Raw genomic sequence first — 60,948 nt, forward strand, 5'->3', positions numbered from 1 at the left:
TCTGTCAGTCTCAAAAATTACCAAAGAGCTGCAATGCTCTGCGTATTTCTTTCCACATTTCTGTATATTCCAGGACCTCTATATTGGAATGATGAAGGGGATTGGTAGAGAAAGTGAAGGACTTTATCTATTTCTTCAAAAATCTATCAGCAACAACAACATTATAGCAAGAGGATTGATTGGAATAAAGGAGAAATTGCACATTAAACTGTGGTACATAAGGCTTGGGCATGCATCATAAGTAGCCATAACGCATATCTTAGGTCTGGGACAAGAAGAATGTAAAGTAGCAATAGATAGTTGTACAATTTGTCCTTTGGCAAGGCATACTAGACTACCATTTCACAACAGTACAAGTAGGTCTTCTGATGTTTTTGAGTTGTTACACATTGATGTATGGGGACCTTACAATGTACCTACAGTTGATGGGATTAAAATGTTTCTACCTATTGTGGATGATTACTCGAGAACTACTTGGTTGTTTCTACTCAAACTTAAAATTGATGTAATTGTGATGCTCAGAAATTTCTTTTCATTGGTTAAAACTCAATTTGGGAAAATAGTCAAGATGTTAAGATCTGATAATGGTGGAAAGTTCATCAACACCAACTGTTTTCATTTATTTCAATCTTTATGGATAATACATCAGAGAACATGTGTTTATACTTCTCAGCAGAATGGGATTGCTGAGAGAAAACACAGACACATTCTAGAAATAACAAGATTAGTCAAGTTTCAAGGAGGTATTCCTCTGAAGTTTTGGGGACACTATGTTCTAGCTGCAGTATACTTGATTAACAAAATGCCATCAGTTGTTTTAGGAGGGAAGTCATCTTATGATGTTTTTACTAGATAAAACAAAACTGGATCATTTGAGAGTAATAGGATGCCTTTGCTTTTCCAAGAAGGTCCATAACCATGACAGGTTTGCAGCAAGAGCAATTGCAGTAGTTATGATGGGATACTCAGCAATCAGCAAAGGGTACATGCTATATAACCTCACTAATCATGTGTTCTTTGTAAATAAGGATGTTTATTTCAAGGAACATATTTTTCCTTTCAAGCACAAGCCAGATACACAGCCATCATTATTCTCAGAAGCTGAACCAAACAGTGATCCAAACCTAGATTACATAGCAAATGAGCTGACAGAAATACAAGAAGAGGACTTGACAATTCAAGAGGAGGGATCTGATAATCACCATGAGGAGACTCATGAAGATGTTTCCCAACAATAACATGAAAGTCACTCTCATAGTGAACTGATGTGTTAGAATGCAGATTAACCTGCAGCTTCTAAAGATCAGCAAGAAGACTTATCCCATAACTCATCTTCTAAAGCTTCTGCAAATTCACAAAACTTCAGAAAGTCTACTAGGACAAAGAAACCTCCAGGATGACTATCATACTGCATCACTACACATACCAGCACTGCTTCAATCATCCCCTATCCTATTAATCACTCAGTCAATTATTCTTCTCAGCAGCCATCATACAAGAACTACATAGAAGTTTTCACTTCAATTGTGGAACCTAAAACATTTCATGAGGCTTCCAAAGATCCAAGGTTGGTGGAGGTCATGCGAGCTAAAATTCAAGCCTTAGAAGATAACCACACCTGAAAGTTGGTTTCTTTACCTAATGGGAAGTTCCATATTGGTTGCAAGTGGGTGTTTAAAGTCAAAAAAGCTAATGGTGAGGTTGAAATGTTCAAGGCTCGATTGGAAGCTAAAGGCTATAATCAACAAGAGGGGCTTGATTTCAATGAGACATGCTCCCCAGTCATGAAAATAGTCACTATGAGATCAGTCCTGTCATTAGTTGCAATGGAAGGGTGGCACATCTATCAAATGGAGGTGTACACTATTTTCCTGCAGGGTGACTTACCTGATGAGGTCTACATGCAACTGCCTGAGGGTTTTACAAGCCAGGGGAGACTCCAGTGGTATGTAGGCTTGATAAATCCTTATATGGACTGAAGCAAGCAAGTAGACAATGGAATGTTAAACTCACAGAAGCACTTACAACTCAGGGATTCATGCAAAGCACTCTTAATCACTCTTTTTTACATAGAAAATAGGGACCAATATCATTGTTATTCTTGTTTATGTGGATGACATGTTAATCACTGGGAATAATCTTCAGTTGATAGAAGAAACAAAGCATAAATTGCAGCAGACCTTCAATATGAAAGACCTTGGTGAGTTGAGATATTTTATGGGGATAGAGTTCAGCTGGTCAAAGAGAGGCCTTTTGATGAATCAAATGAAGTATTCATTGGAACTCATTGAAGAGTTGGGGTTAAGTGTCTCTAAACCAGCTTTCACCCTATTAGAATATAACCAGAAGTATACTCTCAAAGTGTTGAATGATATTGTAGGTTTGGAAGGTGATGAGCAATTAGAAGACAAGGGCAAGTATCAAAACTTATTGGAAAGTTGTTATACTTATCATTGACTAGACCGGACATATCCTTTGAAGTCCAAACACTTAGTCAATTCATGCAACAACCCAAAAGAAGTCACTGAAGCAGCATTGAGAGCGCTCAGATATGTCAAGAAGGAACCTAGCTTGGGAATCCTCATGAGAAGTCAAAGAAACAATACACTAAGGGCATATTGTATTGCTGACTGGGCTTCATGTCCTAACACAAGAAGATCAGTCACAAGGTTTCTTGTTAAGCATGGCAATTCTCTTATATCCTGGAAGTCTAAGAAGCAAAACACACTTTCAAGAAGCTCTGTAAAAGCATAATACAGGAGTATGGCTTGGACAGTAGCGGAACTTGTTTGGTTAACATGCTTGTTTAAAGAGCTTGGTGTAGAAGTGAAGCTTCCAGTTGAATTATTCTGTGATAACAAGGCAGCTCTGCAAATTGCTGCAAATCCAGTATATCATGAACGAAACATATTGAAATACATTGTTACTTTATCAGGGAAAAGATACAACAAGGACTGGTGAAAACAATGCATGTGAGTTCAAAAGATCAACAGGCAGACATCTCGACAAATAGGTTGTTAAGGTTGCAGCATGAGTACTTAATGTCCAAGCTAGGAGTGCTAAACATTTTTCCACCTACCAGCTTGAGGATTGTTGTTCGAGATGGGATAACTTGAAGCTGTTCTGGGAATCAAGGTTAAGTAGAAGCAGTTAGGAGTTAAACTAGAGTTAGTTATGTAACTAATTATTGGAAAGGTAGTTAGCTAGTTAGTGGTAATTTGGACAGCTGCCAATGAGCTGTCAGTTAGATGTAGGAGTTAGCTTCTTATATAAATAGAGGATTAAATCAATGAGATGTTAAGCTCATTCATTTTCATTTTTCTGATGTGTTCTCGAAGCTTCACAGAAGTTCTTCTTCTCTACATCTCTATTAAAGTAGAGTAAAAAGCTTGAGTTGAGTATGAGTTGAGTGTGCAAAATTTAAAAAATATTTGCAAGACCCATGTAGAATATATAAGACATGGTTGTATGCTTTTTGTTTTACCCACTCAACTCTAACTTGGCTAAAACATATACAGCTAAAGAGTTTGAGGCACTAACAATGGACAAACTAAACAGTAATACTGAAATTTATATTTATACTTAGCATAAGACAATGTCAAGGCAATTAAAGTATAGTAATTTTCTTTTGATTTCATTTTAAAACTACTGCTAGAAATTGAAGGCTATATGTACGGGGGACTTTTATCATGAAGTAATTGCAATTTTTGCAAACATTTCTGTCTCATGTCTTTTGGCAGTGCTATTAATGAGGTTGGGATAAGTCTCTAGTTATATAGCTGATGCCGAAGGGATGCGTCCAATGGAAATTAGATGTGCCGGTTCTTGATTTTGGCACTATAACTTGGCCCAATTTTTCATTTTGGCACTTTAACTCAGTCTTGTTCCATTTTGGCCCTCCAACCCCATTTCTTTTATTCCACTTTGACACAAACTTTTTTCTCCCAGGTAAAAATGTAGCGTGTGCAAATACCCAGCTGCTACCTCCCACCCCGCAAAAAAAAATTTACTTTCTTTTTTATAATTTCAAATTATTATTTTTTTCGTTTTTTCTGCCCACATCCCGGGGAAAAAATATTTTTATATATATTTTCAATAATAACTACGGGTTCAACTGAACCCATAACTTTCGACACAGAGTAAAAGTTTGTATGTAAAAATTCATTAAAATTGTAAAAAAAAATAGATATAAACCCATAACATTTAAAAATATAATGGGTTCTTTTGTTCCACTTTAATACAAAAACTTTTATCCCAGGTAAAAATGCAGCGCGGACAAATACCGCAGCTGCTAACCCCACCCCACCCCATTGCCCCCACCCCCCGCAATTTATTTTTATTTTTTTGTAATTTCAAATTATTATTATTTTCGTTTTTTCTGCCCCCCCCCCCTCCCGTGGAAAAAATATTTTTATATATATATTTTCAGTAATAACTACGGGTTCAACTGAATCTATAACTTTCGACGCGGAGTAAAAAATTTGTATGTAAAAATTCATTAAAATTGTAAAAAAATAGATATAACCCAATAACTTTAACAATATAATGGGTTCAATGTTAAAAATATTAAAATTAAATCAATAGGATTTAAATTCTGGATCCGTGTCTATGTTGGGAGTATGAAATTTGGCTTAAAAATGGCTCTCACGCGCGTACAAGGGTGAGGCAAATCACACATGGAAAGTAAGCTTTTGTGTCAAATTGGAACAAAAAAATGGGGTTAGAGGGCCAAAATGGAACAAAGCTGAGTTAAAGTGCCAAAATGAAAAATTGGGCCAAGTTTAATTATCTGTCTATGTATTTGGCCTTATATTTTTGAAGAGTAGAAAATTTAGTTAATTTTGAAGGGCATTTAAGTAATTTGACTTTTTATTTATAGGGTTCCTATTTTTATAGTAGCATAGATAGATAGATATAGGTATAGATTAAAATACTCTAATAGTATAATCTTTTTCATGCATTACCGATGTATATAATTTAAATACGTATATTTTACGTAGAAACAGGCACAATTTTTTGTCGTTACTTGTTTGCCTTGTGATATCATTTGGTTCTCGAGGTGAAAAGGGTGGGAAGGGGGAGGGTTGTTGGCTTGGGTGGCTCTAACAAATAAAATGCCTTGGATTATTTAATCTTGTCTTTTAGAAAATTCGGTGTGATTCGATAATGCAGAGGTATCTTCCCATGTTGGGAAGAAAGCCGCATGCGGAAACAAGCGCTCGCAAATTTATAAATCGCTCGCTCTTTCTCTTCCAACAGGAAACCACCACATACTTGATATGAATATATTGGCTGAATACGAAGTATATTAGAATATTGACAGTGCAAAAAAATTCTCATTTTTTGAAAAGTTAATTTGATAAAACGCCGAATTTGAAAATTCTATAAAAATGAGATGATGTCCAAAAAAAAGAAATAGTAAATATTGAAATCGAGAAAGTATTTATACAAAATTGCTTCATTTTCATAAAATGAAAAATTGTAAATAAATTGAAGCACACATTGAAGTTCCCTTTTTTCCTTTGAAGCTAGCATGAGTTTGATAGAGTCAGTTACTCAAATGGTCACTCAACTATCTGAAATTATTTACTAAAGTCAACGTTCTTTCGTTTATAATAGCAAAGTCACTTAACTATACTTATAGTACTCAGAAGGTCACTCAACTAGATTTCTCAAACTTTTGATTGCTAAATACTTCTTTTACCCTCTAAATTATCAACTTTTGTCTTCTTTTTATTTTTTTTAACTTTATAATATTATATTTTGTCTCTTTTAATTAGATTATGGACTTAACTATAGAATAAATAAATTTTATTTATAAATTTAAAAGTAAAAATAGTATTTAAGCATATATAATGTTGGAATAATAAAATATTGAGCATAGTAAGAAAAATTAATTAGAACAATTTGTTCGTAATAATAGTTTTGATATTAACAACAAAAACTCAAAAATTTATTTACATAATTGAGAATGAACGAAAAAAATTATAATATATATATTTCATGCACGTAATATAAAAAATAATTAAATAAAATAAATATATTTTTATAATATGCATTATATAATCTTGAAAATTACGCTTAATTATATTATTTTTACGACATTATATATGCTAAAAAACTATTTTTATTTTATTTTATAAATAAAATTTATTTGTTCTATAGGTACTCCATAATGTAAATTAAAAAGAGAAAAAATCATACTATTAAAAAAGTATAAAATAAAAGAAGAAGATGAAGAAGAAGAAGAAGAAGATAAAAGTTAGATAATTTAGAGGGTAATAATAGGTATTTGACAATCAAAAGTTTGAGAAATCTGGTTGAGGGACCTTCTTAGTGCTATAGGCATAGTTAAGTGACTTTCCTGTTACAAACGAAAGAAAGATGGCTTTACTAGATAATTTCGGATAGTTGAGTGACCATTTATGTAATGAACTCGAGTTTAATATAAGAGCTGAAGTTATATGCACTGATGGTTAAAAAATATTTACACAATTACATATCCTAAAAAATATTGTAGGTAAATCTACTATAAACATTGATGTGAATAAACAGTAAGTAACCAATTATAATATGCTAGATACAGTGATGGTGTAAAAAATCATTACAAATATGGCTTAAATCCAAAAAATAATCAATCTTATATTTAACTTCAGTATTAAGAAATCTTGATTAAGATTTGGCAAGTACCAAAATGTCTAGTAGAATCTGAATACAGAACTCATGAACCCACTTGTGGCATCGATGAAGATTTTGGTTGAGATCATATTTGGATATGATTCCTTTTCCATGTCCATAGTTGTGTGTGTAGATATTACAAAGTACTTTGGAACTCAAAACATGTGGATACCCAAGAATAATATCACTTGAAGATTTTGCGTCTGTCTTATTAGTGTTGCATACAGCAGTACATAACTAGGTCGTTGATGTTGGCGTACGTCGAACACAAAAATAGGGAAAGAGAAAGAACTTCTATTGCTAATGAATAGGGGTGGCAAACAAGAGGGGATCAGATATGAGCTGGTTGAAAACAAATAGAAAATGAGTTAATCAACAAATAATATAGATATTCATATTATTCATGACTTCTTGAATATGATTATTTTTGAAAAAAAATTCTAATCTCTCAAACTTGAGGAATCCTCAATTTGGGTTTTTGCAAATATAAAAGTTAAACTCATTAATTTATCCATTGGTTAAGTGGATAATATGAATCTTATCCTTATTTGACCAATTTTTAAAAAGTTTATTATCCAACACATTTTCTAGTGGATAATATGAATGGATAGTTGTTTTTATAATCTATGTTGCCACCACTACTCATGCACACTAAATGATATATACTAATAGTGTAAAAAATATTTTATACTATTGGTATATTTTAACATGTTGTACATATTAATTGCTTTATTTTTCAAGTTGCCAAATCTATTTATTATGAGTAGCTACCTGTTGTTAATATCCTTTAGGTAGAAGAACGACATTACTATTGTTTTTCAAACTCAAGATAGAGATGTATGCACGGAATTGTTGGGAATAAACCCTTCATAGAAATAATATAGCAATAAAAGTGTCACACTCCAACCTTGTGAGGTGTGGCTGGCACCTGATGCCCGAAGGCCCGAGCGAACCAACCATGAGATATGATCCGAAATATAATAACCTGCAGGTAGAAGAGCCCAACACGATATATATATATAAACTAGGCCAACAAGGCTGTAACAACAGTATAACAGCTATCCAGAAGCCATAAGGCCGATAGGGCGATACGAAAAATATATATATATACAATGACCGCTAGTCTGCAAGCCTCTAAGAGTGTAAGACAATCTCAACAGGGCGGGACAAAGCCCCCGACATGCCCAAAACCACACATATACATCTGTAATAGTACCTATGGACTCAAAGTCAGCAACTCCGAAGAAGTGGAGTGCGAAACCCAACGCTGATCCTGGGGGTCCTACTGAGGAGGCACACCACTCTGTCTATTCGAACCTGTGGGCATGAACACAGCGCATAAAAATGCGTCAGTACGAAATATGTACTGAATATGTAGGGCGACAAGTGTAACATGAAAAATGTAATTAACAAGAGAAGAGACATAGAGATAATTTAAATTCTGAAACTAGCCTCGGTAGGAAACTAAAATTCAACATGGATATAAATGTATGCTCGTGACACCGTCGTTCACTATCGCTACTTATAATATATCACATTATATAATAATAAATCCCTCTGTGGGGCTATAATATCCATAACATACCCGGCCATAATAAAGGCTCGGTAGAATCGTACCCGGCCACGTGAAGCTCGGTAATCCCAACTGATCAGTGGTTACACAATATGTGTCATACCCGGCCATCTATAATGCGGCTCGGTAATGAAAGTAAATACATACATATACTAGATCATAAATTATATAGGTGCAATGCGAAACCAACCTTAAAAGACGTATTCTAAGAAGAGTCGAAGTGGCCTATCATCATTCTTCCCCGACTATCATGGTTGTGGCTAAAAATATTTAATTTTCAACTACGAGCCAACAAGTACTAAGAACATGAGAGTTGTGTATTATGAGTACCTTTGAAGTAAATGTTACTTATTCATGATTTATATGAACGTCGAAAGGAGAACGAGTAAAAGGCTCTAGTTCTTTTTAAGCAAGGAACAAGGAAATCCGAGAATTCATAGATATCCTCTAGAGTAAGCAATATATGAGAAAAGATCAGGTCTAAGCATCTTTATAAGTTGGAGGTGAAATAACTCGAATCCGACGAGACAATTCGATAAACGTTTATTCGAATTCTAGTCATGCCGAAAAGTATAGTGAAAGCCCTACATACCTTGTCGATGGAGTTATATACTGTTTCCAAGACCTCAAAAGCCTTAGGAATGATTTCCTACATAATACAAACCATTCAAAATCAAATTCAAGCTCATAGCTTGAATAATTCTTCATTTAGACATTTACGCGAACAACTTGTGGCCATGAATTTGTAGACTCTTTTGTAGATTAATTTCCCCCCAACACACCACCAAATTTTACTTTACTACATCTCCTCATCAACAGAATTCCATCCATGTCTTCACAGATCCAAACAACACAATAAAATCATATAGAACAGCCCCAACAATCAAGCCATATTAAGAGAGGTTTCTAAAAAAATCAAGAATATTTCTATAGAGGTTTCAACTATTTCTTAAGAATTCTTACGGTAGAAGTTTACAAGATCAAAGAGGAAGTTAAATCATACCTTATGTGACCAGAATTACTCAAAATTCGAAATTACAAGACGGAGTCTTGCTATGAAAAGTGAAACACCGAAGAATTCACGATTCCGAAGCTACCATGGTGTTCTCCATCTTGAGGATGACTAAATTGTTGTTATGCTTGGCTAGATGGATGGGAGAAGTTTGAGAGGAAATCCCTAGGTTTTTGGTTCTGTTTGGAGAGGATAAAACGCAGGGGTTCTGTTTTAAAAATTGACTTAAATAAAGAAATTTTGACTAAACCCGACTAGGCACACTGTTCCAGTAACAGTGTGCACCCCTGTACGAAAATGTTAATATCTCTCTACTCCGAAGTCGTATTAACAAACGGTTTATTGTGTTGGAAACTAGACTCATAGACATTCGATTCTGTAGGTAGAACACACCATAACTCCCAGTATATTGAGAGAAAAGCTCATCAACATTTTATCCAAATTCTAGTGAAATTTAAACCTGTACTTGCGCGCGATCTTTGTCGAATTTTTAATCACAACTCAAATGACTTCCAATCTTAAAGTATAACTATCGCATCATTTAAATATCTCATATAAATTATCTTCCTACCGAATTATCCCATTTACAGCATGATAACGCCGAATACACAAGGTGTAACATTCTCCCCTCCTTAAGAACATTCGTCCTCGAATGTTAACGGTTAACCTAACTTCTGAATTTTTTTTTAAAAAAAAAAATTCGCCAGAGTTTCCCCTATAAATATGAATATCCAAAACCTGCCATCAGCCCAAACATACATATCTAAGGCCACACAGGGCTACACATCATAATAATAACATCAACTTGGCCTCACCCGACCATTTACTTATACAATAATGATAATAAGAAGGTTAGCCATAACTTAATTACCTTAACTGTCACTGGTTGATATATGTGCAACACCTGCCATGTTTGTCTCAGGCATATCACCTGAAGACTCAAATAAATGAGGGTATCTGGACTTCATGTCCTCCTCGGCCTCCCATGTCATTTCCTCTACATTATTGCTCCTCCAAAGTACTTTTACTGAGGCTACCTCTTTAGTCCGTAGCTTACGGATTTGACGGTCAAGAATGGCAATAGGTATTTCTTCATATGACAAGTTCTCGGAAACTTCAATATCCTCGATAGGGCTGATGCAAGAAGGATCACCTAAGAATTTCCGAAGCATGGAAATGTGAAATACCGGATGGATTGCTTCTAATTCTGGTGGCAGGTCAAGTTTGTAGGCTACTCGCCCAATTCTCTGAACAATCTGATATGGCCCAACATATCTAGGGCTGAGTTTTCCTTTCTTACCAAATCTCATTACACCCTTCATAGGCGACACTTTCAAGAATACCCAGTCTCCCACAGCAAATTCCAAGTCTCGACGTCGGTTATCTGAATATGATTTCTGTCGACTTTGAGCTGTACGCAACCTTTCCTGAATCAACTTTACCTTTTCTACAGCTTGCTGTACCAATTCAGGTCCTAGCAACTTTGTCTCACCAACATCAAACCAGCCAATAGGAGATCTGCATTTCCTCCCATATAGTGCCTCATAAGGTGCCATCTGAATACCGGCATGATAACTGTTATTGTAGGCAAACTCAATAAGCGGTAAATGATCTTCCCAACTTCCCTTGAAGTCTAAGACACAGGCTCGCAACATATCTTCAAGTGTCTGAATAGTGCGTTCAGCTTGTCCGTCGGTCTGCGGATGAAATGTTGTACTAAGGTTAACAAGAGTACCCAAACCTTCTTGAAAAGACCTCCAGAAATTAGCTGTAAATTGGGCACCTCTGTCAGATATAATAGAAAACGGAACTCCATGTAGCCGAACTATTTCCTTGATATACAGGCTCGCATAGTCTTCAGCTGAATAGGTGGTCCTAACTGGGAGAAAGTGAGCTGATTTCGTCAGCCTATCCACAATGACCCAAATAGAATTGAACTTACGGCGAGAATAGGGCAATCCTGTAATGAAATCCATATTAATCGATTCCCATTTCCAAGCTGGAATCTCAATATTTTGAAGTAGCCCTCCAGGTTTCTGGTGTTCAGCTTTAACCTGCTGGCAGTTGGGACACTGAGCCACAAATGTGGCTATATCTTTCTTCATGCCATTCCACCAGTATAGCTGACGAAGATCATGATACATTTTGGTTGAACCAGGATGAACTGAGTACTGAGACTGGTGCATCTCTGTCATAATTTGCTTACGAAGCTCCCCAACATTAGGTACACACCATCGGCCTTTATATTTTAGAATTCCATCATCAGATTGCTCGAACAACTGCTTCTTCTGAAAAGGGATACTCTCTTTAATTTTGACTAACTCCGGATCCTCAAATTAACGCATTTCTACCTCAGCTACCAGTGATGACCCCGCAATATTTTGGACTACTACACGCTGGTCACCTGTATCATGTAGCCGTACACTCAGGTTAGCCAATTGATATATCTCTTTAGTCATTTCTAATTTCCCAGCTTCTACATGCTTCAAGCTGCCCATGGATTTACGACTCAATGCATCAGCTACCACATTCGCTTTGCCCGGATGGTACAAAATATCCACATCATAGTCCTTCAGCAATTCAAACCATCTTCTTTGTCTCAAGTTCAAGTCTTTCTGCTTAAATATATATTGTAAACTTTTGTGATCTGTATAGATATCCACATGAACACCATAAAGATAATGACGCCATATTTTTAAGGAAAATATAACGGCTGCTAACTCAATATCGTGAGTCGGATAATTGTATTCGTGCTTCCGCAACTGCCTCGAAGCATATGCAATAACTTTTCCATGCTGCATTAGAACACATCCCAATCCAACCCTGGATGCATCACAATATACCACATAACCTTCAGATCCTTCCGGAAGTGCTAGAACAGGTGCTGATGTTAAGCGTTTCTTCAACTCATGAAAGCTCTTTTCACATGCATCAGACCATTGGAACTTAACGGCTTTGTGTGTCAATTTTGTCATGGGAGCAGCAATAGAAGAGAAGTTCTCAACAAATCTCCGATAATAACCAGCTAAGCCCAAGAAACTATGAACTTCCGTAGGAGTTGTAGGTCTAGGCCAGTTTTGTACTGCTTCAATTTTCTGACCATGTACCTTAATACCTTTATCGGAAACGATATGCCCAAGGAAAGCCACTGAATTCAACCAAAATTCACATTTGGAGAATTTAGCATATAATTTCTGATTTTTCAAAGTCTGCAACACCACACGCAAATGATCCTCATGTTCTGCTTCTGATTGAGAATATACCAGAATATCATCAATGAAAACAATTACAAATATATCTAGAAATGGCTTGAAAACCCGATTCATTAAATCCATAAAAGCTGCTGGCACATTAGTAAGACCGAAAGACATCACAAGAAATTCATAATGGCCATATCTAGTCCGGAAAGCCGTTTTCGGAATATCTCTCTCCTTAACTCGCAATTGGTGATAGCCGGATCGAAGGTCAATCTTTGAGAAATATTTGGCACCTTGCAACTGATCAAACAAATCATCAATTCTGGGTAAAGGGTACTTGTTCTTGATAGTCACTTTGTTGAGCTGGCGATAGTCAATACACATTCTTAACGAACCATCCTTCTTACGAACAAACAACACTGGTGCACCCCAGGGAGATGTGCTGGGCCTGATAAAGCCCTTATTCAAAAGATCCTTCAACTGGGCTTTCAATTCTTTTAACTCAGCAGGAGCCATTCTGTATAGAGGAATAGATATTGGTTGAGTATCTGGAAGCATATCAATAGCAAAGTCGATTTCTCTTTCTGGAGGAAGACCAGGAAGTTCATCAGGAAATACATCAAGAAATTCATTCACGACGGGAACCGATTGAAGGGTTGGAGATTTCACCTCCATATCATGCACTCGTACCAAATGATAGATGTACCCTTTCAAAATCATCCTTCGAGCTTTAAGGTAAGAAATAAACTTTCCCTTAGGCGTTGCAACATCACCTTTCCATTCAATAATAGGCTCACTTGGAAAATTAAAACGAACAATCTTTGTCCAGCAATCTACATTGGCATAACAAGAAGCCAACCAATCCATACCCATAATGATATCAAAATCGACCATTTCTAGCTCATGCAAATCTGCTAACGTATGGCGGTCATGAATCTTCACGTCACAACTTCGATATACCCGTCTAACTACAACAGACTCACCCATTGGCGTAGATACCTCAAAGGACTGTTGCAACAATTCAGGCTCTCTATCCCATTTACTAGCAACGAAGGGGGAGATATACGACAATGTAGAACCAGGATCTATCAAGGCATACATATCGATAGAAAAGACGGATAGTATACCTATAACCACGTCCGGAGATGACTCTAAATCCTGACGACTCGATAAAGCATATATGCGATTTTGCTGACCTCCTGAACCAGAAGCTCCAAATCTTCCCCTACCCCTGCCAGCTGATGTCTGCATACTCTGTCTAGGAGGACGTACCGAAGAAGAAGAAGCCCCTGCAGATGCCGTCGGCTGAGCCATACCCCCTCCACCTGTCATCGGACAATGTCTCATAATATGACCTGGTTGTCCACATGTATAACATGCATCAGAACCCTGGCGACATGGTCCAAAATGATTTCAGCCACATCGATCACATCTAGGAAACTGAGGCCTCATCTGACTGAACTCGCCTCTAAACTGTGGACCTGGGGTCCGTGAACTCTGACCTGGACCAGAATAAGTGGTCCGATCCTGGCGCTGTCCCTGAAACTGTGGCGGTGCACTGGCTGCCGGATAAGACTGACGTCGGGGAAACTATGGCCTAAATCCACCTCGAAACTCCCCTATGTTACCTGCGAACCGCGCCCTCTTCTGCTGCCCTCTATCATGCTCTCGATTGGCTCGTTGTTGCCTCTTGCGATCCTCTAGACCCTGTGCATATGCTTGAATACGGGCAATATCCATTCCTTGGTTTAGAGAAGCTGTAGTGCACTCATTTATCAAGTGTTGCCCCCAAACCACTAACAAACTGGTGTACCCGATCACTCATATCAGCAACAATCGTAGGAGCATACCTAGCCAAAGAGTTGAACTGCATGCTATATTCCCGAACGCTCATATTACCCTGTTCTAAGTGTAAGAACCTATCTCGTCGGGCTCTTCGAAGCTCGATTGGCAAATATTGCTGTAAAAATGCCTCAGAGAACTCCTTCCATATCACTGGTGGCACATTAGGCCCCCGAGTTTGCTTCCAAGTCTCATACCATGTCACAGCAACATCACATAGTCTATAAGAAGTAAACTCCACTGACTCAACATCCGTGGCATCTATAATTTGTAAGGTCTGTTGCATAAGATCCAGAAAATCCTGTGGGTCAGCATTAGGATCAACCCCTGTAAATACTGGAGGATCCAAGTTGATAAAGTCTCGAACTCTCGCACTCACGGACCTATCAGCAATACCGAAGGTCTGGTGTTGGGCCTGGGAGGCCACTATTCGAGTCAGCAATTGTACAGCACTCCGCATGTCTAGGTCCTGATCAGGAACAACTGGGAGAGGGACTGGAGGTATGTTAGCTCCTCTACGCCCTTCCGGGGGTGGTGGGGGTACTGCCCCGGAAGCCTGAGAATCAGCCTCATTCTGTGGCTCATGTTGATCTACATTAGCAGGTGGCACCTGACTTGTGCCCTCTCCCGCCTCCTCGTCCAACCTCTGAATAAATTTCATAGCCACTTGTCGTCTCCTAGTGTTAGGCATCACTGAGAAGGTAAACAAAAAAGAGAATTAGGAATGAACACTTATGATTAGGCTCTATTGCACGATCTAGATCAAGAAGAAAGTAATAATCCTAAATGCCCAATAGCCTCATGTTTATAAGTGTGGTGCACAACACACCATAAACAATACTCTACTAGACACGGCTTGTAGACTCCCTAGGACTGACCTGCTCTGATACCAAGTTTGTCACACCCCAACCTTGTGAGGTGTGGCTGGCACCCGATGCCCGAAGGCCCGAGCGAACCAACCATGAGATATGATCCGAAATATAATAACCTGCAGGTAGAAGAGCCCAACACGACATATATATATATATATATATATATATATATATATATATATATATATATATATATATATATATATATATATATATAAACTAGGCCAACAAGGCTGTAACAACAGTATAACAGCTATCCAGAAGGCCGATAGGGCGATACGAAAAATATATATATATACAATGACCGCTAGTCTGCAAGCCTCTAAGAGTGTAAGACAATCTCAACAGGGCGGGACAAAGCCCCCGACATGCCCAAAACCACACATATACATCTGTAATAGTACCTATGGACTCAAAGTCAGCAACTCCGAAGAAGTGGAGTGCGAAACCCAACGCTGATCCTGGGGGTCCTACTGAGGAGGCACACCACTCTGTCTATTCGAACCTGTGGGCATGAACACAGCGCATAAAAATGCGTTAGTACGAAATATGTACTGAATATGTAGGGCGACAAGTGTAACATGAAAAATGTAATTAACAAGAGAAGAGACATAGAGATAATTTAAATTCTGAAACTAGCCTCGGTAGGAAACTAAAATTCAACATGGATATAAATGTATGCTCGTGACACCGTCGTTCACTATCGCTACTTATAATATATCACATTATATAATAATAAATCCCTCTGTGGGGCTATAATATCCATAACATACACGGCCATAATAAAGGCTCGGTAGAATCGTACCCGGCCACGTGAAGCTCGGTAATCCCAACTGATCAGTGGTTACACAATATGTGTCATACCCGGCCGTCTATAATGCGGCTCGGTAATGAAAGTAAATACATACATATACTAGATCATAAATTATATAGGTGCAATGCGAAACCAACCTTAAAAGACGTATTCTAAGAAGAGTCGAAGTGGCCTATCATCATTCTTCCCCGACTATCATGGTTGTGGCTAAAAATATTTAATTTTCAACTACGAGCCAACAAGTACTAAGAACATGAGAGTTGTGTATTATGAGTACCTTTGAAGTAAATGTTACTTATTCATGATTTATATGAACGTCGAAAGGAGAACGAGTAAAAGGCTCTAGTTCTTTTTAAGCAAGGAACAAGGAAATCCGAGAATTCATAGATATCCTCTAGAGTAAGCAATCTATGAGAAAAGATCAGGTCTAAGCATCTTTATAAGTTGGAGGTGAAATAACTCGAATCCGACGAGAAAATTCGATAAACGTTTATTCGAATTCTAGTCATGCCGAAAAGTATAGCGAAAGCCCTACATACCTTGTCGATGGAGTTATATACTGTTTCCAAGACCTCAAAAGCCTTAGGAATGATTTCCTACATAATACAAACCATTCAAAATCAAATTCAAGCTCATAGCTTGAATAATTCTTCATTTAGACATTTACGCGAACAACTTGTGGCCATGAATTTGTAGACTCTTTTGTAGATTAATTTCCCCCCAACACACCACCAAATTTTACTTTATTACATCTCCTCATCAACAGAATTCCATCCATGTCTTCACAGATCCAAACAACACAATAAAATCATATAGAACAGCCCCAACAATCAAGCCATATTAAGAGAGGTTTCTAAAAAAAATCAAGAATATTTCTATAGAGGTTTCAACTATTTCTTAAGAATTCTTACGGTAGAAGTTTACAAGATCAAAGAGGAAGTTAAATCATACCTTATGTGACCAGAATTACTCAAAATTCGAAATTACAAGACGAAGTCTTGCTATGAAAAGTGAAACACCGAAGAATTCACGATTCCGAAGCTACCATGGTGTTCTCCATCTTGAGGATGACTAAATTGTTGTTATGCTTGGCTAGATGGATGGGAGAAGTTTGAGAGGAAATCCCTAGGTTTTTGGTTCTGTTTTGGAGAGGATAAAACGCAGGGGTTCTGTTTTAAAAATTGACTTAAATAAAGAAATTTTGACTAAACCCGACTAGGCACACTGTTCCCGTAACAGTGTGCACCCCTGTACGAAAATGTTAATATCTCTCTACTCCGAAGTCGTATTAACGAACGGTTTGTTGCGTTGGAAACTAGACTCATAGACCTTCGATTCGGTAGGTAGAACACACCATAACTCCCAGTATATTGAGAGAAAAGGTCATCAACATTTTATCCAAATTCCAGTGAAATTTAAACCCGTAACTTGCGCGCGATCTTTGTCGAATTTTTAATCACAACTCAAATGACTTCCAATCTTAACGTATAACCATCGCATCATTTAAATATCTCATAGAAATTATCTTCCTACCGAATTATCCTATTTACAGCATGATAACGCCGAATACACAAGGTGTAACAAAAAGTAGAATAATAACGTATCAGCGAGATACGGTAATCAACAAGAATAAAAGAGTAACAACGACATCAAGATTTTTACGTGGAAAACCTTTCTGAATAAGAGAAAAAATTACGACCTCGAAAGGAGCAACTGATATCACTATAGTAATTAAGGAATTTTACACTTTATAGGTCCGAGTAAAATAATATAAAGACCACTACAACACTCAAAAGAAATAACCATTTTTTAATATTCCCGACTTACTACAATATCAATCACACTCTATTTCCTTACAAACTATTTTCGTATACCTTGTTTGTTATGCCTCACTCTTTCTTTCTCACTTTGGTGGTGTGGTTACAATTGAGAGAATGCCCTAGTTTTATAAGACAAAAGAGCAGTGGGCTCAAAGTATTCTAGAGGAGCAGGGGCGTACGCAGAAATTTTTGTAAGCGGTGTCAAAATTTATAGAAGAACTGGAATAATAACTTTAATTATCATACTTCTAGATAAGAAGTAGTCTTATAGCCTGTTTGGCCAAGCTAGAGAAATCAGCTTATTTTGAGAAGTGCTTTTTTCAAAAATACTTTTGAAAAAAGTGCTTTTTTCAAAAGTGCTTTTGAAAAAAGTACTTTTGGAGAGAAGTAATTTGTGTTTGGATAATCACTCTGAAAAGCTCTTCTGAGCAATAATTTGTGTTTGACCAAGATTTTCAGAAAGTGCTTTTAGTTAACAATATATGAATAAGGACATGAATAGATTTACTTAATAGTTAATATTATAAGTAAATAAATAATCTCAAAAATATGTTATACAAGCAATAATTAATTTATTTTATTTTATTTAAGTAAAATATGAAAATAAAATTAAAAAGTACTTAATTCTTTTAATATAAGTTAAATATATTAAAATTCATTCAACAAATATAAAAGCATTCACCCCTAATGTCATTATATATTAGAAAGCTATACTAAAAATAAGAAGAAATACTTATACATTAATATCCTAAGTAATAGGTTTAACGGTTATTTTGGTATATATTATATTTTGTTAAGGGTATTTTAGGTAAGAAGAAAAGACAAAACTAATTTTGCTTCTGCTTTTGGGAAGAAGCTACTTTTTTCTGTTTCTCAAAAACTTGTTCTGCTTCTTCCCAAAAGTACTTCTTTCCCCCAAAAAAGTTTGGCCAAACACATCAAGTTAGGAAAAAAAAAGTGCTTTGGAAAAAAAAAATACTTTTGGCCTCTTAAGAAGCTTGGCCAAACAGGCTAAAGGTTCTGAAGCCAAAAAGGACGTGCTAATTGAGGTTTGTGCCTTTGACCTCATAGAGCAAAATTAGACTCATAACCAACATGTCAAGACACAAATTATATCAAATGATGTAATTTTTTTTTATTTATCTATTTTCTCACAGTATTAATATATATCTTTCTTTTTCTTTTTGTTGGTGTATCTGAAGAAGTGAGAAAGCTCTCCTTTTATAAGGCAAAAGATCTATGGGCTCAAAGTATTCTACAGACTCCTCCACACATTCCAAAACTTGGTCCCCAAGAATGAGTAATAGCCAAGTAATATATATAGGCTCATGGATGAACCCCATCAGGAATGACTTAGTCAACCAGTCATCCCTGTCCCTAGAGAGGATTTCTATCACGTGTATGGGTGAGTTCTTCAAGACTTGGAACAACTAAGAGCTCGGCATGAAATTATTTTTACTTTTTTTTTTTGATAAATTATTACTTTTTTCGAAATTAGTGTTTTACTACACAATTTTCAATTTTCACTTGAAGATGAATTTTAAAAATTTTCGAAAATTTAAAAAACTTCAAAAAATCGTTTTTCAAAATTTTCACTTAAATCAGTCACAAAAATTCAAAACAACACAAAATTATATTCATGTCGAAATACAAACTCTAATTTTCAAGTACCATTTTCACCTCAATTTTTTTTTCACTTTTTTCCGGAAATTTACCATTCTTATGTCCAAACGCCCACAAAATGTTCCATACTTGCTTCCGTCCTTTTCCTAATCTACTTTTGCAGAGAAAATGATTTCCTACACCTAAGAATAGAAGAAAATGACCGTACAAAAATGTCACAGTCTATATGCTCCCAAAGAAAAAAGTAAGGTTAATTGATTAATTTGTAAATTATGCTACGATGAGTCTCAAGTTTTCTTGAGATTTGGCAACTATTAAGCTTAGTTTAATGAGTAAAGAGGAAAGATCCGTTCAAAAGAATGATTTATAGCACTAACTGAGGTGTAGTCGGTTTTACATTTCTTATAGACTTGGAAAGCACGTACAAGATGTCAAGACAATAATCAATATGCAGAAGTTGACTAATATAATGAATAAACCTTGCCTTGCTTCCCAAGTATATGTCACCCTTCAAATCCAAATGCATCCAATTCTACTCCTCTATATAACTATCTTCAATCTTTTCTTAATCCAATCAACTATCTGAGCTCACACTAACATAGCCAAGGATGAAGAGAGAGGGTCGCCAACACGGTCTGGTTCGGACCTACCGTAAAAGAGAGAGCTCACACAAAAATTTGAGCTTCAATTGGAACCCCAAGCCCAACTCCAGGTATTTAGAATCGGATCTATCTAGGCATATTTATGGTTTCAAATTGAACTCGTTGCTTTCAGCTCGAGTGATATTTACAATTGTTAAAACATTTAGATATATAGCGAGATCATCTCACTCATTCTGAATCCACTGACTCTATATTCTGGATTCGCCTTTGTAGGGATGTTAACAAGTTGAATTCCCCTCCCACGGCTGGGTTGTTCACAAAGGTATCAACAAAGCCCTCCAACCATTCAAAGCTCACAGGCAAGTGTGGTAGGTCTAAGTGCACATGTTGTCATATACACACTGCTGGAAAGGCCAAGGGGACGCAAAAACTGAGGGGTTGTGACATTGTTTCTTGGCCTGGCTTGACCTTTTTTGGGTTATCAGCTACTAGCATATTGGACCATTTGGCTAGTGAGTACATGGATTTTGATGATGATGAATTTTACCATGGTGCTGATAATGTTGCTTAAAGGCAACCACAACTGGTTGTTGATCTGATTGCTCGCCAGTTATAGTAGAAATTGAGGAGCTAGATAACTGTGATGACGAAAGAATGAGTTTTTATAACGTGGGAGCTGTGTGGGAAGGGATTGAAGAAGATGGAGATTGGTGTTTGGTGGAAGAAATGTGATCATAGTCCTTGGCTTGGGCTAATGTATTAACTGTCGAATAAATTGTTGTACCTTGATTCTTTTATGTTGAAATTGATTTTGCTGTGTAAGTAAAACAGTACTTCTTCGTATCAGATATCATGTATAGCTTGAGTTACTTGACATGCTCGAGCATGTTCATGTGATAAATAATAAAGCAGGACTATGCTGTAGTTATATATAAACGTCTTTGTCTTATGTAGCATAAGATGAAGCAGTTCGGTTGAGAAACACACTGCAGCCTTTTCATTACAAATTGCGAAGGCCTTTGCCTGTATTCTTTCTTGTCATGTGCTACACCTTCAGAGAGTTGCTAGCAGACAATGGACTATATATACTCATCATCTGATTTGATTCCCAGGGTGGTACATGGATTAGGCACTAGATTGAAAAAATATGATCTGGTTGCATCAGTTCACGCTTAAAAGAAATAATTCAACATTGTGTAAGAAAAAAAGAAAAATTTGAAAGACCAGTTACTGCAGCATAAGTTTGATATTTTAGGCATGCATTTCTCTCTGATGCTTAAATTGATCTGGTTTGAACTTCACCCTGAAACTTTGTAGAATTTTACTTTATGATGTAAAAAAGCATATACCATATGGAACAATGGCTCACCCCGGAAAACTTAGCCTAAACACCAGGATTCAACTCTTCATAAAACAAAGAACAGGGATCCCTTGCATATAGATAGCTTTAACACAAGATATACATACGAGTTGCTTCTATAAGATTATGTGATGACATACATCATACATCTCTGAACATTCAATTGGGGGAGACTCCAAATTGATGTTGAATATTTGGGGATGCATTCTGATCATGAGACACTACCATTGGCAAGGTTTGAGAATTTAAAGGTTTTGAGCTATTCTTCTTTCCTGAATTCTTGTAAGATCGCTTCTTGGTCGAATATGTAGAAGGCGGTTGCGATGCCATTGTGCTTTTACTGGGCTTTGTTCCAGGTTTTGGTGACTGAGAACGTTTTACTGGAGTCTGCACCAAAAAAAACCATATGAACCACTGTCCCAGAGGGAAGAGCATGGATAAAACCAGAACTATACAAGATATGAATTCAGAAAGTACTTGTGGAGAAAAATGTTGATTATGACCATTAGTTCATTGCTTAGAATTTAGACTATTAGAAAAAGAAAACAATTGGTTGATCTAGTTAAATTCATTATGACCATGAATCACGACATGTTTTGACAATGGGGATAAAAGTGGGTTTTTAGGAATATCTGAATTGGAAATAATATAAACGATTATGGTATTACCTTTTTTGTGTAATTTTTTGTTGTTTCTCTTTCCTTGTAAAACTTAGGCAGGGGACGAGCTCTGAAACAAAAGCTTTGCCGAAGTTTCCTTATCTCCATTTCAGCTTTCTCCTGCAGGCAAAAGGGCATTCATTCATATCAAGTTAATTTGCTTTGCAACTGAAGAAGTCATGGCAAGGCACATTAAAGAGTTAAGTGGTTATGAAGACAATAAAGGAAGAAAAATTGCACAAGCCAATAAGGAAGCTCAGGAAGAACCTTGAATTTAGTTTGTAGCTGAACTTTCTGTACCTCCTTTGCATTGAATTTCTCCTCAAGCTTCTGAAGCAAAATAATAGGCGTAAGATGGGATTGGATTTAAGAAATGCAAGGAGATAATCCTGATCTGAAGATGCCAAAACATGTCCTTACCTGTTTCCTTCTTGCAGCTCTTTCTTCTGTCCTCAGCAGAAAGGGAGTGGATAAAGAGGGTGACTGTAGTTTGTTACGGCACGCTGTGAAAGACTTGGGACAACTGAACAAAAATACTAAGGTGAGAGATATTCAGTGGTGCAACCAAATGACAGAATCTTATAATCTCTATAATTCAACTTGGATTCATGCCCATAGAAGGCTTTTTCCACACACCTGGTGTATAATGGATTTATGCACCATTTCTTATTTGATATATCGATCCCATGCACGATAAACAATCATTTGATTGTGTAGTCTTAATTTCCACTCGCTTATTAACAAGACTTTGCCTTTCTGAATATAGAACTATACTACAGTAGAATCAACTGCCCTTCAACCCAAACTTCTAGTAAAAAGAATACTCAGATAATTTTTCTTTTTTTTTTCTGAAGTAAAGCTTTCCAAGAAAATCATTTGAATACCAACATATGTTGTTATATCTTTCATCCACTTGAATTTAAAAATGAAAGGAATCCTATAATGGTAATGTGTGTCTATGATTACTGGAATTTTCTATTAGCGGTTTTAACATGTCAATTCAACGCCCTTCTACCAAGATTTGTCGTCTTATTTAATCTACATATAGTTATCTACTGTCCTTAAACCCAAGCTTATTATTTCAAAGATACTTACACAGCTGATAAAATATTCCATTTAGGACCGGCTGTTTGACTTCCTGAAGCTGTTGGATGTATTGGTGTTGTCATCCTGTAAATTTGAAATTAGAAAAACAGCATGAATTTCATGGAATGTTTTTGTAGCCAGAAAGCTCATACTGTCTTAATATGGTAATTATATACCTTCTATTTTCTGAAGATGGGGTTGTCATGGGACGTTCCGATGCACCGTCTGAAGTTGTCTGCAGGTGAAACACGAAGAAATCTTAAACAATTCCGGTAAAATTTGAGATTAAGTTTATTCTTGCATAATCAAGTCACTTATAAGGCAATTTATAGGTAAATCTCTTTGATAAAACATTAATTGTAAACCTGATAAAGATAGTACTCCTTTAGATGCTATCACAAGTTAAACTACACAAGTAATGTTAAAAAAAAATTACATTGTCAGTTTATATAACTTAAATCCAATCATTACCAGGATTAGTAGTAAATGAGAGATAAATAAACAGATGAAAGTGAGTACCACAGGAGTCCTGAGAGGAGTTGCACACTTCTTAACGGCATTGGGAACAACCTTTGAACTTTCCTTCTTGAGGGTGGAAGGAAGGGGAGGAGGCACCTTATCTGGCTCTTTGGCCGGGGTGAAATTCATCAATTTGCTTAAGGAATTTGAGGTTGATCTCTTTTCATTCTTCAAGACTGATGTTTGATTATCTGTGAATGGAGTGAAATTGTTTTCTTTATTGACATGAGGAGGAATGTTATGCCTAGATGGTGAAGATGGGAATTTGGTTTTTATTGAGTGAACGGATGATTTGAATGATGAAAAAGCTGATCTTTTCTTGCTCGTAACACATGTAACATCATCATCGTCTTGCTTAGAGCTGGAACTCTGCTGAATCAATGATGAAAATCAGTTTCCATATACTACTAGCATATAGATCAATCAGTCAATTTTAATCAATCCATCCATTAATCAACTAAGTCTCAATCTCAACTTTGTTGGAGTCGTCTAGATGAATATTATATATCTTTCCTCCCTATTAGAAGCCATTTCATTCAAGTAAGTACTAAGTAAATAATTTGTCACTTGTAAGGCAAATTAAGCTTCTGTAAAACTAGAGATTCTCAACATCTGATCACACAAACAAGTTAGTAACCAAACTACGCAAGTTTCGAGTCTTTACACATATAAATGTAACAACAACACCACTTATAAGGGGTGTGGTGGGATGGATAAGATCCCTCCACCCTTAATTAGAGGGCTAAAACTCGAGAGCCATGAGAATAGAGAAACTCCGGGTAGGGAGCGCTTGCCTCTTTAATGAGCTCGATGCAGTGTGAATTTGGATTAGTCAGGTCAATAGGTACATAAACTTATAAAAATACAAGAAACTACATTAATTCAAGTGAAAACAACACAGAGAGATTTGTAATTCATATTTACCTTCGCCTTGAGCAAAGGTTTATCCGTATGAGACGTTTCACTAAGCTCTGATCCCGAAATTGTTTCTTTGTTCTCACGCATGATACCATTTGTTAGTTCTTTCTCTGGAGCAACAGGAGTTAAAGGACCCTGCAATGGAGCAGCATTTTCTGCTATTAAAGTATTTGGTGTAATTTCTGCATCGAGGTCTTGTTTAGTAGTGTTAGAGGAGGGAGTAGTATTGGATTGTTCAAGCAAAGCAGCAGCAGCAGCAGCCTTTTGGGCAGCAATTCTCTTGAAATGAGCTTCAAAGAAAGCTTTCTTTTGGGCAACAGAACCTGGTTGTGCATACCTCTCTGCTTCCTCCACGTAGCGTTTGTGAGAGAACGTCGACCATTTTTCCCATGCCAATGATTCATTCGTAAATCTCCCAAAAGAAATGGACTCCCCTAGAGCATGCATCCGGTTCCCCTGTATTTACAACAAAGAAGAACCTTTCAAAGGAAAGCTATGAAGAAAGCAAGAAACTGTGTGTGTGTGTGTGTGTTTTTAAGTATTGAAAGAAGCAGAGGAAAAGTACCTGTTTAGCTTCATTGGGTATGGCAGAAGCGTAAGAGAAGGCATGCATAAGACAAGCTGAATCTCCCATTCTAAGACGACAAGCTACAAAACAAACTTAGGAAACCTGGAACAGTACCAGAATGTTACCAGAAAAAATTACTAGGATTATTGTACTGCCGTTTTTGTTTTTCTCCCTTAAATTTTTTATTGGCGTGTAATTTCTGTTTACTCTCTGTATGGATCTAAGCATTTAAATTTGAAATTCAAATAGAAAAAAAAAGTGTAAAAAGGAACGTTGTTTAAAGGTAGGGGACCCTGCTAGCTGGTAGGGTAGGGAAAGAAAAAGTCGAGGAAAAAAGAAGTTGTGCTTGCTTGACCAAGTCAGAAAGCTTAGGTCTTTTTTCAGCTGAAGACGTAGGGCCCAACTTTTGAACTTGATCATACTTCAAAGTGTTCGACTGTTTTGAGAAACTGCAAGTGACAGATGATTTTCCGATTAATGTTGTCCCACAATTTGCTTCTCTGAATGTTACATCTTAACGAATATATATTTTGGATCATTTGTAGATAATCCAAATATAGTACTTAGCGAAGGAGTAACAATGCTTCATGGTTTAGGTAGATTTTTAATCATCATCTTAAAGGAGCGACGCTCTATTCGTACGATAGAGCAAGTAGAAGAAAATGTAAGGTGATGCTTTGAGTACTCCTCCAAGAAAATTTTCAAACATTTTCTTGCAAGTGATTTGACATGGGATCACCGTTTGTGTATCAAAAACACCAATTTTGTGTCTCATTAGTGTTTATTTTTTGTTTCCCAAAACGTGCTTCTTTACATAAAAATTTTATTTGAGAAATTAGGCAGGAGATTTTCATGTCACTCGCAATAGGGCTGAACCACCAGCTGTTAGCTGCTTAGCTTAGGCCTTAGGATACCATTTGAAATTTACCAAGAGTGAAAGAGCAATATCAAAGAGCTGGACCCAAGCAAAGGCCATAATTATCAATTGCTACAGTTAAAATGCTATTCCTTCACATGCTAACAACATTCTAATTTTGTGCTTTCATAAATCGAGACAGTTCAGCCATTTGCTGGTCAATGTTCTACATCATTACAAATACTAGTAATATTTAAGCATACGTTCTGTTTATGAAAAAAAAAAGGAAAAAGAAAATAGAAAAGGAAGAAAGCATATATCAAGCTTCTGCCGTATTACTTCGCTTTGAATTAAAAAAATACTGGCTGTTAAATTGCTGGATGGGGAGGCTTCTTAAAAAAAATTGTGTACAAGAAGTAAAACAGAGGCAACAAAATGAGAGTATCAATAACCAAATTCGATCTCGAATCTTTTTCTAGTCCCCTTTTCTTAGTTATAGTTTTCAGAAGTTATGGCATATTTGGAAACAAAAGAATGACCAAAAAAGGAGGATATTCCTTGCCATGTTTTTTTTCTCTACCCTCTCTTCAAGCTTGTCTTTGTAACATCGACACCCCTAGACTTTTCTTTCATAATTGTTTAAAGCTAAAGATCTTCAACGGATCATGATATTCTTAAGCAAATCGAAAGCTGGATAATGGCCTTATAATCCATTCAACTGCAAAGATCAAACTACTTAAAGTAGAATAGCAAAATTTCCTCTCTGCCATACATAAACTTGACCACAGCTGCTTCTGGAACCTTTCTTGAGATACCATGGCTTTTCGACATGTTACAGAGATCTAAGATTTGCATGCTGTGTCAGCAGTTCAGCGTAGTTGTTTAACCTGCCACTGTGAAGTAGTTCTCTTTCACTTGTAATCCTTGCTTCTTTTCCAGTCCTTTATTGCCTAATCGCAACGGTTACAATAATAGTAAACAAACCAAAGATCCAAACCTCATGCAATGGAATGAACATTTTGGCGTCTCTACAGGGAATGATTAAGAAACCACGAATGTCATTAATTTTTCCAAGTTCCATTGATCCTTTTTTCAACTGCAATGCAATTCAACTTTTTGCAAAGTAGTTTCTTTTGAAATACCAGAATTTCATTGCTTAAAATATGCCACAAACTTGACTGCACAAATGACAATATATGAAGAACTAGTCATCGCCATGCCTTACCACAGCCTACTTTAAGAGGCTGGTCATTGTCCTACCACTTTGCGTGAGAAGATTGTCCTCTAACCATAAGCAGTGCAATTCTATTGTCTTCTAACCATCATCGACGTATAAGATTAGTATATTCATGGGTTGATTCAAAACTCACTTTCTTCTGGGAGGTTCCCGGCTCAGTCCATGTTTCTTTAGAGTTTTGACGTAATTTCTCATGAGAGTGAACTTCTTGCTCCCAAGATGGTAGAGGTAGTCCCACGTGAAGATGCCAGTCTTATGCAAGTCATCAAACAATAACCTATATTGAACCACATGGAAGATATGACAAACAATTATCAAATGAAACTCCATATTGAAAACAAAGTTATGTGCTATTATTACCTCACCCCATAATTTCCAATAGGTTCAGCAGACATGATTCCCACATGTCGCCTCCCAGATATGACCTGATCCCAAGAGCATAAAAAAGGAGAAATTTGAGTATAATAAGAGGTCTTCAAATACTTAATAAAGCTACATCAAGAAATTGATGCTTGGTAACTGAATAGTAGCTCGCGTAGCTTCATTGAGCACTGTTAACACTTATAAGAATGGTCCATTAAAAAAGACCAGGATGATGAACTCTCCAATGTGGAACAGCAGCAGTACTTATAAATCATCTAAGCCTGGTAAAAACTACATGTTCAAACCAACAAAAAAGAAAGAAATTTGTATCTAATTACCTTATCACCACCAACTGATCTGATCTTACTATCGACGGCTGGACTATATATTCTCAAATACTCTGCTGACAAATTGTAATGACTACCATTGTCAAACTCCACCTCTACCTGGAGAATATTCACCAGACAACAAGTCAGCCCAAGTTCTATAATATCAGAAGCACACTTAGTAAACAAGGTTCCAGAAACTTAAAATTTGAAGTGCATATGTGTATAATACACCTACCATTAGAGACTAAATATTAGTAGATTCACAAATTTTGGAGACTTCTCAAAAGAGCAGCATACCAGCATCCGAGTGTTATATAGGTGGAACCATCAGTTTTCAAGAGTAATTACATTAAAGGGCAGCCTGATGCACTAAGCTCCTGCTAAGAGCGGGGTCCGGGGAAAAGGCCGGACCACAAGAGTCTATTGTACGCAGCGTTACCCTGCTATATGCGGTCAAAATCGAGGAGCGTGATTTTCGAAGTCTTAAATCGGGCTATAGGATCGGTCCCGGGAGACTCGAAGTGGGGGGTCAGATCCGGCTAAGGGACACCTACCTTGAGTAAGCTGATCAAAGGCCTGGCAGGGCCTACATCGAGGACATCATAATCTCGAAGTCAATCAAGAAAGAGCGGGAATTTCTCAAGGACACGTGGACCTGGACATTAATTATAGGATAAGGGTTGTACGAAATGGTACAGGTCCGTACTAGGCCGTTATACACCTGTACCAATAAAATTCTTTACCTTTATGAGCAAGGTACTATAGTGAGGTATTCTCCTCCTATATAAAGGGGACCCAATCATTTTATAAAGACATCAGATTATTTTACAGCAATATAACATTCTTATTCTTCTCTTGTTTAACGTGCTCGGTGATTACTCTTCAGTTTTATTGTGTTTACTTTATTGTTCATACTTTATTGGTCTTAGCTCACCTCGAGGCCCCTACTGATTCAACAACATTGATTTGGTTTATTATTTCTTCTTACATAAGCTCAATATCACTTGTATAATCACTAGTATTAGAATATATCACGTATCTTTAAAACCACTAAATATCTTTAATTGTTACTCACATTTTTCGAGGTAAACAGTTTGACGCCCACCGTGGGGCTAAAGATAATAGTGATTATTTTAGTGCTAGTTTTCTGATAACACACGTCATTCTTCACACTTTTTCTTGTCAAAGATTCTTTGATTTCGGGATTAATCATGTCTAGCACACAGAATGCACCCATTCACGAGGACGAAGGTCTAGGGGAAAACAGCGGCATAGGGCTCGGTGTACCACCCGTAAACCCTGAGGGATGCCAAATGTGGAGCCAGTTGATAGTAGCTCCCACAACGCTCTAAACACGGAAGCAGACACAGACCCCATAAGGAATGGACGAAGGGAAGCCCAGGCCGAAGGCCAGGAAACACGAGGACTGGAAAAAGGAGGAGTCAGCCTCCAGGTGATATTCGAGATGTTACAAGCTCAGTAAGTCACCATCGCTCAACTCCAAAGTCAGAACAGAACTCCTAACACCGCTGAACCAGCAAACGCACAGCACGAACCAGTGCTTGAAAGGCCCGATGAAAGCAGCTCAGGGAATGACCCCACAATCATGAAAATGCTCGAGGAACTTACTAAAAAAATCGAGTCAGGAGAAAAGACGATAGAAGACAACGATAAAAAGGTGGAAACTTACAACTCCCGGGTGGACCAAATACCGGGAGCACCTCTAGTTTTGAAGGGTCTAGATGCCAAAGTTCATACAAAAACATTTCCCCTCAAGTGCGGCTCTGATGCCCATTCCCAAGAAGTTTCGCATGCCCGATATACCAAAGAACAACGGGACAACAGACCCTAACAAACATATTACTTCGTACACTTGTGGGATCAAAGGAAATGACTTGAATGATGACGAAATCGAGTCAGTATTATTGAAAAAGTTTTGAGAAACACTGTCAAAAGGAGCTATGATCTGGTATCACAACTTAGCTCCTAACTCAATTGATTCATTTGCTATGTTGGCGGATGCCTTCGTAAAAGCACACGCCGGGGCCATAAAGGTGGCCACAAGAAAATCGGACGTCTTCAAAATAAAACAAAGGGATGACGAGATGCTACGGGAGTTCGTGTCCCGGTTTCAGATGGAAAGGATGGAATTACCACCGGTCTGCGATGACTGGGCAGTTCAAGACTTTATGCAAGGTTTGAATGAAAGAAGTTTGATAGCATCTCGACAGCTAAAGCAGAACTTGATCGAATATCTAGTTGTAACATGGTCGGATGTGCACAATCGGTATCAGTCGAAAATTAGGGTCGAAGACGACCAGTTGGGAGCCCCCTCGGGCTCAGTTCCCCCTAACCGATTCGCAGCCAATCCCCCAAGGGACACAGACCGGGGATCAAGATTCAACAAAGAACGGTATCAACCATATGATCGAAGAAACAACGGCTCGAGCCACAACACCTCTCGGAGCGATCGAAGAAGTGACCAAGGTCAAGGTTCTCGGGGACTCATGAGCCAGAGCGGGTTTAACAAACACGTCGACCCCACCGAGGTCCCTAGATTATCATAATACAATTTCAGTATAGATGCATCGGGGATCGTCTCGGCTATTGGGAGAATCAAAGATACTAAGTGGCCCAGGCCGATACAGACTGATCCCTCCCAAAGGAACCCGGACTTGATGTGCAAGTATCAAGGCACGCACGGTCATAGAACGGAGGATTGCAGGCAGCTGAGGGAGGAAATAGCTAGGTTATTCAATGAGAGCCACCTTCGAGAATTCCTAAGTGGTCGGGCTAAGAATCGCTTCAGGGAGAGGGATACAGGCAGAGAGAATGAACCTGAAGAACCCCAACATGTCATTCACATGATCATTGGTGGAGTCAATGTCCCATAGGGACGGTATACAAACGTACCAAAGTATCCATTACAAGGGAAAAGCGGACTCGGGATTACTTGCCCGAGGACACCCTCACATTCAGCGAAGAAGACATCGAGGCTTTATCTCAACCTCACAATGATGCACTGGTAATTTCTATCCTTTCAAATAAAGTTCAAGTTATACGTGTTCTCGTGGATCCAGGTAGTTCGGCGAATATAATCAGGTCCAGGGTCGTGGAGCAGCTCGGGCTGCTCGATCAAATCGTATCGGCGTCTCGGGTCTTGAATGGCTTTAACATGGCAAGTGAAACAACGAAGGGAGAAATCATCCTCCTAGTCAACGTGGCCGGAACCATACGAGACACCAATTTCATGTCATTGAAGGTGACATGAGATATAATGCTTTGCTCGGAAGGTCGTGGATCCATAGCATGAGGGCGGTACCATCGATTCTCCACCAAATGATGAAGTTCCCGACGAAGGATGGCGTGAAAACAGTATATGGAGAGCAGCATGCAGCCAAGGAAATGTTTGCAGTGCACGACTCAGCACCAGTGTCGACTCCATCCACATCGGAAAAATCGAAGGACGAACGGGTAACCAAATAGCAATCACAGCTCGTGCCCTCGGTTGAGCCCGAGGGACAAATGTCCGATGAACAGGTGGCCGAGAACGAAGAAGAAGATTTCCTCACCCCTCGAACTTTTGTCGCCTTCGAAGAATCAGATGCAACGAAATCCACGATTGAAGAACTCGAACAGGTGATATTGGTCGAGCATCTTCCGGAACAAAAGGTATACGTGGGGACGGGGTTAAGCCCCGAACTCAGGAAAAAACTCATTCAATTTCTCATCAATAATATTGATTGCTTCGCTTGGTCCCATTTAGATATGACAGGGATTCCACCGGAGATAACTACCCATCGACTAAGTGTCGATCCCAGATTTAAACCGGTGAAGCAAAAGAGGAGACCTCAGTCTGAGGCATGCATTCATCAAGGAAGAGGTAACCAAACTTCTCAAAATAGGATCCATCAGGGAAGTAAAATATCCTAAATGGCTAGCTAATGTAGTGATAGTCCCTAAAAAGGGGAATAAACTTAGAATGTGTGTAGACTATAAGGATTTGAACAAGGCATGCCCTAAAGATTCTTTCCCATTGCCCAACATCGATCGATTAATCGATGCTACGGCTGGCCACGAGATCCTTACCTTTCTCGACGCCTACTCCGGGTACAATCAGATTCAAATGAACCCGGAGGATCGGGAAAAGACTTCGTTCATCACGAAGTATGGTACATATTGCTACAATGTAATGTCCTTCGGGCTAAAGAATGTAGGGGCCACATATCAACGCCTAGTTAATAAGATGTTCGCACATCAGATAGGCAAATCCATGGAAGTTTACATTGATGACATGCTAGTTAAGTCCCTGCGCGCAGAGGACCATTTGACCCATTTGCAGGTAACATTCAACATCCTAAAAGAGTACAACATGAAGCGCAACCCCGAGAAATGCGCTTTTGGAGTCGGCTCAAGCAAGTTTTTGGGTTTCATGGTATCAAACACAGGTATCGAGATCAACCCCGATAAAATCAAAGCCATCGAGAAAATCACCGTAGTGAACAATGTGAAAGTCATGCAACGGCTAACCGGATAGATAGCTGCCCTAGGCCAATTTATCTCGAGGTCATCAGATCGGAGCCACCATTTCTTTTCCCTACTCAAGAAGAAGAACAGCTTCGCATGGACTCCGGAGTGCCAACAAGCCTTGGAAGAGTTCAAACGGTATCTCTCGAGCCCACCCCTACTCCATGCTCCGAAGGAGGGTGAAACACTCTACTTGTATTTAGCCGTGTCCGAGGTGGCGGTAAGTGGCGTGTTGGTTCGAGAAGAGCAAGGTACATAATTTCATGTCTATTATGTGAGTCGGACCCTTGGAGATGCTGAAACCAGGTATCCACATTTGGAAAAGTTAGCTCTTGCATTAATAAGCGCATCTAGGAAATTAAAACCATATTTTCAAAGCCATCTTATATGTGTGCTGACTACATACCCACTTCGAAATGTCTTGCATAAGCCCGAATTATCGGGCAGATTGGCCAAATGGGCCATCAAACTCGGAGGATATGATATGGAATATCAACCTCGAACAGCTATCAAGTCTCAAATTTTGGCAGACTTCGTAGCCGATTTCGCGCCTGCCCTCGTACCCAAAGTAGAAAAGGAAATTTTGTTAAAAATGGGTACATCATCGGGGGTATGGACCCTCTTCACAGACGGTGTCTCGAATGTGAAAGGGTCCGGGCTCGGCATTGTTTTAAAACCACCTACGGGTGGTGCCATCAGGCAATCTATTAAAACTCCTAAATTGACTAACAATGAAGTTGAGTATAAGACCATGACTACAGGTCTTGAACTAGCCAAGGGCCTCAGGACAGAGGTTATTGAGGCAAAGTGTGACTCTCTTTTGGTAGTAAGTCAAGTAAACGGGAGCTTCGAGGTTCGAGACGACCGAATGCATAGGTACTTGGACAAACTCCAAGTGACATTGCACCGCTTGAAGACGTTAGATCATGTACCCCGAGAGCAGAATAGCGAGGCCGATGCACTTGCAAACTTGGGATCATCAGTTGAAGAAGATGATATAGTCCCGAGGATTGTCGTCCAACTATCGAAGTCGGTGGTCGAGGAAGGCCATGCATAGATTAATTCAACAAGTTTGACGTGGGATTGGAGGAATAAGTACATCAACTACTTGAAGCATGGTAAGCTCCCCGTGGACCCAAAAGAGTCGAGAACACTTCGAACCAAAGCAGCTCGATTCTCACTCGATGAAAATGGAAGGTTGTACAGAAGAACCTTCGATGGACCATTGGCAGTATTAGGGATGGGCATATTTCGGTCGGAACCGAATAAACCGACCGAACCGAAATTTTTTTTATTTCAGTTTCGGTTATTCAGTTTGTTCGGTTGGTTTCAGCTTAAAATTTTAAAATTTCAGTTTTTCGGTTCGGTTTTCGGTTATTAAGTTATTTAGTTCGGTTAACCGAAAAACCGAATTATTAGCATATAGGTTCTTTAAGTTATATATAGGCTAAGCCCATAGGTAATAAATTAATACTATTAGGTCCAATCTATCAAAGACTCAACCCAATTAAGTAAGTCCATCAACTTCCCAATCTTAAAGACTCACTCTATTAAAGCTTCCATAGCATATATGATAGATACCGGGAGGATTTCACAAAGAGTTGTAATTTACACTATGTTTGAATTTTATGATCCATTATAGTGTGCAAAATTTAGTCTATTTTTTTTTATAAACACAATATTTCCAACAATTTCAAAATTTTGGGAAAAAAAACAAATTCGACGGTCCTATTATTATATAGAAGGAGCCCAATATGATAATGTTCAAACCGAAAACCGAACCGAAATTAGAAAAACCGAACTGAACCGAACTTATTTCATTTCAGTTTCGGTTACTACTTTTACAAAACCAAAAACCTAATAACCGAACCGAATTTCTTCAAACCGAATCGAACCGACCGAACGCCCACCCCTAAGCAGTATGCTTAGGACCCGGGGATACCGATTACGTACTACGAGAAATCCACGAGGGTACTTGTGGGAAACATTCTGGTGCAGACTCTCTAGTTCGGAAAGTGATCAGAGCAGGATACTATTGGGATAACATGGATACCAAGGAGTTCGTCACAAAGTGTGAAAAATGCCAAAAATTTGCGCCGATGATCCATCAACCCGGTGAGCAGCTCCATTCGATCCTATCCCCGTGACCGTTCATGAAATGGGGATGGACATCGTCGGCCCCCCACCAACGGCGCTAGGTAAAGCTAAATTTATTTTGTTTATGACTGACTACTTTTCAAAGTGGGTAGAAGCGCAGGCCTTCGAGAAGATAAGGGAAAAAGAAGTCATCGACTTCATATGGGACCACATCATATGTCGATTCGGGATCCCCGGCGAGATAACATGTGACAATGGAAAACAGTTCATTGGCAGCAAAGTGACAAAATTCCTCGAGGACCATAAAATCAAAAGGATCATATTAGCACCTTACCACCCAAGTGCAAATGGGCAGGTTGAGTCCACCAACAAAACCATTATTCGAAACTTGAAGAAAAGGTTAGATGATGCAAAGGAGAAATGGAGAGAGGTGTTGCCCAAGGTATTATGGGCATATCGGACAACATCGAAGTCAAGCACGGGGGAAACTCCGTTTTCTTTGCTATATGGGTCCGAAGCTTTAATCCCAGTCGAAGTCGGGGAGCCTAGTGCAAGGTTTCAGCATGCCACCAAAGGCTCAAATCGCAAAGCTATGAACACTTCACTCGAACTACTCAATGAAAAACCTGAGGCTGCATTAATTCGAATGGCCGCACAAAAACAAAGGGTCGAAAGGTATTACAACAGGAGGATGAACCTTCGATATTTCAAAGTCAGGGACTTGGTCCTAAGGAAGGTCACTCGAGACCCAAACGAAGGAAAGCTAGGTCCCAATTGGGAAGGGCCGTACCGTGTCCTCGGAATCGTAGGGAAAGGATCCTACAAGCTTAGCACAATAGCAGACGAGCAACTACCAAACAATTGGAATATATCGATGCTCAAGCGATATTATTGTGGAGGTTTGACCTCCTCCCCTTTTCCATTTGTAGTTAAAACTAACTCCTTGCAAATATTCAATTTGAGATATAGAGGCATCTCTCAGCTCGAAAACCTTGGGTTTGAAAGCATGCGTTGCACTCTTTTTTCCTTAGATAGGGTTTTATCCCAAATGGGTTTTACTGGTAAGGTTTTTAACGAGGCAACACCTATATGCTACCTAAGGAGCTTTTTTTCAATCAACCTCGAATACTAGGGGGCATCACCTTCGGAGGTTATATATTTTTTTCAGAAAGATATTTCACGCCTAAGAGGGCCTCTGTAGGGTAACTTTGTAATGGGCCAAACGGTCAGATGAATCGTGTCCATATAGAATAATCGAGCCCCGACAGCAAAATGTGTACGCATTCTGGTTATATCGAAAACACTTTGTATCTCAAAAAAGTTTACTACCGTACGAGCTCTATACTCACAATCCTACGGGAAGCGGCTCGAGGGCCAAAACACCCCGAAATACTCGGGGACTGTCACTGACAGACAACACATCCGAGTCATCGAAAACTCGGACCCATAAGACCTCAAAGAGGCACCTCCCTCGAAGTAAAGGCCAAGGCCAATATACTCGGGGACTAACTCTTCGGACAAGTTCGAAGAGTTATCGGGAAACAAGTCCAAGTGACATACCCGAAGGCTACGGCCATATTAAAGACTACGGTCACATAAAGGCTACGGCCAAAATAGTGCGGCTCGGAGACGTCCGACTTCCGCTATAAATTAAAGGCCTTCAAACATTAAAAAACCGATTAAATCAGGCTACCCCTGGCAAAAGCAAAATATAAGGGGCCTCGATAAATTCGGCCTCGAAAAATCTAAGAGCTTCGATAAATCAGCCCTCAAACAATCCAAGGGCTTTGATAACACCAGCCTCCGGAAACCCCTTAAGAGGCATTCGATTATGTCCACGCAAACAAAACGACTAACGAGGTTCCAATATGTCGAGCCTTCGAAAAACCCAATGGGTACAAAAATACATGCTAAGGCATAACTAAAATTTCATTAAGTCTTTTAGCCGAAGTGAGGGAAAACTATATAGCCATTTTTAGAGGCCGAAACGGCCCAATTTAAAGAGCCCAAGGGCCAACCTAAAAGAGCCTAAGGGCCGATATACAAGAACCTAAGGGCCAGCTTAAAAAGAAAAATATAGGGTCAAAGAGCCATGAGAGTCTGAGATCCCGTTCTCGTTTAACTCGGACCCAAAGGTCCCGAGCTCGCATTAATTTAACTTTAAGTTTGGCTCGAGAATCATCTAAAACCCTAAGGGGTACGATCTTGGGCAAATAAAAGCCTAAGGGCTTGTTACGAGTCTAAACCAATGCTTAAACTTAACATGTGAATCATCGGAAATTTCCATGAACGGAGACAAAATAAAAAGTCGGCACAAATCAAGAACAGAGCAAAAAGCTACTTTATATTCATCCGAAAAATTTACAAAGCATACTACAACAAAGGGCCCTTATACAAAAATAGAAACCTAATCTATTTTCGGGGCCACGTCCACGGGAGTGCCATCTATCTTCTGGAACCTCTTCCCCTTTAGGAGCATCTTCTTCACTCTCCTCGTCCCCGGAGCCACTCACCACGTCCTCATCATCAGAGGAGACAAGAAACCTAGCATCGGTTTCCCGTGCCTGTGCTTCGGCTATCTCCTCGGCAAGGTCAAACCCTCGAGCACGAACTTCCTCAAGAGTCTCCCTCCGGGCTTGACATTTAGCCAATTTATTGCTCCGTTTTGCCCGGTTGGAGGCCGCCCTCAACTCAGCTTGAACGACTGCGGCTTCTCTCTTGTATATGTCAATGGATTTATCCGCCACAGCCTTCGTCTTCTCAGCTTCGTCCTTGGCTTGTGCAACTTCAGTCCGGGCTTTAGCCAGCTCGGCCCCCAGCCCCTCAATTTCCTTGGCCTGAGCCAAGCCTTTCGCTTCGGCACCACGGAACTAAGCTTCAACCGAGGTCAGTTGAGCCTTAACAGCTTCCTTTTCGGCGGCAAGTCGATCCATGTTCTCCTTCCACTGGTGGCAATCAGCCAGAACTTGATTCAACTCACCCCGGAGCTGTCCAATCATGTCCAACTTTTGCTGCAGCTGAGACATCGAAGTATTAGCCTCCGAAGTAGGGCCAAGAATGCTGAACTTTGTTAAAATCAAAGTTGCCTGCTCGTCCAGCTCGGACTCACTCTTTTAGGCTTTGGCCAAAGCAGTTCGAAGATCCTTAAACTCCTCTTCCTTCTGACTATAAAAGAGCCTCGAGGCCTTCTCTTCGCCCGAGACTCTCTTAAGCTCGACCTCACATTGTTTCAGCTCGGCCTTGAACTTTGCAACAGCCTATATGTGAAATAAAAACGTGTCAATAGATGAGGAAGACGAAGGGAGAAAAACTTGCAATAGATAGGGCAGGTCCTTACCCGGGAAAAGGGACACTGGGCCTCTTCAAAAATTGAGGATGCATCATTGAAGTCATCGGCGTCCTCAACTCCAGCATAGCAACTTTGGAAAGGATCGTCCCCTATGACCTTACTTGAGTCGGGCATATGCAAAGGGTTGGCTTCCTCGATTGCCTCCCCAGAATAAGTTGGCAACGAAAGGGAATGACCTGTTGTCGCGGCCCCGAACTCTTCACTCGGGGCGTTCTCATTAGGCTCGGGGGCCTCAGCATTTACCCCCTCTGGTATAGTTGTTGAAGACATAAGGACAATATCAACCTCCAAGGACATAGGGGCCTTGCCCGTCTCTTCTCTTCGGGCATCCTCACCACAAGGTGGATTTTCTAGTTCGGAAGGCTTGGCGGCCTCGACTGGCTTCCCAGTCCGAGTCACCAGCGCCGATTCTTCCTCATCATCTTCCTCACCATCCGGGGAGTCATGGGTTGAGTCTGCGCCCGTTTGAGCAAACCTTTTCCGCAGCCTTCGAGTGGAGGTTTTCTTGTCTTGGGGGTCTTCGGGCTTCGAGACCCTCTTTCTTTTATTATCCTTCTCGGGCTTTGCATTTGAAGGCTTGGTAGTTTCCCTGGGCGGGGCCGGCCACATCTCGGACGCATCTCCAAGGCCGTGGTTCTTGGCCTCCCATTGGTCCTTCGCCAATTCACGCCACTTACGCTTGTCATAAGATTATGTAGCAGCTAGTTTCCTGACCCAAGCCTCGAGGTCGGGCACCGCCAAGGGCGCCCAAGCATCGGTTGCTAAAAGAAAGATGGGTAAGCCATGAAAAATGAAAGAACATGAATAGATACAAAGGAAAATGTGGACTCTACTTATGGTTAAAATTTCACCTCTCCGAGAACGACATTTTTTCCTCGGGGATGATGTTCGAAGTCCTAACTCTAAAAAATCGGCTCATCCAACCTCGATCTTTGGTTTCATCGGTACTGGCGAAGAAGGACTTCATGGTTCGACGTTGTAGCTTGATGAGGCCTCGAAATAGCTGGGGCCGATACAACCGAACAAGGTGGCTGAGGGTGAATTCTAAACCCTCGGCCTTCTCAGAAAAGTACCGCAACATGATCACGATACGCCAGAACGAAGGGTGGATTTGGTCGAGGGTGACTTCGTATGTCTTGCAGAAGTCGATCACCACCGGATCGAGGGGGCCCAGTGTGAAGGGGTAAGTGTAAACACTCAAAAACCCCTCCTTGTGGGTAGTTCTGCTCTCATCAGGCCTCGGGATCTGAATCTTAACCTGGTCCCCCATTAACAATCCCTCCTTACATCCTTGATGAGTTGCTTGGTTATCAGGCTAATATATCGTGACACGTGCTCGCATCGGCCTTCAACATCTGGAGGATTCTCGATACTGAAGTCCTTCTTGATGATGCAATCACCAGGGGTGATCTCTTCAAGTGTCGGCGGCACCACCGGTTTGACCGGCCGGAAGGCTGAGGAAGATGACGCTTTATCTTTTTTAGGGACCGTCTTGGAAGTTTTGGCCATGGTTGTAAGGTAAGGAATGCGAATGAACAAGGATGTCGCATTTCCGGCTAGAGCTTGGTATTTTACGGCGTTTAAAGAGGCCGAGGAAACAGGTAATTGAAGAAAGAGATGAGGATTGGAAGAGATTGAAAAAAGGTAGAGTTATTTGCTAAAGGAAGACGCCCCATATTTATAGAGGGGCAGCGACGGTTCGAAGGCGTTAATGGCTGACCGACACTGGCGTGCATTTAATGTTTTTGGGGAAATGGGCCGATGGGACGTTTCGGTCACTTCGAATGATGGCTTCACAAGGATGACGTCACCACTAGAGGTTCGAGAAAATCGAGGTCAAAATCATTTCATATCATTCCATTCTAAGAAACGCGGGGGCTATCTGTATGCGGTCAAACTCGAGGAGCATGATTTTCGAAGTCTTAAATCGGGCTATAGGCTCGGTCCCGGGAGACTCGAAGTGGGGGTTCAGATACGGCTAAGGGACACCTACCTCGAGGAAGCTGATCAAAGGCCTGGCACGGCCTGCATCGAGGACAGCATAATCTCGAAGTCAATCAAGAAAGAGCAGGAATTTCTCAAGGACACGTGGACCTGGGCATTAATTATAGGATAAGGATTGTACGAAATGGTACAGGTCCGTACTAGGCCGTTATACACCTGTACCAATAGAATTATTTACCTTTATGAGCAAGGTACTATATTGGGGTTTTCTCCTCATATATAAAGGGGACCCCAATCATTTTGTAAAGGCATCAGATCATTTTACAGCAATAGAGCATTCTTATTCTTCTCTTGTTTAACGTGCTCAGTGATTACTCTTCAGTTTTGTTGCCTTTACTTTATTGTTCATACTTTATTGGTCTTAGCTGACCTCGAGGTCCCTGGATAGACAAGCTCGAGGCCCTTACTGATTCAACAACATTGATTTGGTTTATTATTTCTTACATAAGCTCAATATCACTTGTATAATCACTCGTATTAGAATATATCACGTATCTTTAAAACCACTAGATATCTTTAATTGTTACTCACATTTTTCGAGGTAAACACCTGCATTTCTGCAAGAGGCTATTTCCACGGCTCGAACCCCTGACCGGGTCACATGGCAGCAACTTTGCCAGTTACGCCAATGCTCCCCTTCTCAAGAGTAATAACATTGTGTATTTTAAACTGACATCTTAGGTCCATTTAATATGGTTTAAATCTTAAATATCATTTCATCCTTCTTCTTTTTTCCGATAAAGAATGGTGTTTCAAGCTCTGGAATATCATTTCATTCTTTCAATAGCAAAACAGCTACATTGCTTTTGAAATGCTTCATTAAGTTCAGAGAATTGCCATGGGTATCAATTTGAATCCAAAAAAATGCACTTGCAACTGATGTATACTTCCAATTCAAGAGTAAAATGCACAATAATGGGTTCACATACCTCGAACTAAACATATAATGCTAATAAGTGTGCATGGTAAGTGACTTACTAAATTCAAAAAAAAATGAAACAGTAATTTTACCATGGGGTTCATTAGTAAACAATACAAAAATTTATCCTAAAGTTTGAATCATAAGGGAGTTAAACAAAATTCCTTTTCAATTCAAAATCCAAAGCCTAACATTATTTTTCCAATGTCCAAATTTACTGCTCAAATTACTCTAAACTCCTCCTCATACAAACATAATCACCACAAGAAGAAGTGTTAATCATCCAATGGAAGAAAATAAAGATGAAAGTAACTTTCTCGAGAAGAAGTATCATCAACATACTATTTTAATATAATTTCCATGGATACTGCTGCAGAAATTGCACAGGTCTAATACTTTCCATAATCCTATCCACTCCCAGATACACTATATTTAAAGAAAGGAGAGGTATGGAAATTAATACTACTATCTTTTGAATAACACAGTAACCATTTTCTTGGGCAAATTCTTTTGCAGTGGAAGTTAAAGCATGTTAGTAAGCTTTAATTAACCAAGTAATAAGTTTAACACAAACTTCAAACTAAAAGCGTGTCCCAGAATTCTTTGATTAAAAAATATTACTTTCATTAAGCACACTTGTATGAGTAATTTCTTCTTAAGGGGTTAACGATATCTATTTGATTGTTTTGCTAGGAGCTGATAAATGCTGAGCTGATGTAGTTCTTGACAGTAAGCCAATCCATTGGTCTTTTAGGCTGCAGAATCAGCTCTCAAACTGATACTAAGGCCTCATTTGTTTGCACTTAATGGAGGTCTGAATCTTAATCATTCAGATTTCAAACATTAAGTGCATTTGTTTTAAAGTCTGAATCTTAATTATTCAGCTCTTAATCATTAAGTGTGTTTGTTTTTTTTACTTCACAACCACTTAATAGGTCTGAATAGGTCTGTATGATTAAGATTTATAACAGAGACTTAATTTCATTAAGATGCTATCACATATTCATTATTAACTGCCGCCACTGCCTACCATTATCACCTACCACCATGCCACCACCACCACCACCACCACCACCACCATCATCCTCAATCATAGTCACCACCATTATCGACCATCACCATCCATCATCCCCACCACTCCGACCACCATCATTCTCACTCACAGTCAACACTTATCCACCTCAACTACCACAACCAACCACTCCATCACTATTAACAACCACAGCCGGCATCGCCCATCATTATAACCTACCACGACCTTCCTCAATCACAAATCACCACCCGCCATTGTTAACTATCACCACCCACCACCACCATCCTCAATCATAATCACCACCACTACCAATCACTACTAGCTACTAGCATGAACCACCATCATCAACCAAAACTACCACCAACCACCGCCTCTAGTCGGCATTCACCTGTTAGTCATCACCACCAACAACTGTCATATTTTAAAAATATATATATTTTATTGATAGAATATTAGATTAGTTAGTATTTCATTTGAATTTTATGTTTATTATTTTTCAAATAAAGATAATTTTTATGCATTCAGATGTTAAAAATCAAACAGTCTTAATTTTAGTATTTAGATCTTAATACACATCTTAATATTCAGATGTGTATTCAGATTCGAATGTTTAATCTTAATACACATCTTGATATTCAGATATGTATTCAGATTCAGACGTCTTAATCTTAAAAAAAACAAATGAGGCCTAAATACATTATCAACCATATTCACCTTTGAAAGAAAACTACTCTTGTAATTAGACAATTACAACTTAACTCCATCAGAATGAAATTGGGGGAAAGGTAAGGGCTTGAAGCCTCCTACAGCATACGCAAAGCTTAAAGTTGAAGGGGTACTCAAAAATCCAAGAAAGACATCAATAAACTCAGAAAATCCGCAGAAAAAAAAATTATTGATCTTATTTAAAAGGAAAAATACACATGATTGACTCAATATTAGAATAAAAGCAAAAAGAGAAAGACAAAGTCATCAATCAACTGCACCTCAATTACAAATTAATTCGAATCAGTTGTATCTAATTCTTTTTTAAACTGTTTTTTTCTATTTGAGTTCATTTCTTTTCAATACTAGAAAAAGAAAAGAATGAAAGGAGAAAATCTATAATAAGAAAGAAACGTACAAACTTAGGAGCGTGAAGAGCAAATTTGGTGAGACGTGGACAGTTTGCAGCAGTTTGTATGCTTCGAAAAGTCGTTTGTACAACATACATCTTCTCTGCATAACTTTGCAAACGCTGGCTATTTTTCAATTATCAGTCCGAAAACTGGCTAGCCCGTGCTATTTTTACTGGTTTATAGCTGAAAAGTAGCTCCGTGAGTGAATATGGGCTGTGTATTGGATCCGAGCCTTCAGATCCAGCACTTGACTGTGCTGCTTGGTTCTAGCAATGTATGGGGAAAGTGCACAAACAGCCATTTTTAAGGCTGCTATTTAGGAATTAGCCAGCCATAATAAACCTTTGTGCACTTTCCCCATAGTGGCTATCTGGTGTCATTTCTACCACCCTTTAAGCTTCTTTACTTTTTAGCACATTTTTTTTTCTTATTTAACACCTACAACATTTGACCAACATCTTTTATTTTTTCTAAAAACATTTTATGATTTTATGAAGTATCAGTTTGTATTTTGTATAGTATAATATAAAGAGGTAAAGTACTACTTTATATTATTTGAAATTTTAAAAAACTTAAAGGTAAGTAATTCAATAGGTTCAAGCAATAATAAGTGCTTCACTGTCAGTTGATTATCAGACTTCTAACTCATTGTGATCATCTAAAATCTAATCAAGCAGACATTAGACAACAGGGACTAATCATGGCTTCTTTAGGAACAATTGTCAAGAACTATAAAGCATAGACAGACAGAAAAGAGAAACAGATATTCTGCTTCAAATGCTGTGTTGTTGACGCGAAATGATTAAGCGGCCACAATGACTTTCCAGTAGGGATGTTAAACTCAGTGCTTTATAAAATTGTTGGTCTCTGTAATATTTCAGCTGTGTCTTCTGCATACACATTTATAGCTTGGACTTGCTCACTCGGAGTTTGTCAATTAAAAAACATGCATAAGAATTCAAGCAGGCAAGGAGGTCCAATACGTTGTTTGAACTATCAAGAATACATCATTCTACAAGTTTGGTTAGTTTTCACTATTGCTTTAGTGACCTCACATTATCTAAGTTTATGTTCTTCAGTCTCTAATATGAATGTTGTTAATGGCTCTTGATGCCATGGCCCTCAAATTCGATCTGGCCAGAGCAAGAGAATTCCTATACTGCAATCGCAATGCTAATGCAGCATCCTGATCTTGGCTTGGTGGTCTCCTTGCCCTTAGACTAGTCTCTCCACCTCCGTTTGATGTCCCAGATGGCCTGACACTATGTATTTTCATAATGTGAGAATTCCTTCTTTGTGGATCTCGAGAGCCAGATTCTGGACTATGTAAAGCTAGGACCCTGTCTATTCTGCTTCTTGAAATATTAGAATGACTAGCAATTCTTGCTGGACTTTGATGCTGAGCTTCTCTACTATCTGAAGCTCCAGCTGCCTTTCTTGCTTCAACATCTTTAGGAAATAGTAGTTGAATTGTATTCCAAAGGACTGCATTGACAGTGCAAGATTTCCCATTGCTGCAATATCAAGTCAGGATGATCACACAATTCTGCAAGTGTTGATATTTTGCAAACCTCGGATAAATAAATAAAAGTTCATCTCTCTGAAAACACGTAATCTTTTAGATGTGGCAATTCACATAAATCGACAGGAAGTAAAAGCCTAATCATTTTTTTCTTCCTCAATAATATCTACCCTCCAGCTTAGTACAAGTGTTCAGGAATGCTAATAAATAGGAGTAGTACCTGATAAGATGTCTGCACTTAGGGCATTTCTTCCCGTATTTATCAGCAGCAGATCGCAAACACTTTCTACAGAAACTGTAGACATAATAGGACCAAATAAGTTAGAACCTATTATGGAAATTTTTACCAAGTATTGTTGTATGAATCTGAGTTGATGTGGATGTCAATTGATTGTACCTGTGTCCACAAGGAGTGGTACTGGGCTCAAAACAAATCTCCAAACAAATCTGCAAATATAAATAAAATAACTCAAACTTGAAATCAACATTTCAAGAGTGGACTCTTGACTCTTACGGCACAAGAAAGCTCTTCACGAAGTCGATCCACGCAGAGATTGGCTGAAGCAGAAGAGGATACACAAGAATTCTGTTTTGCTGATGCTTCAGCTTCTTTCTTATCTCCTCCTCCTGTGGATTTTGGTTCTGTCTTCTTTTTCTCAGTTTCTGCTCAACATCGAAATGAAAATTATTTTACTACTTGTAACATGTTGAAATTAAGGTTTACTCATAGGATTTGGCTCTGGATTCCTTTTCTCAGTTTCTGCTAAACTTTGAAATATTTTTTTTTTTAACTTTTTGTCACATGTCGAGATTAAGTGCTCATTGCTTATGTAGTTATGTTGTCACACTTGCATTACGTATGGTGATTGGCAGAAAGTCCCTTTAGTTTGTCATCTTTAATATCAACAGAAAATGGAGAGAAACTCTAGTATTAAAGAACCCTAAATTTTGTCTCGAATTATTGAGGATCGGAATGAAACAGTTCCTAATTGAACAAAATAAACATTAAGAATTCACAAAAAGGACACCAACTAATTTGGGATCAAAGAATTCGGATTGGATGGGAATGGAGAAATCTCTCAATGTGAGCACTTCCTCCTAGGGCCTTACCGGGCACGAATCTAAATTAGTCAGGCTGGTGCACTCCGGATATCAAATGGTTAAACCATATTAAAAAAAGATCGGACTTGAAAATATATAAACAAAACCTTGTTTTGAAGTGTCATCATCATCATCAAGATCAAGAACAGTAACGCGCACGGAAGCAGGGCTCTTCTTCTGAGCCCTTCGTTTCCTGGAAATATCACAAAACTTTGAGCATTTCCAATCACCCAAATAAAACTTAACCAAGAATGTAATCAGTCGATGTTAAGTACTATTACATTGTAATTAATTACCTTCTGGAATTAGAAGGCGGCGTCACGAAACGCTACACACCAGGAAGTTTCTTTTGTTTACGTTGGGATTCAGGAGTGTCTTGCGCAATAAGAGTAGCCATCAAAAGCGCTTCTTCGTCCCAACCCGCCATTGCAGCCACTGATCTGAATCTTGGGCTGAACAACGCCTCACGTTTTTCTCCATTTTCGGCTTTTGAGTTATTGGGGGTTCTCTTCAGCTCTTCATTCACCATTCTGTATTGCGATTCCCTGTTTCTTGGATGAAAGGAAATGTTGCTTGAGAGAAAATGGATGCAGGTTTTTTTGGCATTAACCGTCAAATATTTCGAATATCACATGGGCTTCTTTCTGGACCTAACGGCTATATTTTTTTCTCCACATTTTCTTCTTATGTTTTAGATTAACTCTAGTTTTAGTCCATTTATTGCAGTATTTAATACATTTGACCTTAGATTCTATGAAACTAATGAGTTTAGTCCTCCAATAACCTCCCTATCGAATTCGTAAGCCAGCCAAACTAGAGTTTTCCAAGGCTTGAGTAATTATGTCTAGCCATGAACTCCATTTTTATGTTCAATTTTGGAATGGAAGATTTAAATAATTGTATACGGCCAAAATCATATGCCTCCGACCTATAGGCTCGAGGGTCCGTCCTAGGCCCGAGTCCGGGCAAGGCCGAGTTCGAGCCCGATGGACCAGACTCGAGCTCGAAGACAAAATGCAATACCCAGAGATAGGAGTACGAGGAATACCGAAGCAGAGTATGCTCGAGCCCGAAATTGTACCGTTGTGGATTTGTAACAGAATAAGCTAGATTCCTGCCATATTCCCAAGATTATGGCGCAAATCCCGAAATAGGATTATATGATTCCGTACTAGGCGGTTAGACAGCTGTATCAGGGATATTCCTTACTGTAAATAGAAAAATACCTTATTTAGGGTTCCCCTATTATATAAAGGGGACCTCAATCATTTTGTAACATTATCTCATCATTGGCAAGAATATATCATCCCACTTTTCTCTTACTGTTCATAAGAATTCTTCTTTACATTTATTCTTTTTACTTTATTGCTCTTAATCCATCTCGAGGTCACTAAGCTCGAGGTCACTACTACTGAGTAACATTGGTTTGATTCACTTGTTTCTTTCATTTCTACTTCATATTTCTTGATTATTAATCGGTATTGAACTAAATCACATATCTTTAAAACCACTAATCAAATTTAATTGTTACTCGTATTATCAGTTGAAACAGTTTGGCGCCAACCGTGGGGCTAAAGATAATAGTGATTATTTCTTTACTGATTCTCATTACACACGTTGTTTTTACACTTTTTCTTGTCAAGATTTTTTGATTCTCAAGCTGAAACATGTCTAGCTCACAAAATGCACCTGTTCACAACAACGAAGGTCTTGGAGAAAACAACAATGCAGGGGTCGGTGTACCACCGATAAACCTAGGGGAAGTGCCAAATATGGAACCAGTTGATGTTAGTTCGCATATTACTTTGAATGCAGATCTAGGCGTGGACCCCGGAAGGAATACACGTAGGGAAGCCCGATCAGGGGGCCAAGGAGCACCAAGAATAGGAGACAGGAGAATCAGCCTCCAAGTAATATTCGAGATGCTACAAGTTCAACAGATTGCCATCGCTCAACTTCAAAGTCAGAATAAAACTCCGAGTGTAATCGAACATGAAAACACTTGACGAGTTGAACGAGTGCCAGAGAGACAAAACGGTAATGGCTCGGGGACTGACCCCACAATTATGAGGATGCTCGAGGAACTCACCAAGAGAATCAAGTCCGGGGAGAAGAAAATTGAGGATAATGACAAAAAAATGGAGACTTATAACTCCCGTGTTGATTAAATACCGGGGGCACCCCCGATCTTAGAAGGACTAGATTCTAAAAAGTTCGTGCAAAGACCTTTCCCCCTAGTGCAGCTCCGAAGCTAATTCCCAAGAAGTTCCATATTCCCGAGATTCCCAAGTATAACGGGACGACCGATCCGAATGAACACGTCACCTCGTATACGTGCGCCATCAAAGGAAACGACTTGGAAGATGACGAAATTGAATCTGTACTGCTGAAGAAGTTCGGGGAGACTCTGTCCAAGGGTGCCTTGATATGGTATTATAACTTACCCCTAATTATATTGATTCTTTTGCTATGCTTGAAGATTCTTTTGTAAAAGCACACGCCGGAGCCATTAAAATTGCAACGAGGAAGTCAAACCTTTTCAAAGTAAGGCAGAAAGAAAACAAGATGCTCAGAGAATTCGTATCTCGGTTCCAAGCAGAGAGAATGGATTTGCCTCCGGTCATCGATGACTGGGCCGTTAAAGCTTTCACTTAAGGTCTCAACACTCGGAGTTCTATAGCTTCACATCAGTTGAAGCAAAGTTTGCTCGAGTACCCGGCTGTCACTTGGGCCGACATACATAATTGGTACCAGTCGAAGATTAGAGTCGAAGATGATCAATTGGGGACTCCTTCGAGGTCCGTTTATCTTAGCAGGCCCATGGGTAGGATCAAAGGGGACGTCGATCGAGGGCCGAGGTTGAATAAAGATCGATATCAACCGTACAACGAAAACCATAGAGGAAACGGTTCTGGACGAAGCCCCGCACAAAATGAGAGGAGAAATAGTTGAGGTCAAAATTCATGAGGGCCTGATTGTAACGACCCGACTGGTCATTTTGAGTTTTTATACTTTGCTCGCCAGTTCTCGGGCATGACTAGCCCCGTATGATGTATTATAACTTATGTAAATCATTGGTTTTGGTTTGCAGGATAATCGGAATGGATTTGGAAGAACAGTTCTCAATTTGACGCTTAAAATTTGAAAGGTCTGACCAAGTTTTGACTTGTTAGTATATGATCTCGGATTGACTTTTTATGATTTGGTTAGCTCCGTTAGGTAATTTGGGACTTAGGAGCGTGATCGGAAGGTATTTTGGAGGTCCGTGGAAGGTTTAGGCTTAAATTGGGATTTTGGCATTTTCCGGTTGATAGGTGAGATTTTGATATAGGGGTCGGAATGGAATTTCGGAAGTTGGAGTAGGCCTGTTGTGTCATTTGTGACGTGTGTGCAAAATTTCAGGTCATTTGGACGAGGTTCGATAGACTTTTTGATCGAAAGCGAAATTTGGAAGTTTTTGGAATTTCTAGGCTTGAATTCGATGATGATTTGGTGTTTTGATGTTGTTTTGAGCGAGGTTGGAACAAGTTTGAATGGTGTTATGGGATATGTTGGCATTTTTGGTTGAGGTCCCGAGGACCTCGGGTGAGTTTCGGGTGGTTAACGGATCAAATTTTAGACTTTGGACTTGGCAGTTTTGCTGGTTTTTGTTACACACATTTTTGTTCATCACGTTTGCGGAGGTGCATCGCGTTTGCGAAGGGTATTTTGTGTGATGATGATTTTTGTTCCATGTGTTCGCGAGGGGAGATAAGAGACCTTAAAATGGGTATTTGAAGGGTCAATTGAACTCTGATTTCAGTGTTCTTGATATGTATAGACTCGTGGGAGGATAAGGATCATTTTGGAATAAATTTTATTGAGTTCCGAGATGTGGGCTCGAGGTCTGGGTTTAACCAATTTTGGGATTTTTAATGTAAATCGGATATTTTTGAGTGGGCTTTGTTCCTTTAGCATATTTTGATGGTATGAATTTGATTTTGGTTAGATTCGGAGTAATTGGAGAGTGATTCGAGAGGCAAAGGCTTCGCGGGCTAGAGTTTGGACCGGATCGAGGTGAGTAATGATTGTAAATGTTGTCCTGAGGGTATGAAACCCCAGATTTTACATCGTTATGTTATATTAAGGTGACGCACACGCTAGATGACGAGCGTGGGGCCATGCACCGCTGGGGTTTGTGACTTAGACCATCCCGAATGACTGTTTTACCGCATATTTGATTGAAAATTATTTGATATCATCATGTTTTGGGTTGAATGCCATATTTGGGCCTCGTGCCAACTATTTGGACCCTTAGGGGATTTTTACTACTATTTCCTTACTGTTTTGATTTTATATCTGTACTCAGTCATGCTATATTCTACTATTTTCATAACTCAACCACGTTTACTCTATTTTAACACTTTAAATGAAATTTTTGGCTGAGCATCATGTTTTACTGTGCCCGAGTGGCTTTTAGAGATTTCTGACTGAGTAAGGCCGAGGGCCTGTGTTGTGAGGATTATTATGGGATCGGGTTGCACGCCACAGTAGTGTTGTACTGATTATGATTATGAGGCTGAGGGCCTGAGTTGTACGCCACAAGGTGGCTTGATATGAGGCCGAGAGCCTATTGATTATGCCACAAGATGGCTTGATATTGCGCTTGCGCCGTAAGGGGCCCCTCTCGGAGTTTATACACCCCCAGTGAGCGCGGGTACCTAGTGTGAGTGATATTATACTGATTCATGATATGTGGAGGCCGAGGGCCTAATTTGATTATGCTATGAGATGGTTTGATATTGTGCTTGGGCCGTAAGGGGACCTTCCCGGAGTCTATACACCTAGTGAGTACTGGTACCTAGTGTGTTATGTGACATAGCCTGAGGGGCTGATGTTGTTCCATGTTATTGCCCGAGGGGCGATTCTTGATTTATGTTATGCCCGAGGGGCTGATTACGAGTGATTGTGAGAAGTCCGCGGGGCTGGTTTTGTTGATATTATGCCCGAGGGGCGGTTTATGGTACATGTTTTGCCGAAGGGCTGCTTATGTTTCTATCATGTTTACTCACTGTTTTATCACTCGTTTGAAACTATTGAAAATTATTTTTAAATCATTTTCACCGAAACAAAGCATGATTTACGAAGTAAATGATTTCTATATTGTGTTGGAAATATCTTGTATTTGTTGTAGCGTTTTGCGTGATTTACGTGCTTTCTTACTGCTCAGCTTTCATTTACCTTTATTACTCACTGAGTCGGAGTACTCACATTACTCCCTGCACCTTGAATGCAGATTCAAGTATTTCTAAACCCGGTAGCGGGTGTTGGTTGCTCAGAGGCAGAGTCATCGAAGTTTAGCAAGGTACGCCTGACGTTCGCAGCACTGCTTTCTCCCTCTTGATTTCATTAGACTGTATTTAGTACATTTTCAGACTTTTCGTTGTATTTAGACCTTAGTAGATGCTCGTGACTTGTGACACCCCGATGTCGGGCTGTATATATTTCCAAACTTGTTCTATTTCGCTTAAATTTTGGGATTTATTTCTTATCAATGACTTAAATTGACTTATTAAAATTGTTAAAATGAATTTGGGAATTTTGTCGGCTGTCCTTATCTTCACGAGAGGCGCCATCATGACCGGGTCCGGTTTGGGGTCATGACAAGTTGGTATCAGAGCTTAGGTTACATAGGTCTCACGAGTCATGACCAGGTTTAGTAGAGTCTCGCAGATCGGTACAGAGACGTCTGTACTTATCCTCGGGAGGTTGTAGTACCTTTAGGGAAAACTTCACATTCTTGAATTCTTATCGTGCGTCCTTGATTAAACTTGAAATTTAACTCTTTGAATTCCTTCCACGCGTTCGTAAGTGCACATGAGTGCTCGGTATCAGCTGTGCATTGGCGGCTTGTGATTCCCTAATCGAGAGGTGAGATGTGATCTATGTATGTCGATGTTAGGCCAGTCTGGAGGACTTGAGGCCGGATTTTGCCTATAGCTTAAGCTCTGAAGGGTTGATCGTGGGAGCATGTGCCTTTGGATCTATATGTTCGATAGTGCCCCTATTAGTGGGAATGATGGCTGGATAGCTACATGACGAGTGTGATGTGACTGCGAGATGTGTTGATATGATTTGGAAGCGACGAGAAGGGTCTGCTTGAGGATAGAAGAAATATTTGGTGCTTGATTTTCATCTTGATTTGAGGTATAGACCCGAGTTATGGGTGTGTGAAGAATCTTTGTATGTTACTAGTTGTGGAGTGAAGTAGATTTCGCGTTGTGTTATGAGTTCAGACTCAGGAAGATTAAGTGACTGTGTAATGTCTACGACGATGGAAGGGTATAAAGGGATGTTAGTTTGAGGCGAAGCAGGTGGATTATCTCCTGCGGAGTGTTCGGAAGTTTGTGCGATCATTATGTTGTCTGTTAGAAGATCTCATTTACAAGTGGAATATATATGTTGCAATTTAAATTTGGGTCGCTTAAGAGAGTGGATTTAACTGTGATGAGAGTGAATGCGAGATTTTCAGAAGATTTAAAGTACTAGATGATCTGTGTTTCACGAGCTTATGAAGGATTGAGTTTAATCTCACTATGGTGTTATGGAAGTAATAGAGTATATGCATTATGAGTTATTGTATGTGTTTTGATCTATGGCTTCGAGCCAAGTAGGGGAGTCTGCTATTGATTAGTTGACTACACGGTTATGTGCTATGTGGGTTCCAGTTTGAGGTGTACGGGTGAATCAGTTATGGCTTACGGGGATTGAGACTGAGGATGGCTCAAGTAAAGGAAAATTTTGGCAAAGGTTATATTATGCTTCATAGGTGTATGAGAATCACGGAATGTCTTGAGTGGTTATTGGTAAAGGATGTGCGGTGCATAGAGCAGGAAGTTGCTTGGTTGTAAGTGAGGTTACATTCTGCGGTGTCGGAGTGCTAATGAGGCACATGTTTTTTGGTTCATTTGATTAGTCTAATTGAGGTTTGAGTAGAGTGGATGACTCTCGAGAATAGTTCTAATGAGTTCAAGATTTTACATGTAGTAATTGTAAGTTTTCAAGTTGTATATTTGGCTAGAAACTGAGTTTTTCATTAGAGGGTGTCAAGACTCATGGTCTTTCTATATCGTCATGGGATTCTATATATCAGTATCAAGAAGGTGAAGGAAACGACTTTGGGAGTATTTAAGAGAGTATTCAGCGGATTATGAGCCTTAGACAGTATGGTTTTATGCTTGGGTCTCGTGTGGTGAGTCTGGGTTGAGGAATTGTAGTGTTATAGCAAGAAGGAGTATCAAGTTGAAGGTGAATCAGAAGGAAACTCGGATAGATGGGATAGCTTGGTAGTAGGCTGGATTGGCATGGTAAGAATATGATTAGTTCTTTGGATACTTACGAGGTAATGAGTTGTTACAGGTGTTTGCGGCAATGCTCTTGGGTTTTAGTGGCATGTGTAGCTGGTTGAGTGAGAACGATTCAGTCCTGGCAGTTTGCTTGTGTGCAAATGGCATTCGGAGAGTTCTTGATAGTTTCTACCACAGTTTGAGGTGCGTATTTTCTACGAGCGTGAAGAGCATGGGATGTGTAGTGATTTTCTTCTAGATGGGGATCAATGGAAAGTTCTTGACTAGTTGGGTACGTAGCTTCTTGTGGCTCGGAAGGAATATGAAGTTCTCATGTTTATCCTAGGATGGTATAGTATATGCGGTATGTGGTGTAGGATTGAGATTTGCACGTGTAAGGTCACGGTTCAGTTTTGAAAGGAAGGTTACAAATTCTTAGGTAGCCTGGATAGTTCAAATGATTAGGGAAATGATATTACTAAGTGATGTGGCTTGATGAGGGTATATGTTTCAGGAAGAGGGCAATGTGATTGAGTTTATGATACTTCATTAGTATTGCGGCACTCTCTTGTTGGATCGACGGCTGGTATTCGACTTTGCTTGGTAGCACAAAAGAATTTTTGGAGTAGCTCTCATGGGATGATTGGGTGTTAGAGGTGTGAAGTGTATTCAGACGGTGGAGTTGGGAATGGATATGGTGATCGCATGCGGTATGGATTTGGAGACTAGGAGTTCTCATGGACAGGTTAGGTCATGGTTGTAGACCGCATATATCGGTCTTGTGTGGTAACTATTGGGGGTTTGGAGGCCCGAGTGGATCTTTGTTGCTTGGTATGTTAGATTTTGGATGTGATATTGGGTATAGACTAGTTGTCTCAGTGTTGTGTTATTCTGGGTTGTTGCACTAAGATGGCGACGTTGGTTATGCCGGGAATGCCATGGATTGAGTGGCGAGGTTCGACGGATTATGTTTTCAGTAGAGTGACTTCATTTTTGAAGACCCAGTAGATGGCTGGGAAGGGTTGTCTTTCTTATTTGGCCTTCGTGATGGATGTTAGTGCAGAGACTCCTACCATTGATCCAGTTCCGGTGGCGAGAGATTCTTCGGATGTGTTTCCTGCTGTCGGGCATATCGTCGTATAGGGTTGCTGATTTCGGTATTGATTTGGTGTCGGGCACCATATGTATGGCACCAGCGGAGTTAAAAAAGTGAAGAACAACTTCAGGGATTTCTTGATGAGGGGTTCATTGGCAGGCCAATGTGGATGTGTGTTCTAACTTGAGTCGGCTTGGTTGGCTCCGAGTTGTATTGTTGAGGGATGTGTTGATTCGATTGTTACTGAGCTTATTAGTGATCTGAGGAGATCTATGAGTTACCTTTCCGTGTTGCGAGGCATTGGAATTTGTTGGTTATAGGCACATCTGGTGCGGCTTTCTTTAGGGTCTCTCAGTAGAATTCGAGTGGAAGGAGTATTGGGTATTGCTTGGCAGATGGCGTATCGGTTGTGTCCTTTCGGGTTGTGTAATGCTATGTCAATTGCTTCGCAATGGTTATGACGATTGCTTTGGTTCTAGGCATCTAATTGCACGTGGTTGTCAATTTGAGCATAATGACTTGAGGTGTTTCATGTTGGGCTAGTGTTTGGATGAGGTCGCGCATTGGAGTGAAGCTCTGTAGAGGCATGATCCTGTAGGATAGATTCGTGTGTTCTAGTTCTACGATGTGTGACGGGTTCCCAATATTTTGTTGTGGTAGTACTGGTGAGCTTGCGGTACAGCTCTTTCATTTCAGTCATTTTTTTCATGATTTGAGTAGGTTCGGTTATTGCTTATTGGTGCGCGGATTGCATGAGTTGTGGCTTTAATTTGTATTGATGTGTCATGTCACTAGAGTAGTTGTGTTAGATTAGATGAGATCGTTGGGATCTATAGTGGATATAAACAGATTCAATTTCAGCATGTTGGAAGGATAATATCGAGGTTCGACTCAGAAATTTGCTATGGTCCTTGCCAAAGGAGGAGTGGCTTCGTGAATGGTTGATCTGAGGAATGGTTATAATTTACTGCATGTTTCAGTTATAATTGGTAGTATACGAAAGTATTGGAATATGGCTTTAGTGGATAAGAGGTATTATCGGTATTCGGTTGTTTTAGGCAACTGCTGTGATTAGAAGTTATCACTGCGAGTGTTTGAGTATGTGGCATATCATGTGATGGCATTTGAGTCTGCGGGTATGGTTTGTTACAGCTTGTTCGGGCTTATCCAAATAATAGGTGTGAGATTCTGATCTTGTAGATGATTTAGAAGTGGAAATGTGGTTCTAAGGTTTATGGGCTAGGTTGGATTGTAAAAATTTTAGTTACATTGTGTTTTCGGAACTATATGAGATAGGGTGACATGGGATCAACCCCGGGTATGTGCATGGTAAGGTTTCACAGTGATTAGATGGTTTTCGGAACAACTTTAGGCACATTCGAGGACGAACGTATGTTTAAGTGGGGGAGGATGTAACGACCCAACCAGTCGTTTTGAGCTTTTGCACTTTGCTCGCCAGTTCTCGGGCATGACTAGCCCCGTGTGATGTATTACGACTTATGTAAATCGTTGGTTTTGATTTTCAGGGTAATCAGAATGGATTTGGAAGAACAGTTCTCATTTGAAGTTTAAAATTTTAAAGGTTTGACCAAGTTTTGACTTGTTAGTATATGATCTCGTATTGGAATTTTTATGATTTGGTTAGCTCTATTAGATTATTTGGAACTTAGGAGCATGATCGGAATGTATTTTGGAGGTCCGTGGAAGGTTTAGGCTTGAATTGGCGAAATTGGGATTTTGGCATTTTCCGGTTGATAGGTGAGATTTTGATATAGGGGTTGGAATGGAATTTTGGAAGTTGGAGTAGGCCCGTTGTGTCATTTGTGATGTGTGTGCAAAATTTCAGATCATTCAGACGAGGTTTGATAGACTTTTTGATCGAAAGCGAAATTTGGAAGTTTTTGGAAATTCTAGGCTTGAATTCGATGATGATTTGTTGACTTGATGTTGTTTTGAGCATTCCGAAGGTTGGAACAAGTTTGAATGGTGTTATGGGATATATTGTCATGTTTGGTTGAGGTCCCGAGGGCCCCAGGTGAGTTTCGGGTGGTTAACGGATCAAATTTTTGACTTTGGACTTAGCAGTTTTGCTGGTTTTTGTTGCAGACATTTTTGTTCATCGCGTTTGCGGAGGTGCATCGCGTTCGCGAAGGGTATTTTGTGTGATGATGATTTTCGTTCCATGCGTTCGCGATGGAAGATACGCGTTCACGAAGGGGAACTAGAGGCAAGAGAGGATTTGCACTCCGCATTCTCGAAGTGGGAGCCGCGATCGCGAAGGTCCGTTCAGTGGTGCATCGCATTCGCGAGATAGTCCTCGCATCTGCGTAAGAGGATCTTTGGTCCGTAACAAATTGTGCTATGCGAACGCGAGTGTGTGTCCGCGTTCGCGAAGGGTTAAACCTGGGCAGTATTAAATAGCCAATCCGCGACCCTTCTTCATTTTTTCACCATTTTTGAACGGGATTGAAACTTTTGAGAGGGATTCTTGAGGAAATTAAAGGGTAATCTCTTAGATGTAAGATTCTTGACTTCATAACTCGTTTATATGTGATTAAAGGCCTAATTAGTGGTGAAATTTTGGAAAAAATCAGTGCAAAATGGCAAATTAGGGCTTAAGATTAAGAGACCTTAAAATGGGTATTTGAGGGATCAATTGAACTCTGATTTCAGTGTTCTTGATATGTATAGACTCGTAGGAGTATGAGGATCATTTTGGCATAAATTTTATTGAGTTCCGAAACATGGGTTCGGGGGGCGGATTTGACCAATTTCGGGATTTTTGATGTAAATCGTATATTTTCGAGTGGGCTTTGTTCCTTTAGCATATTTTGATGGTATGAATCTGATTTTGGTTAGATTCAGAGCAACTGGAGATTGATTCGAGAGGCAAAGGCATCGTGGGCCAGAGTTTGGACCGGATCGAGGTGAGTAATGATTGTAAATGTTGTCCTGAGGGTATGAAACCCCGGATTTTACATCGTTGTGCTATATTAAGGTGACACACACTCTAGATGACGAGCGTGGGGTCGTGCACCACTGGGTATTGTGACTTAGTCCATCCCGAATGACTGTTTTACCGCGTATTTGATTAAAAACTATTTGCTATCATCATGTTTTGGGTTGAATGTCATATTTGGGCCTCGTGCCAACTATTTGGACCCTTAGGGGATTTTTCCTGCCATTTCCTCATTGTTTTGATTTTATATTTGTACTCAGTCATGCTATATTCTACTTTTTTCATAACTCAGCCACGTTTACTTTGTTTTAACCTTTAAATGATATTTTGGGCTGAGCATCATGTTTACTGTGCCCGAGTGACTTTTAGAGATTTCTGACTGAGTAAGGCCGAGGGCCTGTGTTATGAGGATTATTATGGATCGGGTTGCACGCAACATCAGTGTTGTACTGAGTATGATTATGAGGCCGAGGGCCTGAGTTGTACGCCACAAGGTGGCTTGATATGAGGCCGAGAGCCTATTGATTATGCCACGAGATGGCTTGATATTGCGCTTGGACCGTAACGGGCCCCTTCCGGAGTCTGTACACCCCCAGTGAGCGCGGGTAACCAGTGTGAGTGATATTATATTGATTCATGATATGTGGAGGCCGAGGGCCTGATTTGATTATGCCACGAGATGGCTTGATATTGCGCTTGGGCCGTAAGGGGACCCTCACAGAGTCTATACACCCCAAATGAGTGATAACTAGGGATTCTAGACCATTTTAAACTCCTTTTTACTTGAGTTTTGGTTAAAAATGCATACAAAATAGTCTCAAAGGCTTACATGTCGTACTTTGTTGTAGGATTTGGTGGCAAAGGTGACAATTAGTGAAAACCAGCTCAAAAAGGAGTGAAACATGCACAAGTACCAATAACAAGTCCACGCACAGTTAAAACAGATCCACTGCGGCCGTAAATGATTTAGTGCAGTCCGCAGTGAAGAGAATCAGAGAGGTGCACTTTTGGAGCCTACGGCAATGCGGACCGTAGAGGATTTAGTGCAGTCCAGTGGACTCCTTGCGGCCGCAACCCATTTTGTGCGGTCCGCAAAGATGGGGGATCAGAGAGTTAGGAGTTTGAAGATGAAGGCCAATGCGGTCCGCGGTCCTTTTTGTGCGGACCGCAACTGATGCCACCTCGGTTGCGGTGCATTTAAGCGGCCCCCGGTGGCCAGATTCAGAGAATGCATTATCAAGCTAAAAAGCCTCATTGCGGTCTGCGGTGCATTTTGTGCGGACCGTACTACCTCATCAGGGGTATTTTTGTCCAAAAAATTCGGCCTAGCACAAAATACTTTCTTTTCCCATTTTAGGTCATCTTTTGTAATCTTCTTTTTAGTAGAGCTCGTGAACGACTGTATTTGACTATTTTGGGTAATTTTATAGTGGGTTTATCATTGAATCTTCAATTTTTAGCATGTAATTAAATCTTATGGGTTATTCTTCATCTATTTCTCTGTTTTCTTTCATTATTATGAGTAGCTAGACCCATTAGCTAGGGTTGCGGCTCAACCCTAGTGTGGGTATTTGATGAGTCTTTTGATTTAAGGCTTAGATGTTTATGGGTAGTTGATATTTGGACTGATTTGTGTTTTTCATGTTGAATTAGTGGTTGCAAACACTAATTTGTGCCTATTTGACTTGGGTTCTTCTTGAGAAAGAGACTTGAGTCTAGGAAAATCAGTCCAACAAAGAATTGGGGCGTAATCAGAGATTGATAGCCCCAATTAAAGGGTTAAACCTAGAGATAGTAATACTCGACTTGAGCCTATATTGCTTGTACAATTTGGACACCCAATTGGTCTTGAGAAAGTCAATTAGGGCAAAGTCACTCAAGCTACCGAGAGGTATATAGTGAGTAATTCCGTGCATTGGCTATATCACAATTCCCAACATAACGTCTTCGCCTTAGGCTCTAGATCCCGTCAAGTATTTACCTAGGAGAAATTCACCTCCCTAGTGCCTTTTTAACTAATTAGAAAACCCTACTAGCAATCATTCTTAGTTTAATTTAGCTTATCATTAGCATAAATATTAGAAGTAATATCCAACCAAAAGATGACTGGAAGAGTAATTAAGATTACGATGCATCTCTTGTTTAGATAGGAATCCAATTCCCACTTCTAGCTCCCTGTGGATTCGATCCTGATTATCTCGGGTAAAAGCTGCTTCGACCGCTCTCACCACTCTGTAGTGGTGTAGGGTTTGATCCGATCACTTTTTGGCGCCGTTGCCGGGGAGCTAATAGTGGTGGCTATCTATTTAAATAGTTTTGTGTATTGTTCTTTTCTTATGCATTACTAATTTGTGTGTGTCGCAACTTTAGGTACAATATGGCAGAAAACAATGCACCTCTTGGAGATCTTCCGCCGGGGGAGGAGGTAGATGACAATGTTGATGGTGAGGTTACTATTGTGCCTCAAGGGCAAAGGAGAGGCCGCCGGGCCAATGATAATATTCCAGACCCTCCCCCGCCACCTCCAAGAGTGGCTCCTCAAGTGCTTCCCAACCAAGGATATGCAAGTGCAATTGTCCTACCCCAGATCCGGGCAGGCAATTTTCAAATTACTAATGTGATGCTGACATTGTTGGAGCAGCGAGGGTATTTCACGGGTGCTCCCAATCATAATACTTACAAACATCTCAAGGGTTTCGTGGATACTTGTTGGGGGATCAAGCAAACTAATGTGTCGAAGGATGCACTTCGGTTGAGACTATTCCCTTTCTCACTTAGAGGGAAGGTATTGGATTGGATTGAATGACTTCCTAATCATTCCATCACTACTTGAGATGAGTTGGCGGATAAATTCATTGCAAAGTTTTTCTTGTCGGGGCACATGGAAGCATTGATAGATAAGATCTTAGCTTTCAAGCAGGAGCCCACCGAACCATTACATGAGATATGGGAGCGATATAGAACCATGGTAAAGGAATGTCCCAACAATGATATGACTGAGGCAATGATACAAAAAACATTTTACCGGGGCATTAACACAACAAATTAGTGCATAGTGAACCAACTTGCTGAGGGTAATTTCATGAAGATGTCTTATGATGAGGCTTGTGACATTCATGACGAGATGGCTGACACGTCCTACGCTTGGCAAAGTAGAGCCAATGTTCCATAGGGTGATCCCACGGTCACTCACTTGCACAAAGAGATACATGATCATGGGCAAGTGATAGCAGAGCTGACAACAACAATGAACTAGCTAGCAAAGGCACAGTTACAACAAGTTTAAAATCCGCTCCAAGTAAATTCTATGGAGGGTGTCAACATGCTAGTGAACAAAAGAAGACAAAGAGGTCAACAGAACTAAGGGAGTTCAGATCAATATGACAATAATTGTGGTGGATTCCAAGATGATGGTTATGATGGGTAGAATGAAGAAGTGCAATAAGTGAACAATTATCAGGGCCAAGTGGGCAATTCTTCCAACCAAAAACAATGGAGACCCCAAGGCAATTGGGACAATCAACAACAATGAGGGAATAGTAATTTGGGAAACAACAATCAAAATTCCAATTGGGGCAATCAGAACAAATACGGTAATTGGAATGGCAACAACAACAACTGGGGTGGTAATAACAATCAGGGTGGTTGGAACAATGGCAATCAAGGAAATCGGGGGCAAGGCTTTCAAAGGCCCCCAATGTATTAACAACCGAACAATCCACCCCCATTTCCATCCCAAGGTCCTAGTTCTTCCAATAATGAATTGGGGAGAATTGAAATGATATTTGAACAGATGATGAAAAAAAATGCGGACTCTGATGCTTAATTGGCTTCCCACAATACTTCAATAAGAAACTTGGAGGTTCAATTAGGCCAAATCTCATAATCCTTGAATACCCGCCCTAAGGGGGCTCTACCAAGTGATACGGTAGTTAACCCGAAGGGTGGGAACAATCATGTTATGGCGGTA

The 60,948-nt window shown here is 39.6% G+C and overlaps 4 protein-coding genes and 2 long non-coding RNA genes across 9 annotated transcripts; 1 reads left to right on the forward strand and 5 right to left on the reverse strand.

Annotated features, from left to right (window-relative positions):
- Positions 1–7,767: 7,767 nt before the first annotated feature.
- LOC142174899 (uncharacterized) lies at positions 7,768–9,441 on the reverse strand. The gene is made up of 3 exons (XR_012703979.1): positions 9,255–9,441; positions 8,844–8,900; positions 7,768–7,995 (listed from the first exon to the last, which is right to left on the reverse strand). It is a non-coding gene; the product is annotated as an uncharacterized LOC142174899 (long non-coding RNA).
- Positions 9,442–10,135: 694 nt separating this feature from the next.
- LOC142176696 (uncharacterized) lies at positions 10,136–11,458 on the reverse strand. Its single transcript, XM_075244857.1, has 3 exons — positions 11,019–11,458; positions 10,607–10,781; positions 10,136–10,519 (listed from the first exon to the last, which is right to left on the reverse strand). Exons 1-3 carry the CDS (start codon positions 11,456–11,458, stop codon positions 10,136–10,138), a joined length of 999 nt encoding a protein of 332 aa, XP_075100958.1.
- A 7,834-nt stretch (positions 11,459–19,292) lies between these two features.
- On the forward strand, positions 19,293–20,842 carry LOC107806095 (uncharacterized). Its single transcript, XR_012707665.1, has 2 exons — positions 19,293–20,143; positions 20,307–20,842. It is a non-coding gene; the product is annotated as an uncharacterized LOC107806095 (long non-coding RNA).
- A 570-nt stretch (positions 20,843–21,412) lies between these two features.
- LOC107806096 (uncharacterized) lies at positions 21,413–25,490 on the reverse strand. 3 transcript variants are annotated; one of them, XM_075249655.1, is made up of 9 exons: positions 25,141–25,490; positions 24,582–25,031; positions 23,658–24,029; positions 23,315–23,373; positions 23,148–23,222; positions 22,473–22,575; positions 22,320–22,379; positions 22,062–22,172; positions 21,413–21,780 (listed from the first exon to the last, which is right to left on the reverse strand). In XM_075249655.1, the coding sequence occupies exons 1-9, from the start codon at positions 25,207–25,209 to the stop codon at positions 21,553–21,555; spliced, it is 1,527 nt and encodes a 508-aa protein (XP_075105756.1). In that variant the 5' UTR covers positions 25,210–25,490; the 3' UTR covers positions 21,413–21,552. The 3 variants fall into 3 exon arrangements, with proteins under 3 accessions (XP_075105756.1, XP_016485693.1, XP_016485694.1); XM_016630207.2 differs by having other exon boundaries at positions 22,320–22,382; positions 25,141–25,453; XM_016630208.2 differs by having other exon boundaries at positions 22,320–22,382; positions 23,658–24,026; positions 25,141–25,440.
- A 960-nt stretch (positions 25,491–26,450) lies between these two features.
- On the reverse strand, positions 26,451–43,073 carry LOC107806098 (uncharacterized). Of its 2 annotated transcripts, none has more exons than XM_075249657.1 (4): positions 42,981–43,073; positions 27,938–28,045; positions 27,602–27,661; positions 26,451–27,513 (listed from the first exon to the last, which is right to left on the reverse strand). In XM_075249657.1, the coding sequence occupies exons 1-4, from the start codon at positions 43,068–43,070 to the stop codon at positions 27,502–27,504; spliced, it is 270 nt and encodes an 89-aa protein (XP_075105758.1). In that variant the 5' UTR covers positions 43,071–43,073; the 3' UTR covers positions 26,451–27,501. The 2 variants fall into 2 exon arrangements, with proteins under 2 accessions (XP_075105758.1, XP_075105757.1); XM_075249656.1 differs by having other exon boundaries at positions 27,597–27,661.
- Positions 43,074–43,806: 733 nt separating this feature from the next.
- Positions 43,807–46,127, reverse strand: LOC107806097 (uncharacterized). Its single transcript, XM_075244862.1, has 6 exons — positions 45,931–46,127; positions 45,706–45,791; positions 45,012–45,160; positions 44,895–44,944; positions 44,718–44,792; positions 43,807–44,489 (listed from the first exon to the last, which is right to left on the reverse strand). The coding sequence occupies exons 1-6, from the start codon at positions 46,125–46,127 to the stop codon at positions 44,051–44,053; spliced, it is 996 nt and encodes a 331-aa protein (XP_075100963.1). The 3' UTR covers positions 43,807–44,050.
- Positions 46,128–60,948: the final 14,821 nt, after the last annotated feature.

This window comes from Nicotiana tabacum, chromosome 3, assembly GCF_000715075.1.
Source record: "Nicotiana tabacum cultivar K326 chromosome 3, ASM71507v2, whole genome shotgun sequence".
Taxonomy (NCBI): Eukaryota; Viridiplantae; Streptophyta; class Magnoliopsida; order Solanales; family Solanaceae; genus Nicotiana; species Nicotiana tabacum.

Excerpts from the sequence above, each read along its gene's own strand:
- LOC142176696 (XM_075244857.1), bottom strand. The coding sequence starts at position 11,458 with ATGACAGAGATGCACCAGTCTCAGTACTCAGTTCATCCTGGTTCAACC. Across the intron at positions 10,782-11,018 it reads TTTACAGCTAATTTCTGGAG|ATCTCCTATTGGCTGGTTTG; the intron begins GTCTTTTCAAGA and ends GAGGAAATGCAG. Across the intron at positions 10,520-10,606 it reads AATTTGCTGTGGGAGACTGG|ATTGTTCAGAGAATTGGGCG; the intron begins GTATTCTTGAAA and ends GGGCCATATCAG.
- LOC107806096 (XM_016630207.2), bottom strand. The coding sequence starts at position 25,209 with ATGGGAGATTCAGCTTGTCTTATGCATGCCTTCTCTTACGCTTCTGCC. Across the intron at positions 24,030-24,581 it reads AACCTTTGCTCAAGGCGAAG|CAGAGTTCCAGCTCTAAGCA; the intron begins GTAAATATGAAT and ends TCATTGATTCAG. Across the intron at positions 21,781-22,061 it reads CAAAAAATTACACAAAAAAG|ACTCCAGTAAAACGTTCTCA; the intron begins GTAATACCATAA and ends TTTTTGGTGCAG.
- LOC107806098 (XM_075249656.1), bottom strand. The coding sequence starts at position 43,070 with ATGTATGTTGTACAAACGACTTTTCGAAGCATACAAACTGCTGCAAAC. Across the intron at positions 28,046-42,980 it reads CTCTTCACGCTCCTAAGTTT|GTAGAGGTGGAGTTTGACAA; the intron begins GTACGTTTCTTT and ends AATATTCTCCAG. Across the intron at positions 27,662-27,937 it reads GATCAGTTGGTGGTGATAAG|GTCATATCTGGGAGGCGACA; the intron begins GTAATTAGATAC and ends TCTTGGGATCAG.
- LOC107806097 (XM_075244862.1), bottom strand. The coding sequence starts at position 46,127 with ATGGTGAATGAAGAGCTGAAGAGAACCCCCAATAACTCAAAAGCCGAA. Across the intron at positions 45,792-45,930 it reads CAAAAGAAACTTCCTGGTGT|GAAACGAAGGGCTCAGAAGA; the intron begins GTAGCGTTTCGT and ends TGATATTTCCAG. Across the intron at positions 44,793-44,894 it reads ACCACTCCTTGTGGACACAG|TTTCTGTAGAAAGTGTTTGC; the intron begins GTACAATCAATT and ends TTATGTCTACAG.